The sequence below is a fragment of the Moschus berezovskii genome, chromosome 6 (genome assembly GCF_049115385.1).
Source record: "Moschus berezovskii isolate FMDL1 chromosome 6, NW_MosBer_1.0, whole genome shotgun sequence".
NCBI lineage: Eukaryota > Metazoa > Chordata > Mammalia > Artiodactyla > Moschidae > Moschus > Moschus berezovskii.
In genome coordinates, this window is record NC_142465.1 from 31,952,064 (window position 1) to 32,022,488 (window position 70,425).

A 70,425-nucleotide genomic window follows, 5' to 3' on the forward strand; every position below is an offset into this window, starting at 1 on the left:
GTCCCTACTGAAACCGGGCAGAGGACTAAGTTTATCTAGATAACCTTACGGTAGGAGGAGGCATACCTGTGAATGGGAAACATCAGTAGGATAGAGCAGGTTCAAAGCTATGAGAGAACGTGAACAAATTTCTGAGAGCTCACAGAAAAGGACCAGCAGCCCCTCCCCAGCATCTCCTTCTCAGTCGAGAAAGTTCTTTTTTTAAGACTTTGTGTGTGTGTGTGTGTGTGGACCATTTAAGTCTTTATCAAATTTATTACTGTACTGCTTCTGTTTTTACCTTTTGGCTTTTTAGCCACAAGGCTTGTGGGATCTTAGCTTCCCAACCAGGGATCAAACTCACACCCCCTGCCTTGCAAGGCGAAGTCTTAACTACTGGATGACCAGGGAAATCCCCAGAGGGCTCTTCTAACTTCATTTCAATCATAAAAGACAGTTTGGTAAGGTCAGTGAATGAGGCTTCTCTAGTGCGACTCCAGAGGGTAGCTTGCCCTGGGCTGCCCCAGGCCCCTTTGCTGCTCCCCGCAGGGGCACCCCCAGACCAGACACAGACAGGCTTGCTCAGAGAGGCTGTCTACATTCACAGAGGTGAGGAACGACTGGAAGGCTGACTCGGGCCCGTGGACGCTAAAGTAGGTCTGGCTACCAGAGGTCAAGGGCTACTGGCGGGGAGGGGCAGCAGGGAGCAATGCTGGGCCCAGGTTGCAGCCGCCCACCTTTCCCGCCCAGGAATGCTATCGGCCAGCTGGAATTCCCAGCCCACAGCAGGCACCCTCGAGGGCTTCGGGGAGGGTGGGATTCACACTTCTCCCCACCCCCACCGCCACCACAGCGGGAAATGTATTGAGTTCGTCCACATCTCTCTGGGCCCCAGGGCCCAGTGCTCCTGTGGCTCCTAAATGATGGGGCAGAAGCCAGGTCATTAGGCAGGGGAGGCTGTCATTAGTGCTGTGGTGATGCCACCACCGCACAGACAATGGCAAACAGTCATTAGTGGCTGTGTCACGGGGGTGAGGCAATGCTGGCCAGGCGCAACAAACCGCCCTCCCCCAGCCCAGCTCCTGCACACTCACCTGCGCACTCACACCAAGGGGAGAGCAGGCGCCCACTCCCCCAAGCACAGGTTCACACCACACGTGTGAGGAGACACTCCCACATACTCACACACTTCCCCGCTCACATGTCCACACACACACAAGGAGCTGGACCCCTGGATCCTTCCACAACCAGGTTCCCAAACACACAGGTATCGCCCCTGCTTGACATGGACACATAGACTTCCAGGGGCCCCAGAGACTTCAGACACCCCTTCCCATCCCACCCACTCTGCTTCAAAGGAGCAGCCTTGCCTTACCTGCACCCCAAGAAATGGTCTACCATAGGCATGTTTCTAAGCATTCCTGACCCCCAGCAGGAGAGAGACAGGAAAGGGAGGCTGGGACCAGAGGAGAGGAATGACTGAAATCTAGCTTCCTTCCCAGTTTTTAATCTTTCCTTCCTTCCTCCTCACCAACTGGCTTTCATTTATCAAGCTGTGGGACCCAGATTTCAGTCTGGAAAATGTGGGTGTGGGTGGGGAGGTGGAAAAAGTGGTAGCTACCTCAGTCACGTAAGGTAGAAGGAAGCAGGGGGCCAGCTGAGTCCTGGTTCAGATCCTGGCTCTGCTACCAGTTGGACATATCCGTTTCCTGCTTCTGCCACGAACTTAGTGACTTAAAACAATAATGATTTTGTTAACTTACAGTTTGCAGATCAGAAGTCCAAAATGTGTTTCAATGGTCTAAAGCCCAGGTGCCAGCAGGGCTGCCTTCCTTCTGAAGGTCCTAGAGGAAGATCATTTCCCCACCTTTCCCCGCTGCTGGAGACCACCCACCTTCCTTGGTCCCCTTCCCTCTCCAAAGCACCAGGAGTCTCACAGCATCACTCTCAGCACCCTCTTCCTCATGGAAAGGACCCTGGGGATGATACTGGGCCCACCCTGATCATTCAGGATAATCTATCCATCTCCAGAGCCTTCACTTATTCATGTCAGCAAAGTCTATGACCATTCAAGGTAATGTATTCACAGGCTCTGGGGCTCCATTATTCTATCTACCACACCTGGTGACCATGGACAAGTCCTTTAACCTCCCAGAGTCCAGCATCTTCAACCGTAATCTAACAATAACTCCTACCACATGGGCGGTCCTGGGGACTTAGAAAGTCACATGAACAGGAAGCCCAGTGCCTCACATGGTGAGTGGGAGGGTCCTTGGCCAGCAGCACTGTCATCTCCCTTTTTGGCTTCCTGAGGACAAAGGAGGACAAGAAAGCTGGGTGAGGGGCCTCAGAGGCTGGTGAGGGGGCTTGGAGGCTCCAGCAGGTCAGAAAGGAGGTACGGGTGTCTGGGAGGGCCCCCAGATCCGGGCAGTCAGCCGACGTGGCTGTGGGCACACATACGTGCGGTGACCGGGGACCGGGCAGCAGGGCGGGGCTGGGCTGCCACTCCTGCTTGCTCCTGCCTTTCTCTCACGCATCGGTTGCCATCTGTTTGCAGGGCCCTGGGGCCAGCGGGCAGGCGGGAGCTCCACACCAGGCTGCTATTACCTGCTAAGTGCAGAGTGCAGAACGATGACCCGGGAAGATAAACCCCGCATAGAGGAATCGCCCGCTGGAAAACACTCATTAGTCTCCGATCTCACCCAGCACTGTTTGTCCACTCGGTAGGCAACGTGGCACCTTAGAGAGGAGCTGAGGTCGTCAGATTCCCACTGGCCAGTCCGGCTCCATCCAGCAGCCCAGGCCCGGCAGGCAGGTGGTCCAGCCTTGCAGCCTGTTCCTCTGCCCACCTCCCCTTCCCCACCCCTCCCTAGCCCATTCCCCCCCAAGCTCCTCCCAGCTTCCCCCAGAACCTCAGAACTTAGAGGAAGCCTGCGCTGGGGGCTGCATTTGGAGACAGAAGACCAGTTTCAGTCCCACACCTCTGCACAACGAGGGCGCAGGGATGTCCAGCTGACGAGAGTGTTGGGGACGTGAAACCAGGTCACCTGTTTGAGCGCTTTTTGTAAGCCTGGGTACTAATTTGAGTTTGGGGACACACGGAAGGACTTCCTCCTCCCTTTCTGCCTGGGATGCAGCGGGCAGGGCTGACCTCTGATCAGCCTTTCATAGACAGCTGCCTTGGGGACCTCACATCTCACTGCATCCAGAGACCCCCAACAGGTGCTGGGGGAAAGAGATGGAAGGATGGAGAGGGAGGGAGGCTCTTCTAGTTCCTAGAGGGGATGCTGCCTGACTCATGAGTCACCAATAAAGCCAATTGGGTCTTCAGTTGGTGGTGGGGGGGGCTTCCTCTGGAGCCCAGTGGTTAAAATTCTATGCTTCCATTACAGAAGGCACAGTTTCTATCCCTTGTTGGGGAACTAAGATCCTGCATGCTGCACGGCATGGTTAAAAATAAAATTAAATTAAAAAAAAAAAATAGAATGGAGAGGGAGGACACAGCTGCCTACATATGATAGGTTCTGATAAATAGGTGCCGAGTGCACACTATTCAACCACTGAGCTCCTACTGGATGCCAGGCATCGTGCTTGGTGCAATGGATACAAGGATAAATGAACCATAAACCACCATCACTCAAGCCTCAGCCCTCAAGATTCATCCTGAGAGTCTCCCTTGTGCCCCATATGGGCTCTGAGGACTGCTGGACGAGTGGGGTATCCCTGCCGTAGGAGCTGGACTGTGAGTTGCTGGTTACCCACCTGGTCAAAGCCTCCCAGTGCCAGCCGGCCTGTGTCAGCTGGCACAGTGCCCCAGCACCACCCGGGGCTGCTGCCATTCTGGCAGGCTCACAGAGGCCGGGCACTGGTCGCTCCACAGGGAGCAGAACATGGTTTCGGTCTATTATCAGGGCAGATAAAGCAGTCGCTGAAGCTCAGGGCGCAGTTTGAGCTGACAAATGAGCATCTCAAGATGCCCTACCCCTCCCCATCCTGCCTTTGTCAGCCACCCCGGCCTTCCAGTCCCTCTTTGTTCCTCTCTGAAAGCAGCCCCAGGGAGGTGGACACCTCCTAAATAGCTGTATGCAGTGCCAGCGATGGAAGGGTGAGGAGGCTGGAACCAAATGGACAGCTAGCCTGGAGGCAGAGGCCAGATGGAAAGAGAGTCCAGAGCTCAGAAAGCCTCACTGATCTTTGTACACATCCCCCTGCTCTGCGCCCAGGAGAGGTGGAGAAAGGCTTTTCTCAATGAAGGCCCAATTGGCTGGGGTAGGTAAGATTAGACAGTTTCCCTAGTGACCAGGATTCCAGATGCAAGGAGACTTGCTGGAGGGGAAACTGGGGTCCCCAGGTCCTGTCTAATGGGAGAGGGTACTGCAAGAAAGAGGCCCTTACCTAAGAGAGTCATAGAAACAAGCGTTAAATAACGGAGGACACGCCCTGTATCAACTCAACAACTATTTTGTGCGAACCTAGTATGGGCCAGTGGTGATGGAACAGTGGGTAAAACAAAGTCCGGCCACCACAGAGGCTGCTCTTGAGTGCTCTCCCCACCGAGACAAGTGAGCGGGCTATCTGGGGAGACTCCCTGGAGGAAGGGGGCAGGTGGGCTGGCTGAGTGGTCAGCAAGAAGGCTCAGAGGCAGCTAGGGGAGGAAGGGGCATGGGGAAGGGAAGAAGAAAGATGAGCATCTGAGGCCTGAGAAGTGAGGGCTGTTAGGAGGAACCATCCCTGTGGGGGTAGTGGTTGGAGCCACAATAGGTGGATGGAGAGTGGGCAGCAGGCCGCTGGGAGTTCCCTGTTGCTGAGACCTGGCATTTCCTCCTGGAGGAGGAAGCAGGTGAGAAGGTGCCGTGTTTCCCAGGGAACAGGGCCTGGGCTGTCGCTGCGCCCTCCCTGGGAGGCAGTGAGCAGCCACTGGAAATGGAGCCCTCCTGCTAGTTTTCCTTTGTGCCATCCTCCTTCCTGCCCCCTCTGCTCAGAAGCATGCCTGGCAGCCCTGTCAGATGCCATGGGCATGAGCCTAGCACCCACACAACTGGTCATGGGCTGGGGTTCCAAGGGAAGGTAGGGCCCACCCTCCACCTGGACCATGGGTCCTGGCCCCATGTGTTCCATCCTTGGGTCCTATGTTGAAGGAGAGGGACCTGGAAGGCTTATGGCTTGGTCCCTGCCCTGCCCAGAATGCATGTCTGACTGAAGTCTAAGCCTAATGAGGCTTCTACCAGCTTATGGAGACTTCCTCCTGCCTCTTTTTTTCATGAAGAGGATCATCCATCTTCTCTCCCGTCTGAGGCACCTGGCCATGACAGGAGGGCATCAGAGTTCCCACCCTATGCTGAGCAGGAACAAAGGAAAAGGAGGCCAGGCCTCTGGGAGTCCACCTGTGTTGGGACCCGTGACACACCCCAAGCGGAGGACCCAGCATCAACCACAGGCCCGTCCCAGTCAGCCCAGCTCAGCCTGGAGAGGAGGCAGCCAGGTCCTGTGGGGCAGGGGCCCCGGAGCCAGCCTCAGGATTATGGGGTGTCTCCCCATCCTCACTTGCTCCATGACCCACCTAGCATCTGCTGCTCTACACCGTCCGAGGCTTTTGACGTTGCATCCTGTGTTGTAACATCGTATAACAAGTGCCCTGTGTGGAAGGGTGGCCTTTCAGTCATTCCAGAAGAAAGTAGTCATCAAGAACCTACTATGTGCCAGGTGTTGTGCCAGGCCCTGGGACACCAAGGAATAAAACCATCACATGGTCCCTGGACTCACTGAGCTTCTCAGAGGAGGCAGGTAGATGTAAACAACCAACAACAAATCATTACAAATTGGGCTAAGTGCTCTGAAGACAAGAAAGTGTAATTAGCCTATGCTTACCTCTACCCGGCCCCAGAGGCCAGCCCTCATTAGAGAATGCCCACACCTGTCTGACCTCCCCAGCACACTGCTTGGCTAAAGACCTTGGATCATTCTGGAAACCACTGAGTGCCTGGCATAACAAGGGGATTGACCACAGTGTGAGGAATACTTGTTGAATCAAACCAGGAAAAGAAAAAGTTTAATTAAAAACAAATTCACACCATCCAGTACAACCTAATTTTACAAGCAACCGAGGCCCAGAAAGTCTAAGCATATGGCCCCAAACCACACGGCTAGGGAGCAGCAGAGCCCAGATCAGAAATCAGCTCTGCCCCCATCCCATGCTGCCCTCTGATCTATCCTGACCCAGTTCACAGCCACCAGCGCCCGGCAGCCTGCTGGCGCATCTCAAATTCCTTCTTTGCGTATCAGCCCTGGCAGATAGACTTGTCCACAGTGCTGGAAACATTCCCTATCTGTGGGGCCCAACACGGACACAGGCCATCACTCAGCAGGTTTGAGGAAATGGGGCCGATTTGGCGGGGGTGGGAATGGGCAGGGGCTACAGAGAACAGGAGGATGTGAGGAGGTGACATAGAGGAAGAGGGGAAGCAGGGGCAAAGGGTCTTATCTGACAGTCCAAGGAATCGTCTAGATCCTAATCCAGAGAGCCACTGGAGGGCTTTATGCCAAGTGATGAGATGCCTGCACTGTGGCGTTCCTGGGAGAACTGCTGCTCCTCGGAGCCCCTCGCGCCTCTGACACCCCGGCCCAGTCATCACCACTGTCCTACACAGATAGTTAGCCTGAAACCACCTTCCCTCCCCTTCCTGGACAAGTCTTCCTCTTCCTTCAAGCATTTGCTCACTGCCGCAAACACCTTCGCCCAGGTCAGTGCCTCTCCCATGTCTCCACAGCCTGCCTGGTGCGTGGAAGGAGCTTCATAGACACTGTTTGGGGGTGGTTTTGTTTTTTACTTATTTGTTTATTTTTGGCCGTGCTGGGAGATAGAGTCTTAACCACTGGACCACTAGGCACCATTTTCATGTCTCCATCCTTGCTGTTAGTCTCTCTTTCTCGGCTTTGGTCCTTCCCAGTATGCTCTCAGCTCCCTCGTCTCCAGTTCTGGGGCCTTCGGAAATTCTTTCCAGCCAGCCTTGGGTTGCTCAAACAGAGAGGGCACTGCCCCAGATGAGGGCATAGGTGTGGGTGTGCATTTTCGAGATAGGAGGAGGTGGGCAGGAGCTGTGCAGGTTCCTCTGGGAAGCTTCCTGGAGGAGTGTCCCAGGCTTACCACCATGTGCTGGAATGAGGCTAAGAGTCTCTTGCCCGGAGTCAAGGCACTGTCTGTCTCCCCAGGAACCACGTCCTGCTCCGGAGCCCCAGCCAGGCTGGGATGTGCTCATTGGAATATTCATCCAGCAACTATGTACTGCTGTCCTGCATTACCCCAGGCGTGTCTGCTCCACAGGCCAGCCTTGGGCAAATGGGCAAAGGGCACAGACAAGGCCCTGAAACTGTGACATAGTGATGCCATTCCTACAAGACCATCCCAGCTGGGTTGTAGGGCCAGGGTGCTTCTCCTCCCCCGAGGCTCAGAGCTGGAGGAGCCCTGGACCAGGACTCTCCCAGGGACAGGGAGACAGGGAGGCAAGAAAGAAGAGGTAGAAGGAAGTGAGCAGTAGATACATCAGCAGTTGGGAGGCAGTGACTTGGAGAGAGAAATAGTAGGCAAGAGGAAGCAGAGAAAATAAGAAAGCTCCCCCTTGATTCTTTGAGGACCAATTTCAGGAAATCCAGCCTCCCCCATTCTTACCTCTGGCCAGCTCTTGTCCCTCTTCCTTCTTCTCTCTGTACATCCAGGAATGGTTGGGAGACTGCCCAGATACCCAGACATCGCCAGAAAGACTAAAAGTTTCACCTACCCTCCATCTTCCCTCTCCCAACCCCTGCCAGGCCTCCTGCTCCCTGGGGGCCTGAACACCTAGGGAGTTTGTGCTTCATATCAAGGCCAGAAGAGGGTCATGCCAGGTCCTCAGTGAGGGTGGAGAGGCAGAGGCCTGTACAGTGGACCCCAGGGATGTTAACTCAGGAGTGGAGGGAGGCATGGGTGAAGCTAGGGGAGGCAAGGAGAAGGGGAGAAAATGGGGCTGGGAGCTTCCATGGAGTTACGTTTGGGGCTTTTTTGCTGCTCTTCCTGTTCAGCAGCCAGGGCTGTGACAGTCAAAGATACCTCTGTGACTGCACCCAAGGGAGACTGCTGGGTCAGAGGGGCAGCAGAAGGTGGGACCACATCCTTCTTCCTACCCGTAGCATCCCAGGTTAATGTGTCCTCCATGGCTCCAAGAAGCCAGGCCACCCACCAGGTAGGCACCCAGTGTTTGGACCCCAGAGACTGTCCTGCAAAGCTAGCCTTAAAGCCACGGACTAGGCAATTAACTGTGACTTGTCAAAACACTTGGAGTAGCAGATTTGAGTTATCCAGAGGTGCTCTGGAGAATCGAGCATCCAGCTTAAAGACAGGAGATGGAATCAAGCCACCAATGGTAAGAAGACATCTTTCTTTTCTGTCCCACTGTCCTTTCCAGGAGCCACCAGGCTTAGAGGCTAAGATAAGAGGAAGGGCCCATAACTCCAACTGTCTGCATTCAAATCTATTACTTATAAATTGTTGTCAACAGACAAGGCTCTTGGGGCTTCCCCGATGGCTCAAACAATCTTTCTGCAGTGCAGGAGACACTGGAGACGCAGTTTTGATCCCTCAGTCAGGAAGACTCCACTGGCAACCCACTCCAGTATTCTTGCCTGAAAAATTCCACGGACAGAGGAGCCTGGAGAGCTACAGTCCAAAGGTTGCAAAGAGTCAGACACAACTGAGCATGCACACAAACAAACAAAAGATCAGGCTGTTAACCTCTCCAAGCCTCAGTTTCCTCCTCTGCAAATCAGGGCTGTTGAAAATTAAAGCTTCTACAAAGGACGGGTGTCATGAGGACATGGGAGCTAATCCAGGTACTGGGAGCGTACCTGACCTGTCTACTGCTTTTTTGGCACCAGCAGAGCCCGTACGCCTTTGTCTGCCTTCCCCACTCTCTGCAGAGAACACAGAGGTGGCCGGGTGGGGGCAGGTAGGGTGCTGAGTTCAACCACATACCATTCAGATACCAGGTCAGGGAGGCTGGATGGACCATGCAAGTGGGTGCTGAATGGGGAGAGGGCTAGCATGTCTCAGGGGTGGGGGCACCAGACACCCCTGCAGTGACCCCCTCACCCAGAAATGTCTCAGCAGCCCACCCCCAGCATCAGAGCCCGGGATGCAGTCTAGGGATGGACTCGTGGCTTCAGGACAGATTCCTGTGTCTCAGTGAGCCAGAAATGCCCACTGTGTGAGACAGAGCTCTGGCCTGGGAGGCAGGGGGTCTGGACGGGGCAATGTGACCCAGGCAGGAGCTCCCATCTCCAGCCTGTCTCCCTCAGTCCCAGAGGGGACTGAGATCTCTCCACCCCTGAACACCAGAGTCTCTCCCAGACATGCTCCTCTCTCTTCTGTAGCACCACTACCCAAGGTGGTGTGCCAGGTCCAGGGAGGACACACAGAGCCAGCCAGCCAGGCCAAGATCATCCAGGAATATCAGGGCAGGGAGGAAGGAAGAGAGCAACTCCTTGGAAGTGGAAGAGTGGGGCCTCCGGAAATCCAGGAAGGTGGAAAGGAATGCCCTGGCCCTGACTGACCCCTCTGCCACCCCATCAGAGGCTCTGAGGGAGCAAATCAGAGTCTGCGCTATTTACACTTCACATTTAAGATGAAACCGGGGTGGAGAAAGAAGAGGAGCCAGAAGAATGGGAAGGAGTGGGAGGGAGGAGGCAGAGGCACCTTCTCACAGCCCTGGGAGCAGAGCTGCACTTGACCAGGGCCCTCTGCCCTCCAGGCTCAGCTCCCAAAAGGTGGGCTCGGGTCTCAGCCACCATCCACAGAGGGCTGGGTGCCCACCCTCTCCCAGGTTCTCTGCATGTACCATCTCCTGTGGGGTTGGTATATTCACCCCCATTTAACACAGAAGGACAGAAGTCAAGGAGCCTGCTGGAGGCCACGCCAGGGCAAGTGCTGAGTCTCAAACCAAGTCTCACTCATCCAAAGACAACTGTTTCTGACCGTGTATTTCCTCTCCAGCCCCGGAGACAGGGGGATGCACATAATAGGTGATTAATAAATAACAGATCAAAGACAGGAAGAAGGGAGAGCTGGGGGAAGAAAGAAGAAGAGAGGAGAAGTCAGGGAGACTCTTAAACGCAGAGAGAAAATAAACAGTCAAGGTGCTATTTTCCAATGCCAGGCTGGCACAGTGCCCAGGATGGCTGCCCTGCACTTGGGAGCCCAGGGACTGCGCTTGCCTCATCTTTTCCAGAGGTATGTAAGCCTAGATACGTCAGCCTTCAGGTATGCAGTGAGGTCTGCGGCGAGAGGCATTGCTCGCGCACGCTCTCTCTTCTTCCTTGGTGAATCTGTCCTTCCCCTGGCTACCTCCCCGCCCCCAGCCAGCCAGCCAGCCCAGCCCAGCCCACGTCCCCTTCCCCTGGAGCCAGGCCAGGCTTGGTTGGGAGGCCAATGACAGTGAACAGCCCCCTCAGCCTGGTAGATTCCTGCCCGGGGAGGAGATGGGTACACGGTGCCGGGGGGAGGGGCGGGAGCCGCATCATCTAACAGGTTGGTCTGGCTGGGAGGGGAGGCGTCCCGCCCTCGTGGAGCTAATGAGCACTGTGCGACAGGTGTCTGCTCCTCAGTCCCCAGCCTGTCCTGCCTGCGACGGGAGCAAGCCGCCGCCACCCCGCAAAGGCTCGCTCGCCGGTCCCTGTGCCCTGCGCGCTCTGGGACCCGGGGGGCGGCGATGGCCTGCCGCTCCTGCGTCGTTGGCTTCAGCAGCCTGAGCAGCTGTGAGGTGACCCCGGCGGGCAGCCCCCGGCCTGAGACCGCCGGATGGAGCAGCTGCGGGGCCCCGGGGCCGGGCTTCAGCTCCCACAGCCTCACAGGCTGCTGGACAGCCGGCACCGTCCCCAAGGTGACCGTGAACCCCAGCCTGCTGGTACCCCTGGATCTCAAGGTGGACCCAGCCATCCAGCAACAGAAGAACAATGAGAAGGAGGAAATGAAGGTCCTCAACGATAAATTCGCCTCCCTGATTGGCAAGGTGAGCAGAAGTGGGGGGAGGGGTCCCCAAACTAAGGCCAGTCTGGCTGGGGCAGGTGGCCGAGCTCTGTAATTCCCCCCAGCATCATGCCCCGCCCCTGCCCCCAGCCCAGCCAATGGGAAGCCAGCATTGCCAACTTCACGGGCTAGCTTTGAGCGGAGCGAAAGAGAAGGGGGAAGTCCCTACCCCATCCTGACATAGGGGAGCAAAGGACGTCAGGATGGCCTGCCTCTGAGGGGTGTCTGGATAATAACGCGCTGCATGGCCTGGGGAACCCTCTCCGCAGGCAGGGACTAGGGAGGGGCTCTGAGTGTGACCAAGAGGAGGGCCCCTCTTGGGAACAGCTGATGCAGGCATGGGCTGCAGTCAGACTCCACGGTGGACGGACAGGGCTCACCTTCCTGTCCAGGCCGTTGGATCTGTTCAGCTTCCCAGGTCAGAAGCGCCAACATAGGCAAGGGGTCACGTGGGGCGGCCGGAAGGAAGCTGAGCGGCATGGGGTACACCTGTGGTTCCTCAGGAGCTAGGAATGCGGGGGATAGGTGCTGCGAGTCTGAAACAGGTGGCCAGCCAGTCTTCCATGCCCGGACCAGAGCAGAGTGATTGAGTCCCTCGCACCTCACTTCCTGGACCCACTATCATGGCCAGCATTCTGGTCTGGGCACTGGTGTCCAGCTCTGGCCCAGGGCAGGGGCTTCAAGAGCTCCAAGGAAGACCTGTCCACCTTGCAAACCTGCTCCTCACTCACCTCCTGCAAGAAACCTCCCATGACCAGCCCTGCCAGCTCTGCTCCCTCCCTCCCTGACTGAGAATAATAGATAGTAACAGCTACTGTTGATTAACTGCTTACCCTGTGCCAGGAACTGTGCTGAGTGCATATTTATTTCTAGTTCCCTCAACCTTGGGAAAGAAGTTACTTCTGTGCCCATTTTACAGCTTGCTCACTCCCCCATCCTTCTGCCCCGGGCTGGGTCCTTCTCTCCCCTTCTTCTCCCTGCCTCTGTGTCCCTCTGCACACGGTTGGTGTCCTCCATGGGGGCTCCCCGAGGCGGACAGGGGGAATGAAGTCACAGACCTGGAGCCCCGCACTCCACAATGGCTGGTTCCCCTGCCTGGCCGATGGGGAGATGGAGCAGCCCAGAGGCAAGGCACCTCACCCAAGGTCACACAACCAGCAAGGTCTGGACTTGAACTCAGGTCTGTGAGACATAAAGCCTCTGAAATGGGAGTCACTTCTCCCCACCTCGCCCCCACATCCCAGTGCCCAGACCAGCATTCCTGCACCCACACCCGGGGTGCCTGGGGTGGGGGTGTGTCAGGGAATTGACAGCTGGAGGACAACCATCCCCTGAGGTGGAGTGCTCCCGCCGTCACCCCCGGTGGCTGCACAGCGCTCCAACTGCCAGGCAGTCCACCCTAGGAGAAGAGCCCGCTGCCCGAGGGAGGCAGGTCCCTGCAGAACCACCTCCTCTCCAAACACAGCTTAATCCCTTAAAAGGAATGCTTCATGAGCTATGTAATTTGGCTTCGATGGGTGGCTTTTCTCCGTGAACGCCAGGGCTGATATCACCCTATGCCTTTGCCATGGGGACAGGAGGGGTGTGTAGGCACAGGGAGGGGCCCGAGGGGTCTGGGTTCTGTTCCCAGAGCCAGGGCAATGCCCTCAAAGGTCTTTAGAAGAACTCGAGTTTCCCAACCCCCAGTTCAAGCCTTGGCCTTGAGACCGGTGCTCTCCATGGTGGCACACAGGGAACTGGGGGTGCCAGCCCCTTGGGGATCCTGATCTCTGAAACTCTGCCAAAGGAGACCCAACTGATCCGCCAACTCTATGGAGAAAGTCTGTTATTCGCTCATATCCCTCCTTGAAAAGACCACGAGGGCCCAAGTGGAAGCAAGCAGAGGTTAGAATGTGAAACCCAGGGTCACATTTCTGGGTTTGAATCCTGGCCTCACCTCTCACATTTGTGTAATCTCAGGAAAATTATTTAACCTCTCTGGGCCTCAGTATACATTGGTGTCTTGGGCTTGTCAAAATCAAATGGGATCATTTCTGAAAAACACATAGAAAGCCCTTACCAGGTACCAGACGTATTCTGTTTGTTATATTGAAAAGACCAGAGAACTCCAGCCCAGGGCATTTAGTCCCTGCCAGGCAGGAAGGGCTTCCCAGGTGGTACCAGTGGTAAAGAACCTGCCTGCCAATGCAGAAGGCATAAGAGACACAGGTTCAATCAGAAAGATCCCCTGGGGAGGGCATGGCAACCCACTCCAGTATTCTTGCCTGGAGAAGCCCATGGGCAGAGGAGCCTGGTGGGCTACACAGTCCGTAGGGTCACAAACAGTTGGACATGACTGAAGCGACTTGGCCTGCATGCAAGCAGGAAGGAACCTGGGAAGAAGGAGGGAAGGGCCCTGCTGGAGGGTGGGGTGGAGGACCTTCGTGGAAAGGGGTGCAGCATGGAGCTGGAAAGAAATGCAGGAGCCCAGAGTGAGATGCCATCACCAGTGCAGGGATAGGATTCTAGGCAAAGAGAAGAGACTGGCAGGGTGGCCCTCCATCCTGGGCCCTCTGAGGCACCCAGAGAAATCAGAGATCATTGAGGAAGAGCAGGAGGAAGAGGAGAAGGGCTGGCGAGGAGACCCACAGGAGTCCGCCAAGGGGCCCTGGAGCAGTGACAGTTCTTTCACTTGCAGGCTGTGTTTCCTTGGGCAAGCCACTTACCCTCTCTGTGCTTCAGATTCCAACTCCCTGCTCTACTCCTGCTCCGAGGGTAGCCTTGACTTTACGCCGGTCAAGAGACTAGTACAGCTGCAGCCATGAAGAAGGAGGATGAGCAGAAGCAGCAGCAGCAGCAAAGGAGGCCAAGAGGGTAGCACGAGGGCCATGCTGACAACAGCAGAGGCTGCAGGCTGAGCCCTCAGTTGCAGACACCAGAGGGGTGCCTAAGGAGGCTGCAGGGAAGGGACCCAGAGGGGTGGGCACGGTGTCTTCCCTTGACCTGTGTACCCTCTGGAAGTCCCCAGGGCCATCCCCCTGCCTGCACGCAGGAAAGCACAAAACAGCCTTTCCTGATGGAGAGAACTTGAGGCTCCTGGGCAAAGCCAAGTTGGGGCTGGAGGCAGGGGATCTGACACTGCCCCCTTCCTGAGGAATAGCACCTGCAAGCACCAGAGGCATCACTCTGCACACTCACCTGCCTGGGCTGTGGGCCTATGGGTTGGCACATGCAGCCCCCCAGATAGTCAGCTTCCCTCTTCAGGAGGGCCCCAGCCCAGCCCAGGCTGCTCAGTTCCCCCCAACGGAAAGCCCATCTCTCTGCACCCTCGTCTGGCTCTGCTTTTGAGCCAGAAGGCCCTCGACTCTGGAGTTGAGTCACAGTGAGTTCTGTGCTTCTGAGCCTCAGTTTCCTCATCTGTAAAATGGGAAGCAGGTAGACCACAGGCTTGCTCTCTGAGGCCCCTCCTAGAGCTGCTGCCTAGATCGAAGGGCAAGGGGTCAGCCAGGAGAGGCAGAAAGAGGAATGAGAGGGGAGTGCTTGGTAGCCTTGACAGGTTGAAAGAAGTGAAGCTGGCACCTCACAGGGTACTGGGATTTCTGGCCTTCCCTCGCCTTTGTTCCCAGAGGGAGGAGTCTTTTAGCATGGAAGGTTCTGGGTGGGGGGTGAGTTCCCATCCCCACCCACTGAGACAACAAGCAACTCCCCCAAGTAGGGGGAGGAGGCTTCCCTAAATGCCCTGCAACCAAAAATGCCCTCTGACTAGACTGGCTGGCCACATGCACACCATTTCCCAGCAGGCAAGTACTGAAGCTTAGGGTATCGAAGTAAGACTACGGGGAGGACTTCCTGGTCTAAAGGGTTTGGTGTTGCTTATGGGTGGAGGAGGGAGCATCACATCTCTTGTCTCACCCTACCCTCAGTATAAACACGGGGCTCCTACTTGTCCAAACGCAGGGAAGGTGGAGTGAGCAGAAACCTCCCACCACCCCCAGCAATCCCTCACACATGCAAGTAGGACAGAAACCCTCTTGACCACATCCCTACTGAACCTGTTTGGCTGCGACGACAGCACGCTGTTGGCTTAAAGTCGGCTTCAAGCAGAATTTACCAGCACAAACAGGAGTTACGGAGAGGAATGACAACCCACAGACGCCATCGTTCAGTGTTCCCACAGATGTCATCTCCTACAAGTGTCGAAGGAGCCTCCCCCAGGGCATGAGATCTCAGGGAAACCCCGGGGGTGTGGGTAGGGCAGACAGAGAGGGCGAGAGCCCACCTGGCGCCCAGGTTCAGGAGGAACGGGAACACGAAGGTCCAGAGCAGGCAGCCGCCATCAGATGGACCTGTCAAGAAGCTGGGCCACGGACTTGCTGTGTGAACCTCGACAAGACTGCCCTGGGCACCCATCTCCTCCTCTGTAAATGAAGCATATAGACCAGCTGATCCAAAAGGCTCCTGTCTGTGGTTCTGGCTCTTTTGGGCTGTGATTCTGGGAGCTGGTGGCAGAAGTGGATGGGAAGACTTTCGGCTACTCACTGTGGTCACAGGGAACATGTTTGAGCTGGTTGTCACAACGCTCTCATGACAACAGCCTGCCCCATTCAGGAGCCCAGCCCCAGCCACCCATCCTGCCTCAGTGGCCCTAGCCACATCCCAAGAGGCATGCAGATGGCTCTCAGTCTGACAGTGAGGGTGGTAGATGAGGACAAACGAGAAGCAGATACACTGAGGGCCAGATATTGGAGGGAAGACGGGAGGCTTCCTACAGTGGGTGCTGGCAGCACATGGAGAGGGCTGGGATGGTAGGAAGGAAAATGATGCTCGAGAGAGAGGCTGGGCCTGAAGAGGACAGGCAGGGTGCAGGAGAGGGAGGGGGACTCCCAAGCTCTGCTGGGCTGAACTGGAGGGAGGGAATAAGGGGACTCAAGAGGGACTCTGCCCACCTGCTGGTCAGTGGCTGGGGTGGGAGCCATGCAAATCCCCACAGAAGTCTGAGCAGGAGGGTGTGAAGGATGCAGAGTTTCAGAGGAGCCCTGGGCCCAGAGCCCTCCCAGGCTTTGTCCTCAAGGCAAGCCCAGCCCCAACTAGAGGCAGAAGCCAGCCCAGCAAGGGCAACTGGGCCCGCAGAGAACTTGCAGCAGACCAGAGGCCTGTGGGGCAGTGGCTCAAAGATTCTAAACCTCAAAGTGCTTGCATTCCACCCCTAGGCCTGCCGCTTGCTAACTATGTGACCTTGGGAGGGTAATTTCCCCTCCCGGTGTCGTCTCGTCGTCTGTAGAGTGCAGCTGATAACAATACCTTCCCCGGCGGGTTGTTTGGGGTTTGAGTTAAAGATGTCCAGCTCATAGAACAAGGCCTCGTGCACAGCAGGGACCACAGGAGCATTTGCTATTTGTTGCTCCAAAGCACCTCCCCAGGTTTTTCTCTCTGCAGGGGGGCAGAGCAAGTGACACCATCCCTGACTTCCAGCTGGGGAAACTGAGGCTTGGACAGACCTCAAGTCCAGGGATGTTCGGAGGATTAGCATTTAATAACTAACCAGGCCCTACCCTGCTGTTTCCAAAGCTAGATGAGACCAGGCTTGTTGAGGTGGGTGGCAGACGGGCCTCTTGACACCCCATGTTCCCTGGGGTCTCCCACCCAAGCCCCAGGCGGCCTGGAGAAGCTGTCACATGTGGGCACATTCACAGCTTAGTCCCTTTTGCCTCATCTCGCTGATTCTGCCCCCCCTGTAAGAAACCTTGGCTAATTGGCTGTGCCTCTCTGGGATTCTTCGATTCCCCCCTCCATCCTTATCGCACCATCTGCAGTTGAACAATCAGTAATTGGAGATGCCACCTGAAGGTGCTGAGTGAGGGCCCCAGGCGGGTACCTCTGAGTAGATGAGCTGCTACATCCCAGAGAGGCCCCAGGGGGGTGGGTGGCACTGGCTGGGCCACACCTGGCCCTCTCACCGCCACCCTCCCGCTGTCCCAGGTGCAAGCCCTGGAGCAGCGCAACCAGCTGCTGGAGACCCGCTGGCACTTCCTGCAGAGCCAGGACTCGGCCACCTTTGACCTTGGGTGCCTCTACGAGGAGTACCAAGGCCGGCTGCAGGAGGAGCTGCGCAAAGTGACAAAGGAGCGGGGCCAGCTCGAGACCAACCTGCTGCAGGTGCTGGAGAAGGTGGAGGAGTTCCGGATCAGGTAGGGGCGCCTATGAGGGCCAAGGGTGGGGACCAACCTTCACGCGTGGGGGCAAGGTCTGGGGGCCCAGGCCAGAAAAAGAGAAATCTTCTTTGAAAAACCATTCTTTAGTCCATCCTTACTTACTAAAGAGCTGCAACATGCCAGCAATATTCCAGATACTGGGAAGACAAGGCAGTGAATCTACAGCTACATCCCAAGCAGTGACCCTTACAACAAAGCCAGTCTCATGCTGGCTGACAGCTACGCTGCGCTTGCTAGCCTCTGGGCGTCGCAGCCCTGTCCCCTACCCCCTCCCCTTGCGCCCAAGTCCATGGGAAATTGTGTCACTAGTGACAGCAATAGATGGGCTCCTGCTTTGGCTGTAGCTTGAGATTTTGATCTCTCTTGAGCTGAAAAGGGAAGTGGGTAAGGGAAGGCAGGGGCAGAAATGATGAGGTTTGTTTGCATAAAGAAGCAACCGCCTAGAGGTAAGACACACCTGACCTCGCTGGCGGACTCGGGGTCTAGAGAGACAAGGAGAACACAGACTGGCGGGACTAGCAGCTGGCAGGCAGTACGGCCCAGTGGCCAAGGGTCTGGGCTTGGGTATGACTGTGCCCCGTGGGAGGGGGTCACTCCTTGCCCGTACCCCTCACCATCTCTGTAACCTCGGGCAAGTTGCTTCACACACGAACCTCAGTGTCCTCCTGTGTGGAGTGGGAATGGTTGATACCAAGCTAAGGCTGGTGTGAGGAGGAAGCCAAGAGTTTGGCATGGCTACCGGAGGTTAAAAATGGCCACTCCTCTGCCCCCTTGAGAAGGCTCCATGCCCAGCACACAGCAATTTGCTGAACTGAACTGGCCAGTCTAGAAAGGCAGACCAGTTAACTTCAGTAGCTCAGAGGAGAGGTGACCTTCTCTGACCAGACAATGGTCAGGGCTTCAGGGACAGGGAAGTTGGGCCAGAGCAGAGAGGCTGGTCTCTTTTCTGGAGGCCCCCAGCCAGAGAGAAGGACCAACAGGGTGCGGATGAAGCAGCCCCCACCTTCTGCAGGACTTGGGCCAGATCCAAGCCTTGTGATCTGAGGTGAGGCCCAAAGCCTCCCAAGACAGAGGGCAGAGGCAGCCTGTCAGGAGTCCCGGGCTGTGGCACAGCCTTTGCCTGCGGCTTCTCTGCATGGCCTCCCCTGCTCAGACCACATGCAGAAGGAATGGTCACACTTAAGCGTTTCCCTCTCTGGGGACCTCAGTTTCCTCATCTGTGGATCTGGCTGGGCCCCTCCCTTGGGGGGGGGCACTTCTCCCCCTCCCCTGACCTCCCAGGTCCTTGGGAAATACGCAGGGAATTAGACTGCCCATTCTGTGGCAACGAGGGAAAACTCATTGGTGCACCAGAACCCAAGACTCAGTTCACTGATACCTAGCAAGTCCTTGGCTCACAAAGGATCAGAGAATAGCAGAGCCGGGTGAGGACTTGGATTCTCCTTTTATGGAGACAGAAACAGAGGCCCAGAGAGGGTGGGGGCTTGTCCTTAGTCACACAGCCACGAGTACAAAGTCCCATCCCTCACCTGGCAAGCTACTGTGTGAAGTTGCTCCCAGGAGAGCAGCTGGATCGCATCCGCGGAGGCACTTTGTAACTGGAAATTCTGTACAAACACTGCTTGTTGTTTTAATCTGGCTCAGCCCCCTCATTTGGCCCGCTGCCTGGTTTCCATCTGCTGCCTGATTTTACTGTTTAGGCTCAGGGCCTCTCTTCCCCCTCTCTGGGTAGGGAGCCCACTGAATTGGGGGAGGTGAGGCTAGGGGGTTTCTGGGTCTGCAGGCCAGAGCCAGGAAAGCTGCAGCCTGGCTGTGCAAAGCCTGGGGCCCCCAGGAGCCAGAAGACGCCAGGCCAAGCCCTGACAGGGAGGGGTGTACTTTGCCTCTACAAGGCCGATGAGATCAGCTTCACTCCTAGAAATAAACAAGTTTGGGGGGGTGGAGAGGGTACGGGTGTAACCAGCTGAAAAGGGCTGAGAATGGGTTTGGGAGCTGGCAGCTAGCATACGGGCAGGGGATTGGAAGTGAATGGGGGACATGGTGTTTGTTGCATAAGCCTCTATAGGAATGGAGACTTCTAGAAGCTCTGATGTAGCAGGGAGCCCAAGGATCAGCTGGCTAACCCCTCTATTTACTAGGGATGAAGCAGAGGCCCAGCAAGGGGAAGCAACTTGCCCAAAGCCACATAGCAAGTGATTCAGAAATGTTGTGTACAATTGTGAAAGCTGTCTGGGGGTGAACTGCGATTGAAAAGAAGTGAAGTCAATGAGAAGGGAGGTGGGAAAGCTGAGAAGGGCAGTGAGGGGTAAGGGGAGGTTTGGCACCTCAGAGGGCTCCCACTGGACAGCTCTCTCCAATGTCCTGTTCCCAGGCAGGCAGAACTCTGTTATCCAGAGGAGAGGGGAGAGGCTAGACACAGGGCTTTCTTGGGGAGGGCCAGTCAATTTGGGCTTCTCAGCTTGGAGCTCTCCAGACCCCTGTCCTCAAGTCAGGAAATTTTTCAGAGGCCCCCAGATCCCGGAGGGAAACTTGTTCAGGTCAGCCCAGCCCTGAGCATTTGTGAAGACTGTGAGGAGACCTGCCCACTCCCTCTGCAGTGAGGATTCCCACCGTTTCTTTCTGGAAACACTGAGAGAGAGGGGCTGAGCTGGGACATGGTGATGGTGAAGGTGAAAGTCATTCAGTTGTGTCCGACTCTTTGCGACCCCATGGACTGTATAGTCCTTGGAATTCTCCAGGCCAGAATACTGAAGTGGGTAGCCATTCCCTTCTCCAGGGGATCTTCCCAACCCAGGGATCAAACCCAGGTCTCCCGTATTGTGGGCGGATTCTTTACCAGCCGAGCCACCATGGAAGCCCTGGTGTTGGAGAGGATGGTGATAATAATAGCAGTGGCTCTCGTGGGTGTCACGCACCTTTGTAAATGCTTTATGTGTTCATGAATTTAATCCTCATGAAATCAACATGATTGTGACAAAGGCACATAGAAGGAGCCTATCCAAGGTCACAAGCTAGTTAGCAAGAGAGCCAGAATTTGAGCCCAAATAATCTGGCTCTGGAACCCCAGTCTTAACCAGCACATGACTCAAGCTTCCAAGCCTCTCTCTGAGCCTCCATCTCCTCATTTGTGAAACAAGACCAAGAGAACATCCCTGGCTGGGGGCTCTGAGGGTCACAGGAGAGGCATTTTTTTGCCTTGGCAGGCTCCAGATTACATACCAGTCTCCCTGACCCACCCCACCTCCCTGTCCCTATGGCCTGCACCCTCAGGGACCCTCAAAGACTCTGAAAGCCCAGGCAGTGGCCAGGGAGAGTGTGGACCCTCCACATACTGAATTTCAGGGAGCTGAGTGCTCTGCGGGCTCTCATCCTCTGGGGGTTCTGCTCCCCTTAGTTCCTCTAGGAGGCTAGTGAAAGAGAAGGCCTGGGGGTGGCAGGTCCAGCTACCTGACATGGGTGACGGGTGATGCTGCCCCTTCTGTGAGGTCAGGGACTGGGGCAGGCAGGCGGCTGTAATTAGAGCCGCCAAAGATTCAGGCATTCCCTAGACAGGAGGGAAGGCAGCAGGAAGCCACAGAATCCCCATGTCGGTTGGGGCAGGCAGAGCTGGGATGGGAAGCATGCAGCAGGCAGACACCCATCCTGGGGGCCCAGAGGGTAAGGTCAAGGATCCAGGAACCCCATCTCCCCACCCAGCAGTGTCCTGGTTCTGAACACGAGGTGGACTCGACACATCTCATCACATGTGTAAGGAGGAGACACATCTGAGAGGAGAGGGAACACAGCTTTGGAGTGCTGGTGAATTTCAGCCCCCATGACGCACGCACCCACGCACACGCACACCCCAATAGACAAGGGAGGGGAGGAGTTTCTTGCCCTGAGACATATGGGGGGCATCTGACTGCAAAACCCATGCCCTTCCTGCCTTCTCTCCGGAGGGAAGGTGGCATGGTGTCTTGCTGTCTAGCAAAGCAGTGGGAGAAGCGTGGGGCTTCAGGGAAGGGTGGAGTTAGGAGAGGATGACGTGTGAGCAAGATGCTTGGAGCAAACACTACAAAAGGCACAGCTTTTTTGAAACTGAGACTCTCAGGGAAGGAGATGGGATAAAGAGAAGGGAGCAAAATGTCAGGGTAAAGGGACTGTGCAGTCAGGAGAGGCTTCCTGGAGGAGATGAATGTGGAGCAGAGCCAGGAAAGGGGCAGATGCCCCTGGGAGAGGAATGGCTGGTCATCGGGAAGGAGGAAGCATGGGGAGCGGGATGCCTACTTCCCCAGAGCCAACACTAGGGTATCAGGACGAGAGGGGACATGTCATAGAGACAAAGGGCTGCCTCCTCCTCAAGGAAGGGACCACTTTCTTCTAACTGCCACAAGGCACCAAAGGGATTGCAGAGGCCCCAAGCCCCACCCAAGGAGGGTTAAGCAAACCGTTGCCCAGGCCACCACATCCAGCTGAGCAGTCTGTGTGTGTGTGTGTGTGTGTGTGTGTGTTTATGTGTCTCCCTGCCTCCCCTTCTCCCTCGCTACCTCCCAGGTATGAGGATGAGATCTCCAAGCGCACGGACATGGAGTTCACCTTCGTCCAGCTGAAGAAGGTAGCCTCCCCAGCTCACCCCATGGGTTCCTTCCTCAGGGACCCTCTGCCCTCTTTTACTCAGGATCCCCAAACAAAGGCCCAACAGGCTGAGTCCCAAGACCACAGCCAGAGAGCTAAGCACCTGTCCCCACCTTCCTCCAAGGCTCTGAGCCAGATCTCCTCTGGGAATCTCCCCCATCAAATTCAGGAAGCAGAGTCCCCCCCTTACCGTACCCCTGCCCTGGGACCCCTCCATTCCTTTTCCCATCATTCACCACTGCTCCCACCCCCAGGACCTGGATGCAGAATGTCTTCGACGGACGGAACTGGAGACCAAGTTAAAAGGCCTGCAGAGCTTTGTGGAACTGATGAAAAGCATCTATGAGCAGGTGAGAAGGCAGGGCCAGGGTCCCGCTGAGCCAAACACCAACTGGCCCCTGGGTAAGGGACGCAGGGGAGGCAAAGGTATCCAGTGGGTCGTGGAAGCTTCAGCAGGCACTCACTGTTGCTGGCCACAGATGCAACCATTTCCTAAACCTGTGTGTGCTGCAGCCAATAACCCAACCTGTCCGCTCATCATTCATCTTATGGAGCATGGCAGGTTCCCACAAAGCCCCTCTCAGGGGAAGCCCCACCTTCCTGTGTTGGGGAGCACTGAGGGCATGAAGGGGGCCCAGGTACATCCAGGGAAGGGTCAGGAGGTTGCCTTGGAGCAGTGAACCAGGAGGCTTTGAACAGTAGTTCTTATTGAGCTAATTTCTCTCTCACCCCTGCAGCTTAAGTTGCAAACACCCACAGCTCTAGCTCTCGTAGGCCTGCAATGCACACTCCCTCATTTGGGGATCATACAGGGAAGATTTATAGACAGCTTCTCTGGTAATCAGACAATACAAACTTCTGCCAGACAAAAGTGACTCAGGAAGGACTTCCCTGGTGGTCCAGAGGTTAAGACTCCTTGCTTTCACTGCAGGTGGCATGAGTTCAATCCCTAGTCAGGGAACTTAAGATCCCACAAGCCATGTGGTATGGCCAAAAAAAAAAAAATCCCAGTCCCAGTAAGTGCAGACAGAGGAGCCCCCGAACACATTCTCATTTGTCCCTAAGTCCGCACTGTCCCTGGGGGGACAGTAGCCCAGCAAGGCCTGTCCCACAGCCAGTGCCACCAGCAGATGAATTCTGGACTCTGCCCCTTGGCAGCGTCTGCCTCCGGGGCTTCCTCTGGGATGTGTGCTCTCCTCGCTACACTCCCCATCTTCTCGGGGCTGAGGAGGCTGATGGGGTGATGCTTTGATTCAGCTACAAGCAGGCAGGACCATTCCTGAGAGTGACAGGGCACAGCAGCCTGTGTGCGGTAAGCCGCTGGTACCAGCTACGGCAATGCAGCCCAGGGCAGAGCAGGGGTCAAAGTCACCACTGCAACCAGAAAGACCTGCTCAGGTGCCTGAGGGGCTGCTGACCAGGGCTTCAGGGCCTCGCCCTGTGGAGAGGGAGATTGGGCCTCATGGCTACACATGGACCCGAGACATCTGTGCAGCAGTGGGAGGGAGCAGAAGAGAGAACCTCCCAACCCTTGCCAACATTAGGGAGGCAGCCCTCATGGGCAGACCACCCCGAAATGCTTCTTGTCCCCAGCAGGGTCCTCCGCAGCCGGCCCAAGTCCTGAGGGGCTCACCAGGGCACTGTGTCCACTGAGTGGCTTGGGACGTGGATGAGAGCTTCCTCTGCCCACAATCACCAGGGCTGGCGCCGCCCAGCAGACGTCAGCAGGGCCACAGTTTCAGGGCCTCCAGTTCAGCCTGCTCGCCAACATCTCAGGGAGCCCAGGGCCAGGCGGAGGCCCTACAGGTGTAGAGACATAGCTGAGGAAGGCTGGGCACAGCCAGCCATATACCTGAGCACTGAGCAGACATGCCTGCTGAACTTCGGGGCCCCGCCCCCCAGCCAGGCCGCCGACTCCATCTGAACTTGGCAGCCCTTGGGCCCCAATCCTGATTCTGCCCTTTTTTTTTTTTTTTCACCATTTCTGTGACTTGGGGCAAGTTATTTCTCCTCTCTGTGTCTCACTTTCTTCATCTGTTAAATGGGGAGAGTGATCATAGCAGGTTCATCATGCTGTAATGGAGTAAATCACTTAACAAACTTTTATGGCATGCCTGCTAGGTGCCAGGCACTGACCTCACAGCTGTGAGCCAGGCAGGCAAGTTTCCTACCTTCAGGAGAGCACAGTTTAGCTAAGCCGGCACAGGTGATAGGCTAATAAACACATCTGGCCGAGATCATTTTGGAGGGGAAAAGTTGCTGGTGTGCAAAGAAACTGGGCCATGCCTTGGTGCTAGAGGGGTTGCGGCCATGCGTCTCTGAGGAGGCCCTAGAGAGTGAAGCCCCAACCTGGAAAGATTCAACTCAGCAGAGACTTGAAAAGGCTTCAGCAGAAGGCAGGGCCGTGTGAAGCACCTGAGGCGGGAATGTGTGATCCTGGGAGGGAGAGAAAGTGGCAGCTGTGGCTAAGACAGAGTGGGCAAGGGCCAGGTCGTGCAGGGCCGGAGGCCCAGGATGGGGCGTGGACATTATTCTAAGCAGGATGGGTAGCCCTCGGTGGGGACGGAGGCAGGGTGCTGTTGGAGGGCTGCTGTGGAGAAGGGGCCCCAGTGAATGCCAGAGGGGTTATTACATACGTGTACGTGCTAAGTCACTCAGCCGTGTCTGGCTCTTTGTGAGCCCAGTGATTGCAGTCCGCCAGGCTCCTCTGTCCATGGGATTCTCCAGGCAAGAACACTGCAGTGGGTTGCTGGGCCCTCCTCCAGGGGAGCTTCCTGACCCAATTATTACATACACATTCTATTATGTTTTATTATATCATATCACATTGTATTTATACTATATTATATCGATACTACCATATTATATTGATACTATCATATATTATAACATGATGTATATAATGTAGCATATATAGTAAATATTATTATATAACATGCATTATATATAATGTGTAATAATAAAATATTATTTTCTATATTGTATACTATATAATCATATTTTATTGTTTTATTTCTAACATATTAATATAATATAATAATATATTAAAATAATAAAATATGATTATATAGTATATAATGTAGAAAATAATATTTTATTATTATTACACATTAAAGAATGCATATATATATATATATATAAAACAATAGCAGGTATTATTGTTTTGGGTGGCAGTAAGGTGGCAAGTTGGTGTCGGGACATGAGGTTTGAGTTTCCTTGCATGTACCTCCTCAGGCTGAGAGGGCAACGCTGACCCATAAAGACTCCCCATACCAATGGGTCTCTAAGCTGGCCCTGCCTAGTAGAAATATAATGCAAGCCACACAGGTAATTGTAAGTTTGCTAGGAGCCACATTTTTTTTAAAAGTGAAGAAAGAGAAAAAAATAATTTTAATATATTCTATTAGGCCAGTATATCAAAAATATGATTATTCAACAAGTAATCATTATAAAAAATGAATGGGCTTTTTCACACACGTTTTCCCATTGTAAATCTTCAAAATCTGGTGTGTATTTTACACCTCCAGCTCATCTCAGTTCAGACTGGCCACATTTCAAGTGCTCACAACCACACAGGGCTAGCGGCTACCCCATCAGACAGAGCAGGTCCAAGAAAAGAAAGGTGCCAGCTGTGCCACCTCGGGTGGAAGAAAAACATGGTGGGATGTGAGTAGCCCCAGGAGGGCCAGGCACCAGTCTCAACTTTGGAGTAGATACTGAAAAAGCACTACTATATAGCCCACCCCAGGGTCCCAGGAAACAGCCCTCCCCACTTCCCGAGACGCACATACATACACGCGTGTCAGGATGTTTATAGAAAGCCTATCCCAGAAGCCAATGGCTATGGGCTGCTCAGGGCCTCAGCTACGCATTGAAACCACCTGGGCAACACCCCTTCCCCTCACCTCCAGGGATGCCGACTGGTGACAGCACCCTGGGGCTCCCACTCCCCCTCAGCTTCCCAACTCACCAGCTCCCAAGTGCACTGGGGCCAGGCTGCATCCAGCCAGCAAGCCACCTGCCCCACCTGCAAACTCTTGGTCCAGGGAGATTAGCTACAGAATCTACTGACAAGCCCCTGCAGCCAGCACACCTCCCGGGAGACTGACCCCTACAAAAAGGACCTGGCATGTCTAAGTGCCTGCCTTCATGGTGCCCCAGCAGGCCACTCCAGGAACAAGCTACTCAAGCCCTGGACACTTCCAGCTCCTTCACGTTTTCCAATCACACCAATAGTTTCCCTGTTGTTTATTGAGCACCTGTATTCCAGGCACCAGGCTGAGTGCTCTCCAGACATAATCTCATTTAATCTTTCCTATAAATCTATAAAGTAGGGAAATTATTAAGAGAGCACAGACTTTGGAGCGGCTTGGATTTGAATCCTGGCTCCATGATTATATGACTTGAGCCAGTTCCTTTATTTCTCTGTGCCTCAATTTCCTCATCTGTAAAATGGGGAGGACAATAGTACCTAGCTCACAGGCCCGTTGTAAGGATTTATTTTGCTAGCATATCCTAAAGCACTTAGAACAGTGTCTGGCACATGGTAAGTATTTAATAAATGTCAGCTTATTTCAATTCCATAATTATACCCATTTTTCAAATGAGAAAACTGAGGCTCAGCTAAGTTTAAAGACTTGGCCAGGGTTAACCTAGCTAATAAGAGGTGACATTATTCAGAGCCCAGTGCCATTGAACACTACATCTTACTGAGCAGTACTGTTACCCCTCAGTCACCATATTCCCTGACCTGGGGGACCACGATGACAATAGTCACACCTATGGCGGCCTCCTCACTCTGGCTCCTAAGAAAAGCTCTAAACTTGAATCAACCTGATTCTTGCCAGTCTGGAGATGCACATCCTCCCTAGCTCCCCCCCGCCCCCACCCCGCCAGCATGGCAATCCCACACCACACAAGTCAGCATTGTTATGTCCTCTGAAGCCCGGCAGGGCCAGCGTGTCTGAACAGGTCTGCAGATGATCCAAGCCCTCCACTTCCTGCTTCTGTTTACCACGCTCGTGCTTACACTGGCTCTTTCCAGAAAGGACCTGAGGCTGCCCCATCAGCCGGGTTTCGCCCACCCTTTTGCTGCAATAGTGCCCTGTGCTCTGACAGTGCCCTGGCCTTCTCCTTGCCATAACAAATGCCACCTTAAGCCTGGGGAAGAAGTGTCCCTGGAAAACTTTGTCTGAAACACCCCCATGCCTGCCAACCCCCAGCACATGGTGACCAAGGAGGCTCCAAGCGGCATCTCTGAAACTGGTTTGCTGCCAAACCCCAGCTGGGATGTCAGTTCCATCTGGAAAATGTCAATCTCCAGTGAGGACCCAGGAAGCAGAGGTGGAGCATGAGTCTATTCAGGCAGGGGTTGGGATCTTCCCCTGCTCTTGCTCAGAGATCTCTGTTAGATGTATTTGAAGATCAACCAAAACCCTCCATCAGGAGACCCTCTAAAGGACAGCTGGCCACTGAGCTCAGGGTCCCACCAGCTCCAGGGTGGAGACGGGTGGCCTGCCACTGCTCAAACTTCCTTTTCCAGGAGGCGATCCTGACCACCAGTGATGCTAGTGGGCAGGGTTAGGCAGTGAGCAGACAGGGAAGGGGTGGCCTTCCTCTGCAGGCCTCGCAGCTGCCCACCCCCGCGGTCTCCAGCCACAGGGATGCAAGCCGCAGGTCAGATGTAGCAGCCTCTGCAGGTCTAGACTCCAGAGGTTCAGCCACAGCCTTTTGGAGCAAAAAGACGGATGAGGGCCAGGAGGGGGCCCAGAGTCAGAAACCAAGATTGGAATGTAGTCATGAGCCAAAAACAGAACCTGGATCTGAGCGGGCCTCCTGATCCAACTGCCCTTTTTCAGGAAATACAGAAGCCAGAGGAGCATGCTAAACACCAGCATGTGGGGCAATCAGGAAGATTCAGATTATAGGCAAGCAACCTGAGGTTTTCAATAAGAAAAAGACAGGGAGGGAAATAAAAGAGAGAGAGAGATGAAGAGAGTATCTACAGAATAAGAGAGACATGTGGACCAATGACGGTGCATGAACCTTGTTTGGATCCTGAATCAAACAGAAAAAAGGTCTTTTTTAAGCTTTCTTTAATTTTATATATTTTTAAATTTTATATAGGGCTTCCCTAGTGGCTCAGTGGTAAAGAATCTACCTGCAATGCAGGAGACCCAGGGAAGATCCCCTGGAGAAGGGCATGGCAACCCACTCCAATATACTTGCCTGGAGAGTTCCATGGACATAGGAGCCTGGTGGGCTACAGTCCATGGGGCAGCAAAGAGTCAGACAGGACTGAATGACTAACACACACACACAAACACACACACCCATATATATATGCATGTGTGTGTAAAATGAAAACACTGACCACATCTGAATGCCTGAAGTAAGGGTCGAGGATGAACTGTGCCATCCGCATCCCACCCCTCCCACCCCCGGCTGAGCCCCACCAGCCTCCCTGGGTGCCTGACCCCTCTCCCTGCCTGTCAGGCTCCTCGGCCGCCTGACTCACTCCGTACAATGCTGGCCACGGACACTCTGCTTACACCCACTCACTCCTCCTTTCCACACGGGGCCCCGCCCAGGCCCGAGCTACTGATCAGCACCTCTAGGAGAAGCAGCCCAGGGCCCTGGAGGTGATACCTTGCAGCCCTTCCAAAGACCCCTGTCCCCAATGGCTTTGCTACACACCTCTGAGCCTTCACTCTGGAAAGCTATCAGACTGCAGGGCATGACAGAAGCATATGTGGGGCTTCAGCGCCCGTCCCTGCCCCTCTCAGGGAGCTTAGCAGGAGCAGCAAAGCTCTGGGTCCAGCCCCGCCCTCACAGCTGTTTCCGTCAACTCTGGGTGCCGCAGCTTCTTCCCTGTCTGTAATCTGGGGCTGACAATCGTACCAGCCTTGTGAGGATGAGACGTGGACATGCCTGGGAAGCATTTAGCACACACACCGCCTGGTCTCTCAGGAGCCCCCAGGGAAATGGGAAGTTTTACCGCTTCCAGGGGTCTCTGAGGACACAGGCTGGCATTTTCTAGGCAAAGAGGAGGACAGGGAGGAGGGGAAAGAAGGATCCCAAAGGACAGCAAGAAGACAAAGATACTGAGGCTAAATCCTGTCGTTGCGGCTGGGCAAGCCCCTCAGCTAGACAGGGAGGGGCAGTGAGTCTCCAGAGCGACCCGGAAGTCACCTGGGCCTCCGCTGCTGGCGGGAGAGCAGGGATGCATGATCGTCACCCTCTGGTCCCCTCCTGCCCTCATCACTCACGGACTTCCATTCCCACATGCATTCAGCAGAGACACCCCTTTGCCAGATTCGGAGGCCTGGGGGTGAAAATGCCTCAGCCAGGCCCTCGAGGAGCTCCCGTCCTGGGAGGGCAGGGGTGGGGGAGGCCAAGCTGCACAGCACTGAGCCTGCTGACAGAATGCCCTCAGGCCCAGATGTCCAGGGCCCGTTCCTCCTCTGCCAGGAGGCAGGAGGCCCACGCTGGGAGCATACAACGGTGTGTGTGTTGGGGCGGGGAATGGTGGGAACTGAAGAGGAATAAGGCTTGCAAGTGGGCCTCTAGAGCCGAGGGTCCCTCCCTGCCAAATCAGAGAGGAAAGCCAACAGGTAGGTGAGCTGGGAGTTGGGGGGACTGCTTCTTAAGAGTGCAAGCTGCTGCAGAGGCAGGGCAGGGGGACGTTTATCCCCTGATCATCTCTCAGGGAGACAGAAGCCTGCCCTCCACCCACCAGGGAACGAAGAGACTATGGGGACTATGGCTGAGGGTCTGGGGCCCCCCGCCAGCCCTGAGTCCCCATGTCTGTACCCCGTCAGGAGCTGAAGGACCTAGCAGCCCAGTTGAAGGATGTGTCGGTGACCGTGGGTATGGACAGCCGCTGCCACATCGACCTGAGCGGCATCGTGGAGGAAGTGAAGGCCCAATATGATGCCATCGCGGCTCGCAGCCTGGAGGAGGCCGAGGCGTATTCCCGGAGCCAGGTTTGGGGCTGGAAGGCAGGCTGGGGGGATGGAACCAGGGCAAGATGGGCAGCAGCAGAGGTGGCAAAGGCCGCCCACAGCTCTGGGCGCTGAGAGTCCAGGAGAGATGAATGGGGAGACACAGGGGTGATGCAGCCCCCAGCAGTGAGTTCCCAGGCAGGGACAGAGGATGCAAGAGGCCAGCGATGTGCCGGACCGCGGAGGGGACGGGGACGGGGCAAGCCTCAGTCCGCACCCTTCAGAGGCTCATGGGGTGCTGCACCCAGTGACTCCAGTCCAGCTGTGGGCACGGCCCGTGGGGCTCAGTCTAGGACGGCCAAGAGGGTATCCAGCGATGGACGTGGTGGGGGCAGGAGCAGGGAAGGAGGGAGGCGCTGGCCTGGGAGTGGTGGGTCACAGAGGAAGATGAAGCCAAGGGTGAGGAAGGAGGAGGCCCAGGGGTCCTGGGGGGACACACTGAGCTCCCCTGACCGCCACCCCCTCCCCGGCCTCCAGCTGGAGGAACGGGCCGCCTGCTCGGCCGAGTTTGGGAACAGCCTCCAGAGCAGCCGCAGTGAGATCGCTGACCTCAACGTTCGCATCCAGAAGCTCCGATCGCAGATCCTCTCCATCAAGAGCCACGTGAGTGTCCGGAGGACCCACCTGGGCTGGAGCAGGGCAGAGTGCAGGACACGTGCTCTCTCCTTCACACACACACACACACACACACACACACGCTCACACAGGCTGTGTCGACGTGAGTCCTGGCTTTGTGACCCTGGACAGGTCACTTAGCATCCCTGTGCCTGAATTTCCTCATCTGTCCTTAGACGGCTCTCAGGACCACATGAGCTTGGCCAGTAAAAGTGCTCTGTGAATTGGCCAGGGCTGTTGGAACGTTGGAGGGTCCCCTACACACACACCCAGAGCCCACCGCCTCCCCCCGGTCTCCCACCAACTCTATGGAGAAAAGCAAAGGGAAGCATAAGCCCCAGCTTCCAGATAGGACGAGCCTTCAGAGAAGTGCCATCCTGGAAGGACAGCTGGGACAGGCTCCTTTGGAATCCTGCCATATTTGGTAGCCTTGGGAAAGTGTCTCCTTAGGTCTAACTGAATGGCCTCTTGCTGCGATGCACTCCATCACCGTGCCCAGGAACGCCGTGCCGAGTCCTCCCTCCCGATGCACACTCCCACCAAGGACAGAGGTGGGCTCCTGGCCCTGACCCTCTCTCTCCCTCCCTCCTTTCTCACTGACCCCCCTTTCTCTCTGTCCTCCCAAACTTCCAGTGCCTGAAACTGGAGGAGAATATCAAGGTGGCCGAGGAACAGGGTGAGCTGGCCTTTCAGGATGCCAAGGCCAAGTTAGCCCAGCTGGAGGAGGCCCTGCAGCAGGCCAAGAAGGACATGGCGCGGCAGCTGCGCGAGTACCAGGAGCTCATGAACACCAAGCTGGCCCTGGACATCGAGATCGCCACCTACCGCAAGCTGATGGAGGGCGAGGAGAGCCGGTGAGGAGCAGGGCCAGCGGGGTGGGCCTGAGAGAGGGGGAGGCCTGGAAGCCCCCCGGGAAGCCAGTCCCACCCACCCCCTCACCCCCCAGCGTGATACTGTGAGCCTGGCAGGCCTGGGTTCATGTCCTGGCTCAGCCACTTACAAACTGGAACTTCAGTCCAGTTTACTCAATTCTCAGTTTTCCTATCAGAAAAATGGACTTACGATAAGTATGCCCCACCTGTGCATACAATCCCGTGTGCAAATACCGGCCACCAATCAGTGCTCAGCAAATGATAGCCATTCAAGCAGGGGAGAGGGGACAGAGGTAGCTAGCCAAAGTCACACAGCAGGGCAGCCCAGAGCTGGGAGGGACAGCCAAGAATTGGCCTCTGCCTGCCAATCCCCAGGCCTCCGATCCCAGGAGAGCTGAGTCACAGGTTCCCTTCACATCCCACCATCTCTTCCTCCCACAGGATGGACATGCCCTCAGCCACCGTGGTCAGCGCTGTGCAGGCCAGATACAGACCTGGTGAGCCTGCTTGCCCCAAGAACCCATGGTGGGAGGGGGACAGTGGGGGGGATCATGGCCCTAAAGGCATGATATTAAATGCCTCCCAAACCTCCAGCCCCTACCCTGCCCCACCCTTTATGTTCCCTGTAGCTGTCTCCAAGTCCGGCCTCTCAAGAGCTCCCTCTCGGAAAAAGAAGAACAAGAAAGGCCCTGTGATCAAAATCACTGAAATGTCAGAAAAGTTCCTCTCGCAGGAGTCAGAGGTCTCAGAGTAAGGCCGCTGTCCATACCCCAGGAGCCCCAGGTCACTCCCCTGCAGCAGCAAGGACATAAGCTAGACTCAAGAAAGCAGCTTGGAGCCTCTAGGTTGGGAAGGGAGGCAAACCTGATCCTGAATGGAGAAGAGGGTTGAAAACAGTGACTGCTTTTTTGCGGGAATGGGACAGGACTGTCACCAGTTACTCAAAGGCACTCAGCTCCATATCAATATCTCACAGTCCACCCTTCCAATACCTGGCCAGAGGTCGTCCTGCCTGGGTAAACTGGAATTGGGGTTTTGCCTCCACCTCCTTGCTCCTCGCACAACAGGGGTCTCTAACCAAGCTGCCTTTGATCCTTTGCCCAACCCTTGCCCTAAACTCACATCTCAAGTCTTGCCTTACCTCTGACTAGGAACAGAAGTGAGTGCCCTCACTCCCCTAGCCCCAGCCAGCCTCAGACCAGGGGCTGATGGGGACTACATGGGCACCCTCCAGTATCCAGGGTTCTTGGGGAGGCACCTGCCTTTCCTGCACCACCGGGGCTTCCCGGAGACCTGGCAGTATTAGGGAGTGAGGGGAGGAGGCTCCCTGGATGTTTGGGGCCTGAGCCCAGAACTCTGAGATCAGCCCAGACACCCGTGCCCATCCCCTCCTCCGTGAGTCCCTCCCAGCAGGTCACGGTCAGAGCTGGACAGCTGTCCAGCCAGCTCCCAAGCACCTTTTCTAGAAGCTTTTCTTGCCATGACAAACTCCCTGATGGGGGAAGTGGGAAGTAGGGGAGACCGGGCAGCAGAACTGGGCCCTCTGTTCTCCTTTCTGTCATTCTGGGTTTCACCACAGGGCCTGGGGTCTGAGCTCTCTGCCTCCCGTCCAGATGCTTCCCAGACCGAAACCTGGTTTGGGCGTGCACCAGACCCTGGAGACTCCTCTCACCACCCCTGCTGTGAAACCCCAAGCCCATTGCCCATGAATCCCACTCCTGAGGGTCTCCATTCCCTTCTTCTTCCTCCACGTCTGCCCCTCTGCTGCCAGCAGGGTCATGAAGAAGGCACTGTCCACTCAGGTCTGGGAACTTCTGAGCCCTTGAGGTCAGGTTGGGGGGCCCCAGTGACTAACTAAAGAGAAATTCTGCAGCAGCGATCCAACAAGAAGGTTTGGGGCTTAGAGGAACGCTCCTCTTCCATCCTCTTTGCTCTCACCTTCAGGGTCTTCCAGGGAATCTGGCAGCTCCACCCCCAACCCCATATGCCACCTTCTCTTCCTCCCTTTCCTCTCCCGACCTCCCCCTCGCCTCACCTCCTCTGCTGGACCCAGGCTTTGATTCATTCATCTCATTTTCCAGGACAGGGTGGCCCAAGGCCCTGGCCCCCTTCTAGGCCAGAAGGTCCTCCGGGCCTGTTGGGGGTGCTGAAGGGCTACTGACGCTCAGGCTTGAGAGAACTCAGACATATACTTATCTCTCAAGTTTCAAAAGGGTGCTGATTGCTGCTTTTTCTCCACCTATTTATTGGTTTCCATGGGAGCAAATCCTCAATGGGGATATACGATATTAAAAGTATATATATTATTTTTTCATAACTTATATAGCTTTTAACTTATTGCTTCCCTTCCTGTTTCTGCATAATCAATGCTATATATTATACTATCTGGAGAGATAGCACATGTTCCAGCCAACCCACCCGACTGGCTGACTTCTTGGGGGTAATGCCCCCTTCTCCCTGCAAAGGGATGAAATAAAGTGCTGAGATTGTTCATGGATAGAGCTGTGTGTCTGTCTGCTTTTATATCCCCTCTCAGGATTGGTCAGTCATTGGTCAAACAGGTTAACCATAGGACTTTGGAAATCCTCCAGTTATGGGAAAGGGAGTCGAAGGACCTAGTGATACCTTCAGACCAATGCAACTTGGCCATGGAAAAGTTCTCCTGCCCTGCCATCCTACAAGGAGGTTATACCAGTGTTGACCTACGTTCCAGTACCTCCCAGTATGCCCAGGAACCATGTGACCACCTCAGCAAGCACAGACATGGGGAATTCCCCACGTGGTGGCGGATTCCCTCTGAAGCCCTTCTGCCCAATTGTGCGGGTTGGCACAGCCCAGAATATATTCTGATAGGTACAGGCCTAATCCTGCCAAATCAAATTCTAGATCAGCAAACAAGGATCAGGGGCCTTCTCCAAGCCCAGCCCTGCAGTCAAACACCTACGAGTGCTCCCCACCCTTCCACCTGGAGAAACTCACTATCAGGTCAAGAGAGGCGCTCTCTGCTAAAGGTAGCAGTCTGGACTTTCTCTTCGAGTGCAGAAGGCAGAGAGGAGAGGGGCTTGCTCAGGGAACTCAGGAATCGGAACAGGAAGAAGAGGTGTCTCAAGGACAGGAATTTTGGAGGTGAAGTAGGGCCTTTGAAGCATTTGTGTCCTGGCTCACTCACTCACTAGAATGAGACAAGTGGAACCTCAGTTTCCCCATCTGTAAAATGGGGACACACAGCTTCCCTATTTACCTAAAAGGATGTTTGGGGATCTGACAAGATAGCTGGGCTCATTCCTACCAGGAGTAGCACATCTTGCTTCAGGACTCTGAACTGTAACAGCTCAACAAGAATAAAGGATTACTAGTGATGTCATTATTATTATTACAGCAGATATTATAGACTAGTTATTAACAGATATTAACAGACTAGTTGGGAAACTAAAATCAGGCCTGGAGCTAGCTCTTTCAGGGCACAGCATAGCCATGCCCCAGGGCTGAAAGACTGAAGACTTCCACTCAGGGTTTATCCATTCTCTTGGGCCACTAAGAGACAGGCTCTGCTCTCACAACTCAGAAGAAATGATGGCCAAACCCCATTCTTATGCAGAAAGATCCTGGAACCGAACCCAGCTCTCTACCTAGATTATCTTTGTTTTCTATTCTATTAACTCCTGAATTATGAATTTCTGAACACTAATTTGAATTTCTGACACTGAATTCATAATAACTATTACATTTTTAAAACCTTTTTGTTATTTATTTTCCTTTGCTTTTTTTGAATTTATCAACTTTCAACTTCTTGAGTTGAATGTTTTAACTTTCCATCTTTCTTTTTTTCAATATAAGATTCTCTAAAGACCATCCGTTCCGTTCCGTTCCGTTCCGTCGCTCAGTCGTGTCCAACTCTTTGCGACCCCGTGGACTGTAGCCTACCAGGCTTCTCCGTCCATGGGATTCTCCAGGCAAGAATACTGGAGTGGGTTACCATTTAAGACCATAAATTTCCTTTTATGTACTATTTTGACTGCTTCATATGTAACATTTTTTATTAGCCCTTAGTTAAAACAATTTTATTCTTTGACTGTTAAGCTGTTAAGAACGCTCTGCACATAAGAGTCACTCATCTCACAAACATTTATGGATACATACTTAAATCCAGCAGAATTTATCTCTGGATCCTAGCCTCCCTAATCCTCAACTTCAGCAGTGCTTCCTAGCCTCTTTCTGTGCCTTTTGCTCTAAATTCCTTGCGGGCAGGGACTGTATCCCATCACCTCCCCAGGGCTTTGCACAGTGCCCAGCCCATAGCAAGTTTTCAGTCAAAGTAAAATTAAAGAAAGAGTAAATGAATGGCGTACCTCCCAACTTAGGTCTCCTAGTCTAAAAGTCCCATGAAGGGGAGGGCACAGCTCCTTGGCCTCTGTGTCCCAGGTGTCAGTGCAGTGCCTGGCCTGTTGAAGGAGCATTGTGACTATGTGAAGAGAGAGAGGAGAGGGAGAAAGAGAGAAGAAGGCGGAGGGTGTGGAGAGGGAGAGAGGGAGGAAGGAAGCAGTGGAGGGAGGGCGGGGAGGGAGGGAGAGAAACTCTGACCTCCCTATCCAAGCAAGAAACTCTCCTGCCGCTTTCCTCCTGGCAGATCCTGACTAGTTGTCAGGAAGTCTGGAGCCACATTCCCCTTCCTCGTGAGAGCTCCCTCCTCCTCCTTCCCACTCCTGGCCTCTGGGGTGAATCAGTGAACACCTGGCCAAGGGCACCACCCTTGTTCTGACTACAGCAACAGAAATAAGCCCCTACGTGGGCTTGGCTCTTTCTTCTTCTTGATCTCTAGTCCTCCCAAACACTGGTGAGACGAGCAGGACGGGTCATTAGCAGAAGCCCAGAGAGACCAAGCACTGTAACTCTGGTCACCCAGCAGGTAAAAGAAAGCATGCTGGTTCACTGGAACCATTTTTCACCTCTAGACTGCCCGCCACAGGGACATGAAGCAGCCAAGGCCAGGACTTGGTGAAGTGGATACTGAAGGCCCCCACCTTCAAACTCAAAGGGTTCTGGGGCTGAGTGGGTACCCAACAGCTAGAACCCAGCCTGAGTTCCCAGGCTCAGCATGAAAGATTAGGGCTCAGGGGTCTCAGGCCAGGACTGTCAAGTGAGTGCCCTGCTGATTCCAGAGAAATCTTCCTCTAAGAGGCTCTGGGGTCCAGAGCCCAAAGCAGCCTCTGTGTGCTAAAAGTTGGCAGCATGACCTCCCCTCCTGCCTCTTCTGGTCTATTGAGACCTGAGGAAAAACAGCTGGAAGGGAGGTAGTCCCTGTGTTTGGGAAACTCCAGAGCCTGATGGTGGAGAGGAGGCAGGAAGTGCCTCACACAGAAACAGAGACAGAACCAAAGATACCCGGGCAAAGCTCAAGACCTCAACACTGGGGTCTGTTGAGCAGCTGGGGGACTTAGTCAAAGAGGGCTTCCTGGAGGAGGGAGGGTCTGGGCTGGCAAAGAAGAGGGAGTGGAAATGGCCTGGGAGAGGGAGTGGAGCAGATTGCTCCGCCTCTGGCCAGGGCAGAAAGCAGGCCGTACGTAAGTGCCAGGCTGAGCAGAGGAATGAGGAAAACCATGGGTGCACAAGTCATAACGGGGGGTAACCCCTGTAACCCGCAGTAACCCCCTGTAACCAGGAGATACGCCAACAGGTGCAGGCACTGTGTTTTATTCAATTGTGCATCCCGGCATCTAGCAGGGTGCCGAGCACTCAGTCAGCTCTTAACTAAGTGCCAAGTAAATGAATAAAGTCATGAATGGCAGATGACGACAGCTACTGCGGGACGCAAGACTGACTCATGGTGGAGGACTTGATGAGCATCTGCGATGCGCTGCCCCTGCACGGGGGACGGCAGGGAAGAGTGGGGTGTAAAGGGGTATAGAGGGGTCCTTGCCCTCCAGGGAATTCTGGCTTCTGCCCAGGATCCAACTCATGGTCCCCTGTAGTGCCCGAGTCCCCCTGTTGTGGCCAACCATGTGATCTCTGTGGGACCCTTGGCAAGGCACTATTCCCTCTCTGGAGCTGATTCTTCATCAGCAGAATAAAGGAGTAGATGAGTGCTCCAGCAGGTCAGCCCCTTGATGATCCCCTTCTGCTCATCCCTCCCTACTCATCTCAATTCCCTGGGCAACATGCCCTCCTTGGAGGCAGCAGGAGAGGAATTGAGACGTGGCGTGTACAGCAAATCCTACTTCTTGCTGTGTGATCCTGGGCAATCTCCAGGAGACTGAGTACCTGCCTCGCAGATCTGGTGTGAAGTTTTAAAGAGATGACGCATGATAAAAGAGCGATGCCTGACACATGCTAAATGCTTTAAAATAAAAATAATAGTGTTAGGGGAAACATGACACTGCCCACCCTGGCCAGGCACCACAATAACCATTGGTATGAGTTATTTTACTACCAGAGATCTTAGTAAGGAACATGGAATTAACAAGCCACCACAGACCAGAAGAATTTGGGAAAGGTCAAGAGGAGACAGGAGAGACGCCAGTCCACATGTTCTCCCAGAATCCTTCTCACTGGAACCTATCTTGGCTGAGCAATGTGTGGGCCACCAGGAAGGACCCTGAGTCACAATGATTGGCGAAAGGCAACCTGGAAAATAATCCAAGCACCATAAAACCCGAGATTTCGAGCCTCTGGCAGAGCAGTCCTCTGGGTTTCCCTTACCCTCCTCCTCTCCATCCTGGCCATGACCCTTCCCAATAAATTCTCTTGCTGTGTCAGCTCGCACGTCTCCTTGGACAGTTCGTTTCCTCGTGTTAGACGCGAGCTCACTCTAGGGCCCCGAAAGGGGTCCCGCTTTCCTGCAACAATAGCAAATATGCTAATTGTGAGAGCCTTTCCCTTAGCCCACTGGAACTGGAACTCGGCCAGGAGTGATTAGGCAAGGGTCTGCACATCGGCCCAGCCTCACTTGAATCTCCCTCCCCTACTCCCAACCCCTCCAAGGAGAGGCCAGGGCTCAGAGATCTGTTTGGGGGCACTGGGGATTAGCGAAGGTAAGGGAAGTGACCCAACCCGGTTCCCCGGGAAAGCTGACCGCCCAGGTTAACACTAGGGGAAAGGTCGGCCGCCAGCTTGCGCGCACCTCAGCAACCACTGCCCTCTACTGGCCGCGGCGAGACCAGCACGTCTAAGGAGCGGAGCGACGCGCAGAGGCTTCCCTCCCCCAGGGAGGGTGTGGCGGGAAGAAAGGAGGCGGGACTACGTTTCCAGGCAGATACTTAAACCAAATGCCAGGCCTCTGCTCGGAGGCTCCCAGGGCTAAACCCTCCGAGCTGGGGCCGCAAACTTAGCCATCTCTTCTCTTCGCCGCCACTCCCTCAATCATCACCCAAAAGGACAGGCTTCCACTGAGGGGCTGTCACAGCCCACAAGCCCCAGAGACCCTGACCCCACCTGGAATACTCACCCCCTAGGTCTGGCTCCTTCTCATTTGTCAACTCAGACATCACCTCCTCAGAAAGCCCTGCCTATTGAAAATAGCCCCTACCCCCTACTGCTGCTGCTGCTGCTGCTAAGTCACTTCAGTCGTGTCCGACTCTGTGTGACCCCATAGACAGAAGCCCACCAGGCTCCCCTGTCCCTGGGATTCTCCAGGCAAGAACACTGGAGTGGGTTGCCATTTCCTTCTCCAACGTGTGAAAGTGAAGTCGCTCAGTCGTGTCCGACCCTTAGCGACCCCACAGACTGCAGCCTACCAGGCTCCTTCGTCCATGGGATTTTCTAGGCAAGAGTACTGGAGTGGCTTGCCATTACTACCTCCACACTACTTTCTATTTTCTATTTCATTATTATCCTGTCTTGTACTCTTCCTAGCGTTTAGCACAACTTGCTTTGTCATGTTGATTTTCCTTTCTTTAGTGTATCAGCTGGGATTCTGGTCAGGAAACCAGACTAGGCCTTTCACAGACAGGATTCAATGCAAAGAACTGAAAGTGTACATACTGAAGGTGTAAAGAACAAAGCAAGAAAGCTGAAGTACAGTAAGTCCCTGGCATTTGTTCATATATGAGTTCCATTCCAAGACCAGGTTCATAAGTCCAATTTGTTTGTAAGTCCAACTGGACTTAGTTGAGCCTAGTTACTCAACTAACACAATTGGCTATAGAGTACTGTAATCTAATAGGTTTATAATACTTTTCACACTAACAATACATACATAAAAAACAAACCAAAAAAATAAAGAAAACATTTAATCTTACAGTACAGAACCTTGAAAAATACAGTAGTACAGTACAACAGCTGGCATACAGGGGCTAACGTGCATGTTTGCATCTTTTGAAAGTCCGCAACTTGAAGGTTCGTATGTAGGGGACTTGTTGTTTAGACACTCAGTCATCCCCGACTCTTTGCAACCCCATAGACTATAGCCTGCCAGGTTCCTCTGTCCACGGGATTCTCCAGCCAAGAATACTGGAGTGGGTTTCCATTTCCTTCTAGAGATAAGTTTCCATCTCCTTGTCTAGAGATAAGAGATAAACACAGATTCAACACCATCCCTAGGGCTGAAAGGTTGCTACTGCTACTGCTAAGTCGCTTCAGTCGTGTCCAACTCTGTGCGACCCCATAGACGGCAGCCAACCAGGCTCCCCCATCCCTAGGATTCTCCAGGCAAGACCACTAGGGTGGGTTGCCATTTCCTTCTCCAACTGGCCTTACTCAAACCCAAGCGCTCAAGTGAGGGCCCCAGAGGCTGGTTCTTGGACATGGGGCAGGGAATGGACAGGTGAAATGTTTCCCTTCTACTGGGAACAGTTGGAACTTAAAGACCAGGCTATTGCTCTGACAAGGTGGCCGAGGCCCATGTTGGCTTCCAGACGGTGTACTGCACGCATGACCCAGTGGAGAATGTGTAACCCTACAAGCCCCCTGCTGGGAACCCTCTGTTCAGAAACACAGACATTTCTCAAAAATAAACAAGTGAGACATATCAAACTAAAAAGTTTCTGCACAGCAAAAGAAACCATCAACAAAAGAAAAGGCAACTTACAGAATGAGAGAAAATATTTGCAAATCATATCTTTGTTAAGAAGTTAATATCTGAATTATCAGTATATAAAGAATTCATATAAACTGAATAGCAGAAAACAGTAATAACTAAGAAGGACCTACTATATAGCACAGCGAACACTACTCAATACTCTGTAATGGCATATAAGGAAAAAGAATCTTAAAAAGAGTGGCTGTGTGTATATGTATAACAGATTCACTTTGCTGTACACCTGAAATTAACACAGCATTGTAAATCAACTATACCCCAATAAGATTTTTTATTAGCAAATAACAACAATAATAATCCAATTAAAAATGAGCAGAGGAACTGAATAGACACTTTTCCAAAGAAAACATTCAGATGGCCAACAGGCATATGAAAAGATGCTCAGCATCACTCATCCTCAGGGAAACGCAAATCAAAACCACAATGAGGTGGCATCTCACACCCGCCTGAATGGCTATCATCAGAAAGACAGCAAGTGTTGGAAAGGAAGTGGAGAAAAAGGAAAGCTTGTGCGTTGTCGGTGAGAATGTAAATTGGTGCAGCCACTGTGGAAAACAGTTTGGAAGTTCCTCCAAAATTAAAAATAGAACTTCCGCACGATCCACTTCTGGGTATTTATCTAAAGGAAACAAAATCACTATCTTGAAGAGATATCTGCAGTTCAGACAACTTTCTTCCAGTCATGATACGGAAATAACCTATTGCAGAGATAAAATTGTGGTATATATACTAAGCCATAAAAAGAAGGAAATCCTGCCATCTTCAACAACATGGATGAACCGTGAGGATATTATGCTGAGAGAAGGAAGTCAGACGGAGAAAGACAGATACTGCAAGATCTCACTCACATGAGGAATTCAAGAAAACCAGACTCACCAAAACAGAGACTAGATTGGTGGTTGTTAGAGATGGGAGGTAGTTGAGGAAAAACAGAAAGAAAGGAAGGAAGGAAAGAAAGAAAAGAAAGAAAGAGAATGCCTCTCCCATTTTGCTATATTTTTATATTAATTTATATTAATTAACTTATATAATTATAAATTATAACATATTGCCATATTAATTTAATTTTTTTCAAAGGGAGAGACCTGCATCTCCCTGTTTCAACTAAGGCATGTTTGGTGGCTATTACCATAGCCACTCAACTTCAGTTCCAAAAAGAGCAAGAAAGAACCAAAACACTCCTGCCTTCTCCTCCTCCCCACCCCCAGGTTTGTGGCAGCTGCAACTCAGCTGAGGCCTAAAAGAGAGTTACCTAGAGTGGGTAACCTTTAGGTAATCAGCCCCTGTCACCAAGAGATGCATGCCACTCAGAGCCAGCTCTCAACACTCACTTGATAAATATTTTATTGACACTTAGTGTACCAAACATGTTTTAGGCTCTGAGAAGACAGCATAAACAAATCTGCCCAAATCCCTGCTCACATAGAGTTTACATTTTCATGGGGAGAGACAGATAAGAAAGAAACATATTATAAAAGATACAGGTGACCAGATGGAAATGATAAATGCTATGGAGAAAAACTGGGCTTCCCTGGTGGCTCAGCGGTAAAGAATCCACCTGCCAATGTAGGAGACATGAGTTCTGTCCCTGGGTCAGGAAGATCCCCTGGAGAAGGTCATGGCAACCCACTCCAGTATTCTTGTCTGGGAAATCCCATGGACAGAGGAGCCTGGCAGGCTACAGTCCATCGGGTCGCGAAGAGTCAAACACAACTTAGCAACTAAATAACAACAACGTGGAGGAAAATTCAGTGGAAATGTGCATAGGAAATGTTGTGGGTGGGGTGAGTCATAGGAGATTAGGGAATGCCTCAGTGAGAAGGGGACGTTTCATCAAAACCTACATGCGGATGAAGCAGGGAGCCACATGGATGCCTGGGGAAGATCATTCCAGCAGAGGGAACAGCAAGGGCAAAGGCTCTGAGGCAGGACCTGCCTGGCATATTTGAGGACCTTCAAGGAAGCCAGTGGGGAGGCGGCAGTGAGGGGACGGGGGCTAGAATGAGAGGAGACTGGTCAAGCTGGGGGCCAGGCTGTGCCCGGCCTCGAGGGCATTACTAGACTCTAGCCTCAACTGAGTCAGATGGAGAGTCTGAGGCAGAGAGTCAGATTCTGACTTCTCTGGTCAGAGACAGAGGATCAGAGCAGAACAGTAAGATCTGGACTCTTCCCAGCCCAGTATTTGACAAGAAATAAAAGAACCTTCTCTGTCAACCTTTATTTTTTGTCAATACTTCCCTGGCAGCTCAGCTGGTAAAGAATCCGCGTACAACGCAGAAGACCTGAGTTCAATCCCTAGGTTGGGAAGATCCCCTGGAGAAGGGAAAGGTTACCCACTCCAGTATTCTGGCCTGGAGAATTCCATGGCCTATTCCATGCGGTCAGAGAGAGTCGGGCACGACTGAGCGACTTTCACTTTCTTTCCATTTTCGGAGAATCAAAGGACAAGCCATAGGATGCCTGCTCCCACTAGAACCTAAGCTCCTGGAGGCAGGTGCTACCCCGTGTGACCGTGCTCATCACTATACCCAGAGGGCCTCTCAAAGGGTCAGGCACTCAGCGAGTGCTCATTAAAGATCTATAGAAGAAATGTGCAGATCTGCTGCGAGGGAGACTCTGGCAATTTGCATTAAGCTCCATGGCCATTGTGTTAAGGCCAGCGCTGGGCACCTAGCAGACACTGCCCCCTTTTCAGCAGAGCTTGAGTGCCCTGCCTAGGGTCCCCGTGAGGCCCAACTGGATCAGACAGCCAATCTGAGTCCAGGGCCCTTGTCCCCTTCTCACCGCCACAGAGGCCCGGCACACCCTGTCAGGCCAGTGGGTCACTCCCACCTCCCTCCGGCTCGCCCGGGGCCCTCAAACACCAGCCCAGAAGGGGCCAGACTTGGGAGGGGGCGTCCCTGTGCCTATCCCTCTGAGGGTCTGTGAGTCTGCTGGCGGCGGGGAGGGTCTGACCCTTCATGAAGAGGGTGTATATCTGTCCCTCTTTGGAAACTGTTCCTCCTGGCACAGAGTCAGGGCTCTCCCTCTCACTGCCCCCCGCCTCCACTTCAGGTGAGTCCTACCTGTGTTTCAGCCCCGCCCTGCTAGTACCCATCCCCCTCGCGGCGCGCCTCTCATCTCCATCCGCGGACCCCGAGCGCCCCCTGCCGACCGCTGCTCCGCCTGCATGTCCACGGCTCAGAAGCCCGAGGGCGTCGCGCAAGAGGGCGGTGCAGTGGTCAGCTCCTGGGGCTGGGGCTGGGCCTCAGCCCTTCTCCCCCACACCCAGGAGGCACAGAGGAGTCCCCTCTTGACTTGAGGGGGGATTGCCTGGCACACACAGTATGGGGACAGGGCACAGAGCTCACAGGCGCCTCCTCCTGGCCTTGGTACTCTCCTGCAGGCCCCCTGGAGCATCTTCCTGGGTAGTGGGGGGCTGAGCCTTGAGAGCAGGGTAGAGAAGGCCAGCAGGGAGGTACACGACAGGGGCTGCCTGGGCCAGCCCACAGAGGGTCTTCTGCCCTGCCTGGGACTGAAGAAAATCCAGGCTGGTCCCCACCCACCAGCCTTAATCCCTCTTATCCCCCGTCTTCCTCATATCCAACCCCTATCCCTGTCAATCCTGTCCCTCCCCAAAATGGCTTTCCTTCCAAATCCCCAGACGACGTAGTGCCATCAACAAGGCCATGGTGCACCCCCTCTTTTTTTTTTAACTATTTATTTATTTGGCGGGCCCAGGTCCTAGTTGCAGCATATGGGATCTTTCAGCTGTAGCATGCAAAATCTTAGTCACAGCATACAGGATCTAGTTCCCTGTTTGTTGTTGTTGATATTTAGTCACTAATTGTGTCTGACACTTTTGAGACACCATGGACTTTAGCCCACCAGGCTCCTCTGTCCGTGGGATTTCCCAGGCAAGATACTGGTGTGGACTGCCATTACCTTCTCCAGGGGAGCTTCCTGAACCCGGGATGGAACCTGAGCATCCTTCATTGACAAGTGGATTCTTTACAGCTGAGCCACCAGGAAAGCTACTTCCCTGACCAGGGATCAACCCAGGCCCCCTGCATGGGGAGTGAAGAGTCTAAGCCATTGGACTGCCAGGGAAGTCCCTCGCATCCCATCTTGGCACTGAGTCAGGAGCCTGAGAAGGGGACACAGGTGGGTGGGCGGGAGAGGCCCTCACATGTGCAGGCTCACGGCTGTGTGCAGATGTGAACACAGGTACACAGCGTGTGCATGTGTGCACACGTGTGTACTCGAGTGTGTGTATAAGTGAACACAAATGTGCCTGTGTGTACATATGTGAGTCACGGGCTCACACATATGCACTGCGTGCACACCTCCATGCCTAGGCACAGGTATCCACGCCTGTGCCTATCTGTAGGTGAGGATAGCATCCTCAGATAGACTGACTCAGGTCTGCCATCACAGCCCACATGTGCACACACAGGCAAACACACATCCCTCATGCGCACACGTGTCTCCACCTGCCTGGGGGAAAACTAGACTCTAGAGTCAGAAAGACCTGTCTGAACTCTGATTTGGCTTTACCACTCTCTTACTCCATGATCTTTTGTGGGTGCAGCTTTTCAGAGCCTCTGTTTCTTGGTCTATAAAGCTGGTAATAGGGTGCCTGTCTGTCGGGTTGCAAGGATTAAAGGATAAATAAATGGATCGGGCCTGCCAGATAGAAAGGCAGCAGCGGACCCCCATCCTCAGGCCTGCGTGTGACAGTGACTGTAAGGGAACCAGAAGGATCCCCATCTAGGGGCTACGGCAAGGACGCCCCCAGCACAGGCACGCGCACATGCACGCACACCTGCACGCACACATGCACACACGCCGGAGCCACTCTGTGTTCCTGCTGTTTGCGCAGGTTGCTTAGCTACCAGCCGGGCTGAGGAGCACGTGAACCCACACGGGAGCCTGGTCCTACCACCCTAGCCTGTTGGGACAGGGCCGGGCCAGGATTCCTGCATTCCTACTGCCTTCCCTCTTCCTCCTAGCCACATTTAGGGTATGAAATGGAGGAGTTAGGGAGCCGCTGACCCTCCAGGGCACCAAAGGCTTTGCCCTGCCCACAGTAAAGTTCGTGGTACTGTAGGCGCCCTCCCTGAGACAGGGGGACCCTGGGGCCCTCCTGGGGCTCTCCAGGTTGCCTGACAGCCCCTCTCCAACTCCACCTCCTCACAAGCCCAAGAGGCTGAGACTGTATACCCTCAGCAAGCTGAGAGGTGGGAGGGCCCGCCCCCTGCACATTCTCTGCTGGCCTCCTGGGAAAAGGAAGCCAGCCAGTATCCCCGTGAGCTCTTCTCCCTAGCACTCTAAGTCCCCTCACAAAATCCTGTCTCCCAGGCCACCTCCCTGGCCACCACAGTGCCCAGGCCAGGGGTAGGGGTGGAGGGAGAGGAACTCACTGTCCTGAGTCCAGAGCGGAGAACAAGTTGGGCTCAACGTTGGCTCTGAAGACCCTTCTGGGATCAGGGACAGCCACACGGCAGGTCATCCCTTGCAAGTGTGCCTTTCTATCGACAAGCCCCCAAACCATCAAGCCCCAAAGGGATGACTGGGACTCCTCCCCTTGTCTGTCCTCACCCCCCGGCAGGCAGGGGGCACCAGGCAGCGACATCAATGTCATCCAATAACAGTGACATACATACCACCATACTGTGGACTGTGAGAGCCCTTCCTTTGGTAAACTGGCCCAAAGGTAGTGGGTGCAACCCACCCAGGCCCTTCTGCTTCCAGGTGCCTCCAAACTAGGTCGGGGCCACCTCACACCTCAGGTGTGGGGGTGTGGATGGTAGACAGACAGCCGGGGTGACACCCAGCACCATAAGAGTAGCCTACAACCTCCTTCTACAGACGGAGATACTGAGGCCCAGAGAGACGAAGGGCCTTGCTCTAGGCCCACAGTGAAGCTGGGCCTTCTGCCCACTCACCACCCTCTTCGGGGCTCTAGCAAATCTCCCACTCAGAACTTTGCTCTGTGTCCTGGGACTGCCTGACTGGTGGGGTAGAGAGAGAAATAGGGGAGGCATACCCCCAACTGAGCTGATATGTTGGGAGGAGGGGCAAGCTGCAAAGAGGCCTACCCTTAAGGCTGACAGGAGGACTAGTGCCCACACAGGGCCTCTTCAGGAACTGCAGGGGCCTAGAGCATGGCCAGAACGAGAGGGGTCACTGGTGTGACCACAGACAGGCCTGGGTTTGGAAAGAGGGACCCTGAATGTATTCTGAGACCCACACCCTCTCCACCACTGTGACTCTGCAGCTGTAAATCCCCAAAAATGTGGAGATTAAAAGAAACACGGAACTAGAGTACTGGACTGGGAATTAGGGGCTTTGACTCTGGTCTTGTTTCTGTCTCTAAATTCATTGCAGGAACTTGAGCCTCCACTTGAAAGCGAGTGTTAAGTGCTCAGTCCTGTCCGACTCTTTGGGACACTATGGACTGTAGCCCATCAGTCTCCTCTGTCGTCAAATTCTCCAAGCAAGAATACAAGCGTGGGTAGCCATTGCCCTCTCCAGAGGATCTTCCAGACCCAGGGATCAAACCTGGGTCTCCTACACTGCAGATGGATTATTTATGACTGAGCGGCCAGGGAAGCCGGAGCCTCTGTTTACCCATCTGTGAAATAGCAGTGGGATCTGCGCCCTCCCTGCCTCCACTACCCCCACTGCCAGAGCCTGCCTCTCTGCAGTGGGATGGGGTGGGGGAAACATGGGGCCCCTTCCCGAGGAGTCTTGCCCTAGCCTGGGAAGATGTCAGTGTAACAGGGGGAGGTGGGCAGGATCCTTCGTTGGCACTGTCCTGAGCCACTATCCATGAGTGTCAATGCAACAGTACAGCGAGGCAGGGTCATGCCCTCTTTTACAGATGAGGAAACTGAGGCCCAGAGCCAGGGCGCCAACACAGCTCTGGAGGCCTGCAGCAGGACTTGGGGGGGGGGGTGCGGGGGTGGGCACCAGAACGGGGCTAAGCACGTGGGCCTCAGCCACCCACCATCAGGGCAGGTGTGTCGTGCCGCTGCAGGCGGAGGAGCCCCTGGGCTCGGAACGTCAGGAACTACAGGTCTGTGTCCCCGGCAGTCGCTCCGCGCCCACCCCCCGCGGCGCCCGACGGGGGACAGGGCCGGGTGTGGCGCCAGGATCCAGGGCGGGGCGCGGAAGCCTCTGTTCCCGCAGCGCCGACACCTGGTGTCCGCCCGCCCGCGGATCGGCGTGCCCGGGCAGGGAGGCCGCTCGGGGCCGCCCGGACCGGACGGGACGGGACGCGGGCGGCGCCGCCACATCTGAGCCCCGCCGCATTCCGCGGCGCCCCGCCCGGGGCAGCGGAGGAGGGGCCTCCCAAAGCCGGTGCAGCACCGCCCCCTGCCGGCCGCCGCAGGCGGACGCGGGTCCGGGAGAAGCGGGCACCTCCCTGGTCCCACCGCCCGCCTGGGTCACTCATCAAACACTGCCTGCCTGGGGCTGAGGCTGGTGGCGTCCTTCAGGGAGAAAATCCCAGAGCCTGGTTTAGCCCTCTACCGTCTTGGCTACCTGCCAAGGCTCCCAGCCACCCTGGCAACGCCCCACACTCCCTAGACAGCACCGCTGTACACCCTGCAGCCAGGCTTGTAGAAGTGGCCTCCAGTACCTGGACTCCCTGGCCCAGAAAGTGAGCAGAGCCGGAGTCTCCCTCTCTCCGCGATGTCCAAGCTGCTCACCCTCCATGCCCACCCCTCCTCTTGCCCTCAACCCAACCAGGAATGTCCGTGCAGTCCTTGCCTGTCTTTTCTAAGTCCCCTCAGAGTAGCAACAGCAGAATGCTTGCGCAGCAACTACTGTGGCCAAACACCATTCTTCCTGCTTTATAAACATACATTTAAGAAGCCTGCCCAGAGCCTCACACACACACACTTTCTGCCTGTCAGTGAGTTCACACTCCCAGGTCTGGGTTTCTGTGGATTTCCTATCAGGGTCCCCCCACCATTGGCAGCTGTGCTTCAGAACACTGGGCACTGCCTGTCCTTCCCTTCTCTGGAATCTGTGCCCTGTACTCAGGCAGCTCTGTGGGCTGGGTTGCTGAGGAAGGAACATACACTCTAGTCCCAGCCATTATGCACTGCTCCGTGACCCAGGGCAGCACAGGACCCTCTCTGAGCCCCAGGTTTCTGAGCTGCAGGAAAAGGCCATTTCTAAGGCCACATCAGACTTGCCCGTGTGGGATTTTGTATACAACAAGTGCTCATCAAATGCATGAACAGTTATTCACAGATTGTGATCCCACTCTCAGCCCCCCTTTGAGACCAGGACCTGGGAGGAACCGTGCCCTCTACCTGCCCAGTCCTGGCCTTCCTGGCCTCTAGACCCTCCTGATAAATCTTGGTCCAGGCCCAGAGAAGTCAGTGACAGGATGGGGTGATGAGCCGTGAACAGGCCTGGCAGTCTCCTCCTCCTTCTTTTCCTCTCCAGGGCCTGGCACCAGATACAGGCCAGAAGAGAAAGACAGTCCAAGTTCAACACGTGTTCAGATGCCCCACTGAAGCACTTTGAACCAAAAGTCCCTGTGGGTTGAACCTACAGGGTCTATCCTGGAGTTTCCCATTTGGAAAGTCAGGAAGAGTCAGCTGACCATGTTTTTCAGCATGTGCTAATACTTGAAGAACTGCCCTAAACAAACTCATGACACTCACAGAGCACTGACTGGGGTCAGGCACTGCTCAAAGCAGTGGAGAGACAGGCCAGTGCAGGACGCACAGAAAATGCTGGCAACAGGCTCAGATGCAGAGGCCAGGACGGAACCCGAGGCGGCAGCTTCTCTTCCTGGAGAGGGGAGCCTGCTTGAGGTGTGGAAGGCCCTGGCAGGGCCAGCTGGCTGGGGAGGGGCAAGTAGAAGGGCACCCCCGTGGGAATTCAGAATAGAGCCTCAGGTTTCCCCAGACCTCACAGTGGAGAGTGGGGAAGGACACCTGTAATCCTGACCTCCAACTTACTGTGGCCTGAGCACCGGACAGTCACACCCTCCAGGGGACAGGACAAGCAGAGAGGGGTTAGGCACACAGCAGGAGAGACCAGAGCCAGGCACCAGGCAGAGTGTCCTGCTAGAACTGTCTGAATTCCAAACTGGCAAGCAACTGAGGGGTTCCCTGATCCCCGAGCCTTTCAAGAAGGGGAGCCACCTAGGGGCTTCGGAAGGGTCTTTTCTGCACCAAGGCAGGAGGCTGGGGGCAGGCCGCTCCCGCAGGGGAGGCTGGGAACAGGAGAGCGCGGCTCAGCCAGTCTCACGGGTTTGGCCTTGTTTTCTTCACACAGCAGAAACTGCTTCGTCAGCTCCCTGAAAACCCTCTGTGCAATCACTGGTGGAGGAGCCCTGCCCCAGGCCTCTCCCTCCCCCTCTGCCCTCTGTCCTGATGCAGGAACACAGACCTGCCTGCTCCCACCACAGGCTTGGACCCGGCCCTCACCCTGTCCTCTCCCAGCTAGGCCATCCGGGTGCGCTGGGCAGCCATCACAGACCCCAGAGGTCCCCAGGCCCAGGCCCAGCCAGGGGAGGGGGCAGAGAGCACACAGCCTGCCCCTGGGGAAACAGGGTGGGGCTGGGGAGTCAGGAGTCCTGGGCTCTAGTCCCAGTTCCGGGTCTCAGTTCCCTAAACTCTGCAGTGAGGAGCTGAACGCGATAATATCCAAGGACACTCCCAGCTTCGAAAGCTCTAGGACCAACAGGAAGAGACACTCCCTTCCTTCACTGTGCCCACAAGGGAACCAAAGCCAGCCCAGGGGCTGCCTCCAGGCCTGGGCTCTGCCCCCACTATGCCTCTAACCCCTCTGTTGAACCCACTTGCCAAAGGGTCCTGGCATAGGCGCTGTTGCGAGAGTCAAATGAGATAATGCTTGAAAACTGCTCCGGGAACAGTCAGCGCTCTCATCTTTCATCTCCAGAGAGAAATTCCAAGATGGTACATCCGACACACACAGGATGAGCAGCGTGGGAAGATGCAACACACACTGCCCCGAGGGCTGGGGACAGCGTGGCCAGGGCTGGGCTGGGGGCTCTCGGGGAAGGCCAGCTCCTCAAGGGAGGCGCTGGTTGAGAGCTGAAGGTGGAGAGCATTACAGACCAGAGCCGGGTCTAAAAAGAGGGTGCCTGCTTCCTCCGGCTGTCTCCACCAGACCCCCCTGCTGGAAGTAAGCAGGCTGAGCCAGGCTGCCTCACCTGGAGAACTGGCCAGAACTGCCCTGGAACCTCAGCTCCCCTGGGACACAGAAGGTCCACCCAGTGAAGGCTCCTGGCCTTGGGGAAGGGGGCCAGGACTGGGTGGGTATAGTCTTGGCTTGTTCAGTGTCTGTAAGTGAAGGGACACTCCATGGAGCTGAAGATCCTCAGGGAAATCACGCCCCTAGCCCACCGCCCTAAAAGTGAGGATGAGGAAACTGAGGCTTGGGAAGGAGGGGTCACTCAGCCAGGGTCACACAGCTGACTCTTTGAGTCCCAACTGTCTCTTCTGCCTCCCAGGTGGGGCAGGCCGGGCCACCCCCACAGCAGGTCTCGTGCAGGAGCCAAGGTCTCCATGGGGGCTGGGGGGGCATTGTAGGGTTCAGGGCCGGACTGGGGTGCCACAGACGCCAGTTTCTTCCTGAGCAGGGTGGGGAGGCCTGGAGGTAGGGAGGTAGCCTGGCCTCCACCTGGCAGACAGCATTTGTTACCTTATAAGGTGCTTTCTCTTCTCCCTTAAACAGCTTCTGACAGAACCAGGTGGGGCTGTGGGTGGAGGGGTGGAGCCGCACCTACCAACTCACCCAAGTGCACTCTCTGAGCCTCGGGGTCCAAAGCAGCCCCCTGGCCTGTCAGAGAAAGGCGGCCAACACTCAGGCCTGTCTGAGGCCCCAAGCCTGGCCTGGGAACCAGGACTCCTGAGTTTCTACACTCATCACCTGCCCTTAACCTGCACTGCTTCCCCCACACCCCTGGTTTACAGCCCATCTGACTCTCCTGCCCCCTCACACCTGGACATACACACAGCAGAGCCTGGGGGCCAGAGGCGGTGGGACAGGGGAGCACCGTGTTGGCAGCAGGAAGGTTGGTTCGTGTAGAGACTGTACTTTCTGTCCTTTCCTGGGGACAGTGAAGCCTGGTTCCCCAAGGAGGGAGCTGCCTCTCACAGCCTCAGGGCCTCCTGCCTCTTGCCCAGAAAAAGCAGGCTGGGCACTGCCCACGAGCCCAGCAGGGCTGTGTCTGTCTCCATCCTTGGAGGCATGGAGGGGCAGGACCCAGGCCCAGTGGCTGGGAGGGGCAGCAGTGCTGCTCACTCACCCCACTGTGGGACCCCGGTCTGACTCTGAGTGAGGAGTGGAGTCCAAGGGGTCCCAGTGAAGAGCAGCACTGACCCTCAGGACCGGGGCCACCATCACTGATGTCTCCCACACCTCACACAGGGCAGGCACATCCGATGAGGGCTTTAAGGCCCACTGGCCACCCTCTAGCCGTGTGACTCTGGGCAGCTGTGAGCCTCCCTCAGCCCTGGTTTCATCTCTGTTAACTGGGAGTGATAGTTTCCTCCTCCGGAAGTTGTTTCTACTGGTTGACAGTTTGGATGTGCTTGTGCTAAGTCACTTCAGTCGTGTCCGACTCTTTGCAACCCCATGGACTGTAACTCACCAGGCTCCTCTGTCCATGGGATTCTCCAGGCAAATACTTGAGTGGGTTGCCATGCCTTCTTCCCACGTCTAGTGGCACATAATGGCCTGCAAACAGGTTTTATTGGGCAGCTGGGGAAGGGTTAGGGTGCTCCCCAGGATCTCTGGCTGTGCTGTGGGCACCAAACCCCATTTCAGCTCCTCCAGGCCCTAACTGGAGGGAGTGCAGGGGCACAGGGCCCGTGGTCACCGAGGAACATCAAGGGAGGGATTCACAGCACTGCCAAGGCAAAGGCACTGAGGACAGGCCCCACGCCGGGCAGGTCCCTTTGCCCCCAGGTCGCCGGCATCCGGGCCCCAGTGCCATCTGTGCACAAAGCCCTGTGTGTGTGTGTGTGTCTCCAAAGTGCCACCTGGCCCACTGGGCCACACCCTGGTGACTCAGGGCTACGGCACGTACCCTGCCCAGCCAGTAGGAAAACAAAGCCACCAACTCAGGGCCTCGGCATCCAGGCTGAGTCATGGGCAAACACACCCAGGCAGGTGCCCCCTTGCCTCCCAGGCCTGTCGCACCCCAAGGGATCTGCCGTGGAGGGCAGGGGAGCCCCTCACACTGACAAGGGAGGGAGGGGGTTAGGGTTAGGGTTAGGAACTGCTTTCACTGCAAGGAGAAGCCCCAAACCCCAGGCCAGCCCAGTATGACACGGAGCCCCTGCTTTAGCTGACACCCAGCCCCCAGAAAGTCTGAGGCTCAGCTGCAGAATGCCAGCACCTTGGGCCCCCACCTGAGTGCAGACGTTGGAGGGGGCCCTGCCTGAGGACCCTGCCTCCAGCCAAGGTCTCAGCTGAGAGCAATGCACCAGGAAGGAGAAGACAGCCCCAGGCAGACACCACAGGGCAGACGACCAGATCCCCAAACCCTCAACTGGCTGCAACCATACCCGCCCCTAACATGGAAACTGATCCCGACCCAATCCAGCCTAAGCCCAAACTGTGCATAACACTAACCTGGGCCTGTCCTCCAACCTTAGACCCACGGCCGGATCTGACACTACACAAACCCCAACCCAAAGTCCAAGTCTGAACCATACCCCAACTCTACCCTGAATCAACTTCACTCCAAACCTGGGGGCTTCCCTATGCCTAAACCTACCCCATCCTCAAAACCCAGCCCTAAAGTCATCCCATCCGCAGCCGCAGCTCTGACCCGCATCCACTCTCAGACTTTTGCCCAAAATGCCAACGTCAGCCCAATTTCTGCTCCAAACCCATAACATTCCTCCAAACCCATAACATTCCTCCAAAGTCTGCCTTCCCAGGCTCTCCCTTAACCCCACTCCATATCTCAGCAGCACCCCACACCTTGCATCCACTCTCACCCCCAGCCCCACCCTAAGCTCCCCAAGCTCCCGACAAGCCCATGTCTAACCCAGCTGCTCCCACTGAGCCCACTCTGTGTCTACTGTCTGACAGAGACCTCTGCTGGAACCAGGGGCATCAGGCAGGGCACAGATCCACAGTGGCGGGTCAGAGTACATTTGCTGAAGCTGGGAGGCGAGGTATGAGGGCAGGGGCCGGGGACAGGATGCGCCCCCAGTAAGAACAGCAAGTCCTCTGCCAGCACCATGAGTCCCTGCACCCAGTGGCCCCATGTTAGGACTTGCATGGGGATGGGGGATCACTCAGACTCTGGGCCAGCCCTTGCCTGCCTGTCCTCCCATCTGGGGTGCTGGTCGGCCCACCCAGCTCAGGAACCCACTGCAGTACAGGCCCCAGCCCATTCCTCTATCCCAGACCCTGGGGTACCCACACCTCAGAGGATGGAGTCAAACCCAGGGCCCTGGGGCCTGTGCCAACACACCCAAGAGAGCCCAAACACCCGCTCCCACCGTCTACGCCCTGTCCCTGGTCTACATGCCCAGTAGGCCAAGTTTGAGGCCCTCCCTCTGCAGTCTGCAGCAGATGGAGCAAGGCTGGCCGGCCGGTATCAGCCCCCACCACCTTCCCCCAGGCCCAGGCTGCATTCCCAGCAAGCCAGGACCTGCCTCTCGGGTAAACAAGCCGAGCTCAGCACCCTCCTCCTCCGTCCTCCCAGACTCCCAGGAGGCTGCTGCAGTCAGATGAGAAGGTCTCTCCCTCAGCTCTAGCCTCAGGGCCTCACGCTGCCGACTCCCCAGGACCCCGCTGAGGCAGGCCCGCACCCCAGAGGCCCTGCACCCACCGCAGCAGAATGATCCTGAGTGTGTCCCTTCCCTGCCTCTCCTTTCCCTTTCCCTGTCCTAACCTGCCTCTCCCTGTCTGAAGACCTGGCCCCTACGGGGACTGTCAGGAGCTGCGGCCCCATGCCTCCCCGCCACCACAGTGTGCAGAGACCTGAGAGGTCGCTAACTCATCACATATCACCTAATAGGGTTAGGGCTGAAACGGCCTTGCTCCATCTCAGACCTCAGCCAGTCTAGGGCTATCCCAGAAGACTAGATAAGCATACAGGGCATGTGGAGGCAATGGGGACCAGGAGAGGCGGGGCAGGGCTCAGGTACGGGTAAGGGAGGACCAGGCCTCTAAGCCAGGGCTCCCCCAGACTTCTGCCCTGGAAATTCTCGCAGTCACCCAACCTGATACCCTTCAACACCATCCAAGGGGTGAAGGAGCTTTTCCTCCTTTCCTTTCCATCTCACCCTGATGCTGGGCAAGATTGAGGACAGGAGGAGAAGGTGGCAACAGAGGATGAGATGGTTGGATGGCATCACAGACTTAATGGATGTAAGACTGAGCAAACTCCAGGAGATAGTGAAGGACAGGGAAGCCTGGCGTGCTGCCAAGTCCATGGGAACACAAAGTGTCAGACACAACCTGAGCAGCTGAACACCAGCAACAATCCCTCCAGGAGCCAGTCAGGTCCCCACCCAGGCACCTCTGCCCCACTCCTGCTGTTCTCCCAGGTTCTGAGCCCACCCTCCACCCCAGTCCCCATGCTGAGCAGAGGGAGCCCTCCTGCCTCCTGGGGTCCAAGCTGCCCAGAGTCTTCCCAAAGCTCCCCTGCTGGCTGTGGAATTCACAGCCAGGCTCCCACAAAGTGCCAACCCACCCACCCACCCCAACAACTGAACGTCTGCTGCACTCCACCTGCCCCTTCCCTGGGCCATGCTGGCCCCTGATGCCCTGCAGTTTCAGCCTCCTGGCTTTGCTCCAATGCTCCACAGCCCAGAGAGCCCTCCCCTCCACTTCCAGACTGGAAGCAAATCCTATCTCCCTCAGGCACGGGTACAACAGGAGCCCCCACTCCTCCAAAAGCAGTCCCCTGCTCAGAAGCCCAGACCGTGGCGCCTTCTGATGGCAGGCCCACCTCCTGACCTGCAGTTTAGTGATGGGCCTTTACCACCCTCCACCTTCAGCTTGCTAAGAGCACCCTGGAGCTCAGGGTGGTCTCCATCCCTGGGGCTCAGGGTGGTCTTCGGGCTGTGATCTCAGGGCGGTCTTGTCTGACACCTCCCACCTCCCCAGTCGGGCCACCAGGCGGTGGCAGAAGGGAGCTAGTGCTTCCCACCTGGAGCTCCAGTTCTCACCACAGCCTGTGAGGTGGGTGTTCTCGTCCCCATTTTACTAACTGGGCTGCCCCAGGGTAAGTGATTGGCCAAGTGGCAGAGCGCGTATTAGACCTCAAAGCCCACCCTCCAAAGAACTGAGAAATTGCCCCAAGTGGATGTGGATGTGGACATGGGGACCCCTGGGGAATAGTCAGGAGGGTGGCAGGGCCAAGACCAGATTTTCACCTAAGTCCTTGAAACCCTACAGCGGGGTCCCGGGGTCTGGGGGAGCAACCAGTACCCCAGGGCACCTCCACAGCCAACCAAGCCCTGCTACCCGGCCGCACCTCACAGACATTCCAAGTGCGTGTGCAAACCCAGCACCGCAGCCCCTCCGCCGCAGAACGCACCGACGCGCCTCACGCCCGCCCCCACTTCCGCCCGACCGGTCCACACCCGGACCAACCAGACCGGCCGGGCCGGCCACGCAGCGGAGCCAGGCTCCGGAGGCTCCCCGCCCCCGCTGCGAGCCTGCGAGAAGGGATTCCGTGGCGCAGGAGCGCCCCCAACTGACCAGTGTGGGACCGGCAGGGCACAAGGACCCAGCCAGACCCCAGGCCAGAAAGAGGAGTCCTGCCAGGATCCCTGTTCCATGACCTTCTTGAGTGTCCAGGACCAAGTCGGAGAGGCTGAGTCAGGAACAGAGGAGAGGGAAAGGGCAGGTCTGGGGGCCACAAAGAACAGCAGAGCCGGAGGCCAATGGGTGGCTGCAGCGTGGGTTCCCGCCTTGAACTTGGTGATGGAGCAGGCCCTGGCTGGAGAAAGGAAAATCGAAGGTCCTCTCAGATTTCTGCCACCGGCTGGATGAAGATCAGAGCTACAGGTCTGGGACAGCGACAAAAGGACTTGTCTTGGTCATGCAGGCCTTGAGGGACCCGAACGACTTCCAGCAGAGACCAGCAGGAGGTGGTCTGGAGAGTCCATGAACATGGCAGGGAGGCAGGGACAGCATTACAGCGCAGGTCTCCCCTCACTGGCTTCTGATCCATCCCTGGGCAAGTCTCTTCTCACAATGGGATTAGTTGGGTTAGCTGCTCCTAGGGTCCCTTCCTGCCCCTGTACTTGTCATTGCCCACTCCGCCTCCCTCTGTCTGGGCCTCAGCCCCCTGCAGAGCCCTCCTAGGAACACCCCGAGGACACAGTGCTAACTCCCATTTATTGAGCACGTACTAAATGCCAGACACCGGGCTGGTGGCCTTACCAGCCTGGGGGAGAAAACTGGCCACTTTGACATCAGTGCCAAGTCAGAGGGGCTCTTGGGCCCCAACTGTGTGGCTCCCAATGTACTTCCAGGGTCCCCCAGGAATACTGCCTTGCCAGCCAGGAGTACGTATAGACGCCCTGCCTCAGTGGCTGGTGTCATCCATGAGCTCTCTACCCACGGCCCACAGAGCCTTCCAGTGTCTGCGGCAGGGTCCTGAGGGGGTGGAATTGGGCTGGCATGGAGCAGCGCTTCCCTCTGCAACCACCATCTTCCCAATCCTCAAGGTCACACTGTTTGGGCCCAGAATCTCAGCGGTCTTCAAAACCCAAGGCTCCTTCATCCCCTGGTGCTGCTCCTCTGAATGTCTCTCTCTGCAGGACGTCAGGCAGCCCTCCAGGTGATGGGATGGCCACCAAATCCGCTCCATCCACTCTGTTCTCCCCACTCTCTCCCCAGACACCTTGTGCACAGACCCCCCGCCCTCCTGCCAGCCCAGACACCAAATACACCCTATAGCATCACTGTGTGTGTGTGCTCCGTCATGTCCAACTCTGCGACCCCATGGATTGCAGCCCGCCAGGCTCCTCTGTCCATGGAACTTTCCAGGCAAGAATACTGGAGTGAGTTGCCATCTCCTTCTCTGGGGGATCTTCCCAACCCCGGGATCAAACCCGCATCTCCTTCTTGGCAGGCAGATTCTTTACCACTGAGTCCCCAGGGAAGCCCCTACCATGTTCTCTTCACTACAGCACCACCGTGGTCAAGCCTGAGCCTTCCCTTCATGGAGTCTACATTTCATTTGGAGAGAAAGGACAGTAAACAAATATGTACAACATTATTGGGGCCACTTCATGGGTGTGACACCCATGCAGTTGCCCAGGGCCCCGCAGTTGGTTTCACACACTGCTGTCACTAACTTGAAATTCACAATAATTTTTTAACAAGGTGCCCATGTGTTCATGCTGCATGGAGCCTGCAAATAACACAACCAGTCCTAAACATAGCGTGTTAGATGGTCGTTGCCGTGGAGAAAAATGAAACAGGAAAAAGGAATGGGGGTGGCAAGGAGGGGAGAGGATAAATTTAAATAAGGCTTCATCCATGGGTGATGTTAGTGAAGACTGAATGAAGTGGGGGAGCCAGTCCAGCGGCTGTCTGGCTGAGGACAGGGTGAATGCAGAGAGGGACATGGCTGGTTTGTGAGGAGAGGCAGGGGGCCAGGTGGCGGAGAGGGGTGATGGAGAGAAGGCCGGAAGGAGGTGAGGCCCGCAAGGCCCCATGGGCCAGTCACTCAGGACGTGGCTTTACCGTGAGACAGGAAGGTACAGAGACCAGAGACCAGGGTGCTGACGCCATCTGACTCGAGGACCTGCCGGGAGCCTCCTCCCGCACTGAGGAAAGCCTGCAGAAGCAGGGAGACCACTTGACACTCGATGGGGCTCCCCATACTTTTCTGTCTCCCCAGTAGACCTGGTGGGCTGAGGGTTGGGAGGGAGAGTAGGGGCCACAGGGGTGAGACCCACGCGTCTGGTTTGGGCAACCAGGTGGGCAGAGGAGCCATCCCATAAACCGAGACAGGGGCCATCACAAGAGGGCAGAGTGGGTGGGGAAAAGAGGGGCCATGGCCACAATTTTCACCTCAGAACTGACCACAGGCCAAGTCAGGCCAGGGGCCCACCTACAGATACCGCATGCCACCCACCCTCGAGCTCGTCCATTCCGAGATGCTGCCGCAGGAGCTCCAAGGCCTGCCCTTCCCTCTTCTCCCTGCTTCCTGACCCTTCCCACCCTCAACGAGGAAGCTGCTTCTCCTGCTCCCCTCAGACCTCCCCAGCCCTTCTTACAACTACAGGGCAGCAAAGGCTCCAGCAATGGTTAATCTGCTTTTCACTTAGAAACACTACCACCAGGCCGGGCCACCCAGTCCAGCTGTCAGCCAGGGTCCCCTCTGCAGCCTTCTGTGTAGAGGTGCCCTCTGCCTGCACACCTCCCGAACCCAGGAGCTCAGTCTCTCACCAGGAAGCCCAGCCTATGCTTGGACTGCTCAACCAGCCACCTCCACCTTGGTCCCAGCCTGGTCTTCTCTGAAGCCACAAGGTAGACAGCAGCTCCCTCCCGCATGAGATGGGAGCAGGTGGAGACAGAATGAACTAACTAATCACCCACCTGGCACTTGGGGTGCAGAGGTGAGCAGCAAGCTGGGGTCCCTGCCCTCGGGGGCTATGACAAGTTCCTGCAATACAAATTGAAAAGGAAAAGAACAGCGAGTTTCATCGAGCATTTACTATGTGTCATAAAATCATTTTGTTATCCCCAAAGTCCTCAAAACTGGGCTGTGTTCTTATCTTCACCTATGCATTGGCCCAAAGTCCTGTAGGCACGATGGCCAACCAGAGTGCATGCTGAGAAGAGCAAGCTGCGGGAATTAGCAACTCACTGCCTGTTTTAAGTGTCGGCTAGTGTTTCGCTCCTCATTTGAAAGGGTTTCTCTCTTACAAAGGGTTTCTCTGGTTTCTGTCTTCAGTCATCTCCCCAAGACGGAGCTCACAGGTGGGAAGGGGTACGGTCCTGTGGCGCCTTCTAGCGGCAGAAATATGCACTACAGCGGTTTAAGCGCGCGCGCGCGCGCGCGCACACACACAAACACACACACACACCGCCCCACCCCGCCCCCCACCCTCCACACCCCCACCCCCACCCCCGCCGCCTTGTAGGGATTCAGAAGGACTGCCTGTTAGAATGTCAGGCGTCAAGCACGAACCACCTCCCACCACGCAGGTGTCACTCAGTACTGCAGTATGACTGCACACCCGCTTCATCTAGTTGCCAACCAGAACACGTCTCCCTGTAGAACTGTGTCCCTAAAATGTTGTTGCTTCTTCTTTATGTGAACACAGGTGACTTTTTAAGAGTTTTGAAATATGATGCTCTGCCAGACAGCTTCATACAGTCCCTGAACACTGTTATATTGTCCCTGCCTCTGGAGTTTGGTCGGCTTGAAACAGACCTTGTTGGGGGATGCCTGTAAGGGTGTATCACTCGCAATATTGGCAACATTCTTTTCCTTAGGATGTTCCTTAGGCATAGGTATGTGGCTGTTCAATTTATTCTCTGTTAAACTTTGTATATAATTTTTATAGATATGAAATATTTTCTTTAAAATATATTACTTCTTTTTGACAAACTTCACAATGTTTGAGACTGACTCTGTCAGCACTCAGGTGTACCCACAAGGAACCAACAGCCTGGATACAGGCCCACAGGGAAATCTCGGTTTGAGGTCACACACCAGCTACCCAGAGAATAGAACTAAGCCCCAAGTTCAAGAAGCTGCAGGAAGTTCTGTCCTGAGAACTCTGGCCTTGGAGTTACCAAAGTTTAATGTGAAAATCTACAATGGATATTTCACACATTTGGAAAATAGTAAGAGGGCTTCCTGGTGGCTCAGTAGTAAAGAATCTGCCTGCAATGCAGGAGACGCAGGTTTGATTCCTGGGTCGGGAAAAATCCCCTGGAGGATGAAATGGCAACCCACTCCAGTATTCTTGTCTGGAAAATCCCACTGTCAGAGGAGCCTGGAAGGATACAGTCCATGGGGTCACAAAAGGGCCCAACATGACTTTGAGAGTAAACAACAGCAAAAGCATTCACTATGGGCTCAGCACTGTGTGGGGCGCTGGGAATCCAACAGTGAGCCAGTCATGGCTCCTTCCAGCAGAGAGGCGACTCTGTGGGAAATGAGTCCTGACAATAAACAACAACAGGACAAGAAGGAGAGCGGCAGGTGTCATAAGAGGGAAGGAAGGAGACAAAATGATCACTTCTGTCTTGGAAAAGCTGGAAAGGTGGCCAGGAGGAAGAGGCATAGAGCCGGGCCTTTAAGAGCGCTAGAGGTTGGCTGCTAGAAGGAAGAGACTCATTCCAGGAGGAAGGAACAGGGTCAGGAAAAGCACAGAGGCTTGGGGAACAGAAAGAACGAGATGAATTTTTATAAAGAAATCCTGGGGGCTTCCCTGGGGGCTCAGTGGTAAGGAATCCTCCTGTCAATGCAGGAGACACAAGTTCGATCTCTGAGTCGGAAAGAGCCCCTGGAGGAGGAAATGGCAACCCACTCCAGTATTCTTGCCTGGAAAATCCCATGGACAAAGGAGCCTGGCAGTCCATAGGGGCTGCAAAAGTCAGTCATGACTAAGCGAATAAACAAAAGGAATCCTGGGTTCCCAGGCTGGACAAGTAGCTTGGTCCAACATGGTGGCAGCCCTGGAGTGGGTTTAGATTTGACGCAGAAGGAGCCATGGCAGGTGTTTGGGCAGGAGAATGCCCCATCAGAGTGTTCGCTGTGTGCTAGGTGCTAGGAGTAGGGAGAGCACTGCAGTTGGCCAGCGAGCCAGCGCATAGGCCTGTGCGGGGAGGGATGAGTAGAGAGGAGTGCCCCCTTGAGTCTGTCTCTGTTTTGAGTCTGTCCAGTGAGTCATGTGGCCAACCCTCCCCCTGCCAAAGGAGGTGGCAGTTAATCAGTCCAGAGTGGTGTGTGCAGAGCACCCACTGGGCCCTGAGGGGCCGCAAGAGCCCCAGGACGAGAAGCCCAATCTCCACCCATAGGAGCTTGTATCTCCATACTCCGGCAGCGGCTCCATGGAAAGCTACCTCTACAAGGTGGAGGTTTTAAAAGCCCACTCCTCCCACCAGAAAAACACCCCCACACATCTCCTGTCTAAGGTCTGGTCTCACCCTAAGAGATGCATTGCTCAGATCCAAACTTTAGTCCTTGTAGTGGATTGAATGGTGGCCCCCAAAAGATATGCCCACATTCCAGAATCTGTGAATCTGACCATATTTGGCTAAAGTGTCTTTGCACATACAATTAAGTTAAAGATCATAAAGTTAAGATCATCCTGGATTATGTAGGTGGACCCTAAATTGAACGACAAGTGTCCTGATTCTATATAGAAGAGGAGGCACGGACACGTAGAATAGGAGAAGGTAACGTGAAGGCAGAAGCAGAGATCGAAGTGACGAAACCAGAGGCCGTTATGATTGCTATACTGATGCACAGAGAAGTTAAGTGATTCACTCAGGGTCACACAGCTTCTGAGTGATGGAGCTGAGATCCGTGCCCATGCCTTGAATCATTACAGGGCCGCTAAGGGCTCCCTGCTTTGCCTCTCTCGCAACCCTGCTCTGTTTCCTTCTTTCTGAGGACGCCCTGGTAACCACCCCTTTTCTGCCCCTGCTGCTGGGAAACTGGAGTCAACACGGACTCTCAAGTACAGCAATAGGACTACCCTTCGGAACCACCAGTTTTATTTTCTTCCCAATTAAGGGGCCCCAGCTTTCTGTTTGATCACTAATGATAACCTGCTTCTTTCTAGAGAAAACGCGGGAGGCAACAAGTATAAAGACGTAACAGTAAGACCAACACAGAGAACTAAAACGCTGGGCCCACAGGAAACAGAGATTGTACAAGGCTAGCTGAGTGGCCACAGATGCTGTGATTAAGCCTCCGGGCAGCCAGGGCGGAAGGGGAAGTCTGATGTGTTACAATCTGCAGGAAGCAGGCTCTTTTCTCAGTGGGAACAGTTTTCCTTTATAATGAACTCTAGTGAAAGTTGCTCACATGGTCCTTGGTATTGGGAACGCTGAGTGATGTGGTCCACTGACTATGTCCTGAAAAATTGTTTTTGTAGAAAAGGAAAGTATGTTATGCAACTGTTGGTCAGTGTCAAGGGCACCTCACTCAGCCACACTCAGGGAGGGAGCATCCTCCAGGGGAGGGACCAGCGTGTTCCAGGAACGGACTGGCCAGAACTTGGAGACCCAGGCCTGGATGGACAGCAGGGCCCTTCAAAGCCGTGCCCTAAACATCCTCCACCAGCTTCGGTTTGTGAAAAATCGTGTTCCCTGAGAGCAGGGTCTAGTCTTTTCGTATCTACAGCGCTGCTCCTGGCTCAACAGCCGAGTTGGTTGGAAAGGTGGGCAGAAGCACGGTTGGGGCCGGGCCCCGCCGCCCCCATGCCCAGTGCAGGAGACACCTTCTTGGCTCCGCCCTCGTGCCTGCTCGCCTCTTCTGTAGAAGCAGTGGAGCCCTGATCTGTCGTTGGGCACATGGGTGCCCTTGTGCTTCCCAGCACCCCAGGCACCCAGCTATTGCCACGTGCCTGCGTACAGCCAGCAGGAGGGGAGTGGAGGTCATAAGTCCGGCCTCCACGCTGGGGGACACCCTCTCTCCACCGCGTCCCCTTCCACTGGCTGGAAGCCAGACGTGGAAGTCAGCATGGATGGCGCTCACCGGCAGCTGTGGAGCGACAGGAAAAGCCTGAGACCCGGTTCTGTGTAGCTGCTCCACCAGTCCTGGAATGTTCCTGCCAGACGATACAGGACAGAAAATCATGTTTCATGTGTTTAAATCACTGTTATTTTGAGTCTCTGATGCATGGCGAATGGATAACCCGGCTAATACTCCAGCAAACCCAGGAACTCGGGGGAAAAGCCGTTGCCTTTTGTCCCTGGGCACCGGGTCCAACCAAGCGGTCTCCCCCGAGGCTAGTTCCCACGCAGAAGGATGGCTGTTCCCACCACGGCTTTTCACACATTACCTCACCCTCACAGGCACTCCGCAAAGGACCACACACTTGACAGATGGGGAACTGAGACTCGGAGACACGGCCAAACCTGCACAAGGGCTCAGAGGCAGCAGAGGTGGCTGCTGCTGCTGCTGCTGCCAAGTCACGTCAGTCGTGTCTGACTCTGTGTGACCCCATAGACGGGCAGCCCACCAGGCTCCCCCGTCCCTGGGATTCTCCAGGCAAGAACACTGGAGTGGGTTGCCATTAGCAGAGGTGGAGCCAGTCTCAAATCCTGGTCTGCCTGCTCCCCCTGCAAAAATGAGAATTACTCACCACCGACCCCAACGTAGACAAGCTGGTCTCTTGGTGGGAAAGACCCCATCTGCAGGAAATGTCTTGATAAGTCTGCCAGGAGTCCAAGCCCAGATGCCCCAAGTCAGAGTGACGGGTTGTGACGGTCAGTCTGCAGGGCTCATGAAGTGCATGCAGTTGAACTCTGTGATTCTCTCGAGGCCTGGTTCCCCAACAGCCCACCGCTTGTGGGACATGGGGGGGTCCCCACAGAAGAAGGGCACTTATGAGGGCAGTGACCCCAGGCTGCAGGCAGCTGCCACAACGTTTCCAAGATCTTCCACGTCAGTAGCATAAACATCTTCTGGTTTATTATGTTCAGAGAACCTGTGGGTCAGGGGTTGGGACAGGGTATATGGCGAGGTGGAAGTTGGGGTTTGGATGGATGTCTGGGGCTGGAGTCATCATCACTCCAGCTTCTTTCCTCATGTGTGTGGACCAGATGATTCAAAAGTTGAACTGGGCTGGCCCCCTCAACTGGAGGATCTTCTCGAGCCTCTTCAGGTGGCTGCTTACAGATGACAACTGGGTCCCGAGAGGAAGCATCCAGAGAGGGACATCAGAAAAGCAGTGTTCCCAGAGATCCAGCTAGTGCTGCCTGGGATTTATGACCCAACCTTAAAGATCGCAAGGGCTCAGACAGTAAAGAATCTGCCTGCAATGCAGGAGACCCAGGTTCAATCCCTGGGTCAGGAAGATCCCCTGGAGAAGGAAATGGCTACCCACTCCAGTATTCCTGCCTGGAGAAGTCTATGGACAGAGGAGCCAGGCAGGCTATATGGGGCTGCAAAGAGTCAGACACAACTGAGCAACTAACGTGTCCACTGTGCCTATTGGTGAAGTGGTCTCAAGCCTGTCCAGTTTTAAGGAGGGAACAAATGTAAATCCCGTTTCAACGGGAAGAGTGTCAAAGAATTGGAGGCCATATTTTTAGCTGCTAAGTCCCATAACACCTGAGGGTATCTCTTCAGTTGACTTACCTCTCTGATTCCAGAGTGTTTGAATGTCAAAAAACAACACCCCTTCCAATCAGTTCAGTTCAGTTCAGTCACTCAGTCGTGTCCAACTCTCCGCGACCCCATGAATCACAGCACGCCAGGCCTCCCTGTCCATCACCAACTCCCGGAGTACACTCAAACTCATGTCCACAGAGTCGGTGATGCCATCCAGCCATCTCATTCTCCGTCGTCCCCTTCTCCTCCCGCCCCCAACCTTTCCCAGCATCAGAGTCTTTTCCAGTGAGTCAACTCGTCGCATGAGGTGGCCAAAGTATTGCAGTTTCAGCTTTAGCATCAGTCTCTCCAATGAACATCCAGGAATGATCTCCTTTAGAATGGACTGGTTGGATCTCCTTAGCAGATGCCCAGATTCCCCTGAAGAGCTTTAGTCTTTGATCTTTCTTTTTTTTTAAGATTTTTTTTTACATGGACCATTCTTAACGTCTTTATTGAATTTGTTACAATATTGTTTCTGTTTCATGTTTTGGATTTTTTGGCCATGAGGCATGTAGAATCTTAGTTCCCCAAATGGGGATCAAACCCACACCCCCTACATTGGATGGCAAAATTCCAACCAGTGGGCAGCCAGAGAAGTTCCAGGTCTTTAATCTTGAAGACACTTTAGTCTAAAACAGGGCCCCCCTGGCCCCAGCTGCCCTCCAGACTGTGCTGTAGGCCTGACCCTTCTACCTCAGTGTCAACTGGTGAGCCCACTAGATCTTTCCAGAGAGCAGCAGTGGCTGAGAAGCAGAGGGAACACCTGGACCACTGGGTTTCACCAAAACTCCATCCTGACTGGATGCCCAGGAAGAATAAGGACGTAAAGAAGGGGGCACCTGAGGTCCAGCGGTAAACTCGGCAAGGTCACCATTTGTCTGTCCTCTCCCAGGCTTCTGCCTCACCTCCGCCTGTATCCACTGCCCCACATCCCCCTGGCTTCAGAGAAACAGGACTCCTGTCCAACCTTGTCCCTCTGAGGGTCCCCCCACCGCCTCTCCTCCAATCTAGTGTGTCCCTCTCTCTCTCAGAGCCAAAGATCTCTGTTAGGAACACAGTCAGGATTCTGTTTTCCATTCAAACCAGCTTCTTCTGTATGCTTACTGTACCAGCAGAGTAGGAAACAAGCTAATCTAGGTTTTAAAAAGGAGGAGTGGGATTCAGGGAATTAGGTGGTATAAAATCATGGGCGGAGGCAGCAGCTGGCAGGTGGAGAGGTACGAAGCTGGAGGCTCCCAATGGAATTGTTGAGTTCAAGGACACACTCACATACCATCACGTCTCCATCCACAGACCAGGAATTGCTGCAGCAATGGTCTCACTGCACTTTCAAATCCTGTACAAGTGCATCTGTTTGGCCACACCTGATGCGCTCTGTGAGCTTCCCAGGTGGCTCAGTGGTAAAGAATCTGCAATGCAGGAAATGCAGGAGACAGGGTTTGATCCCTGGGTCGGAAAGAGCCCCCGGAGAAGGAAACAGTAACCCACTCCAGTATTCTTGCCTGGAAAATGCCATGGACAGAGGAGCCTAGCAGGCTACAGTTCATGGGGTCGCTAAGAGTCAGACACGACTAAGTGTGTGTGTGTGTGTGAGCGTGCACTCACACACACACACACACACAGTACACTCTAGCTACAAGGGAGTCTGAGGAGGGTGATTTCTGGCTTTCTGGCCTCAACAGTGCAAAGGGCATGTTGAAGGAGAAGGGAACAGATGTTGAGATCCAGGGCACCAGACTCAGCATTGATGAAAAGGCAGGCGTTTGCTGGAGGCATCCCCTTCTGTCAGGGAGCCATCAGAAGGTAGGGTCTCTCATCTCCCCAACACATGTCCTCTGGCTTATTTTTCCTGCCATTTCTGTGTCATCTTTGGAGCCATCAGTCACCCTGGGGACTTCCTGGAAGGAGAGGGGGTGACACCGGCTCCCTTTGCCACCATATCCCTTAAATCTCCCCCAAAGGCACATTTACTCCATATGCAAATTTCTTTTCTGAGGTGTTTGCGTAAAAGGGAATTAACTTCTCTGAGAGAAAACGGTTACCTCCCCAACTGACTTGGACTTTCCCTTGGGGATCACTGAGGAATGCACCTAACAACCCGGCCTTTCCAAGGAAGGGGCCTCCCCAAAGAGTTCCCTCCAATGCTCCCTCCCTCGCTTCCCTCCCCTTCCTCCCCCTCCCTGTCCTCCCCTCTCCTTAAGGCTGTCTACTCCTTTCCTCAGGATCCCCCCTACACACCCACCCCACCACCCCGTGCCTTCCTTCCTAGGGCCCTCAGGTCTGGGTTCTGCAGCCCTGAAAAGCATCCTCAGCTTCAGTGGGGCAAGGAGGGGAGGCAATGCCAGGCTGCCTGTCGTAACACAGCCTTGGGGAGGGAGCTGGAGGAGGCGGGGTACCGTCCCACCAGACAGTGACAGCAGCCCTCTCATGCCGGTCCTTTTCAGAGCCCCCACTAGAGGGAGCTAGACACTCACCAGTGCCGTCGCGGGTGGTTCCAGCCTAGAAGTATTGAAGCAGCTCCCTGGGACCAGTTTACACAAATGAAATTCAGAGGAAGAGCATTTCCACATGTGCAAAGTTTGGGGGATTAGACGGGGGAGATCAAGCTGAGACAGATGGCCCTCCCTCACTTCCACCACTGCATGAGTAAAAGGGGCACAGGGGTCAGGGGAATATGGTAAGGGGAACGTGGGACAAGGACACTTTTGCTGGGCTCCTTGGAAAGTGGCTTCCTCACCCGTCCAGGAGAGCTTCCCAAACCATCCTCCCTCTCGCATGACCTGGATGGGGAAGCCACAGCCCAGGAGGCTGCTGTGCCCTCTTAGGCCACACGGGGACGCCAGCCTCGGGTGGATGCTGCACCATATCTTCCTGGAGAGAGATTGACTCCCCAGGTCTTGACAGGCTGAACCTGCCTCAAACCAGCCCTGAGGCACATCCTTCCTCCACACTGACCAGATGGTTGAGCTGATTAGCCCTCTTTACTGCTTATCCCTATAGAAGGAATAAAGGGATGGAGCAAAAGCAAAACCAATACCCAGCTGTGGATGTGACCAGTGATAGAAGCAAGGTCCGGTGCTCTAAAGAGCAATATTGCATAGGAACCTGGAATGTTAGGTCCATGAATCAAGGCAAATTGGAAGTGGTCAAACAGGAGATGGCAAGAGTGAGCGTCGACATTCTAGGAATCAGTGAATTAAAATGGACTGGAATGGGTGAATTTAACTCAGATGACCGTTCTATCTACTACAGTGGGCAGGAATCCCTTAGAAGAAATGGAGTAGCCATCATGGTCAACAAAAGAGTCCGAAATGCAGTACTTGGATGCAATCTTAAAAATGACAGGATGATTTCTGTTCGTTTCCAAGGCAAACCATTCAATATTACAGTAATCCAGGCCTATGCCCCAACCAGTAATGCTGAAGAAGCCGAAGTTAATCGGTTCTATGAAGACCTACAAGACCTTTTAGAACTAACACCCAAAAAAGATGTCCTTTTCATTATAGGGGACTGGAATGCAAAAGTAGGAAGTCAAGAAACACCTGGAGTAACTGGCAAATTTGGCCTTGGAGCACGGAACGAAGCAGGTCAAAGGCTAATAGAGTTTTGTCAAGAGAATGCACTGGTCATAGCAAACACCCTCTTCCAACAACACAAGAGAAGACTCTACACATGGACATCACCAGATGGTCAACACCGAAATCAGATTGATTATATTCTTTGCAACCAAAGATGGAGAAGCTGTATACAGTTAGCAAAAACAAGACCAGGAGCTGACTGTGGCTCAGATCATGAACTCCTTATTGCGAAGTTCAGACTTAAATTGAAGAAAGTAGGGAAAACCACTAGACCATTCAGATATGACCTCAATCAAATCCCTTATGATTATACAGTGGAAGTGAGAAATAGATTTAAGGGACTAGATCTGATTGATAGAGTGCCTGATGAACTCTGGACGGAGGTTCGTGACATCGTACAGGAGACAGGGACCAAGACCATCCCCATGGAAAAGAAATGCAAAAGAGCGAAATGGCTGTCTGAGGAGGCCTTACAAATAGCTGTGAAAAGAAGAGAGGCGAAAAGCAAGGGAGAAAAGGAAAGATATAAGCATCTGAATGCAGAGTTCCAAAGAATAGCAAGGAGAGATAAGAAAGACTTCCTCAGTGATCAATGCAAAGAAATAGAGGAAAACAACAGAATAGGAAAAACAAGAGACCTCTTCAAGAAAATTAGAGATTCCAAGGGAACATTTCATGCAAAGATGGGCTCGATAAAGGACAGAAATGGTATGGACCTAACAGAAGCAGAAGATATTAAGAAGAGGTGGCAGGAATACACAGAAGAACTGTACAAAAAAGATCTTCACGACCAAGATAGTCACGATAATGTGATCACTGACCTAGAGCCAGACATCTTGGAATGTGAAGTCAAGTGGGCCTTAGAAAGCATCACTACTAACAAAGCTAGTGGAGGTGATGGAATTCCAGTTGAGCTATTTCAAGTCTTGAAAGATGATGCTGTGAAAGTGCTGCACTCAATATGCCAGCAGATTTGGAAAACTCAGCAGTGGCCACAGGACTGGAAGAGGTCAGTCTTCATTCCAATCCCAAAGAAAGGCAATGCCAAAGAATGCTCAAACTACCGCACAATTGCACTCATCTCACACGCTAGTAAAGTCATGCTCAAAATTCTCCAAGCCAGGCTTCAGCAATATGTAAACCGTGAACTCCCAGATGTTCAAGCAGGTTTCAGAAAAGGCAGAGGCACCAGAGATCAAATTGCCAGCATCCGCTGGATCATGGAGAAAGCAAGAGAGTTTCAGAAAAACATCTATTTCTGCTTCATTGACTATGCCAAAGCCTTTGACTGTGTGGATCACAATAAACTGTGGAACATTCTGAGAAAGATGGGAATCCCAGACCACCTGACCTGCCTCTTGAGAAACCTGTATGCAGGTCAGGAAGCAACAGTTAGAACTGGACATGGAACAACAGACTGGTTCCAAATAGGAAAAGGTGTACGTCAAGGTTGTATATTGTCACCTTGCTTATTTAACTTATATGCAGAGTACATCATGAGGAACGCTGGGCTGGAAGAAGCACAAGCTGGAATCAAGATTGCTGGGAGAAATATCAATAACCTCAGATATGCAGATGACACTACCCTTATGGCAGAAAGTGAAGAGGAACTCAAAAGCCTCTTGATGAAAGTGAAAGAGGAGAGTGAAAAGGTTGGCTTGAAGCTCAACATTCAGAAAACAAAGATCATGGCATCTGGTCCCATCACGTCATGGGAAATAGATGGAAAAACAGTGGAAACAGTGTCAGACTTTGTTTTTTTGGGCTCCAAAATCACTGCAGATGCTGATTGCAGCCATGAAATTAAAAGACGCTTGCTCCTTGGAAGGAAAGTTATGACCAACCTTGATAGTATATTAAAAAGCAGAGACATTACTTTGCCAACCAAGGTCTGTCTAGTCAAGGCAATGGTTTTTCCCGTGGTCATGTATGGATGTGAGAGCTGGACTGTGAAGAAAGCTGATCGCCGAAGAATCGATGCTTTTGAACTGTGGTGTTGGAGAAGACTCTTGAGAGTCCCTTATACTGCAAGGAGATCCAACCAGTCCATTCTAAAGGAGATCAATCCTGGATGTTCATTGGAGGGACTGATGCTAAAGCTGAAATTGCAATACTTTGGCCACCTCATGCGACGAGCTGACTCACTGGAAAAGACTCTGATGCTGGGAAAGGTTGGGGGCGG

General features: G+C 54.5%; 1 protein-coding gene across 2 annotated transcripts; it reads left to right on the forward strand.

The window, feature by feature from the left end:
• The first annotated feature begins 10,575 nt into the window (after positions 1-10,575).
• Positions 10,576-33,842, forward strand: KRT80 (keratin 80). Of its 2 annotated transcripts, none has more exons than XM_055395694.2 (9): positions 10,576-11,015; positions 16,991-17,199; positions 21,757-21,817; positions 22,092-22,187; positions 29,658-29,822; positions 30,318-30,443; positions 31,089-31,309; positions 31,769-31,824; positions 31,922-33,842. In XM_055395694.2, exons 1-9 carry the CDS (start codon positions 10,716-10,718, stop codon positions 31,954-31,956), a joined length of 1,269 nt encoding a protein of 422 aa, XP_055251669.2. In that variant the 5' UTR covers positions 10,576-10,715; the 3' UTR covers positions 31,957-33,842. The 2 variants fall into 2 exon arrangements, with proteins under 2 accessions (XP_055251669.2, XP_055251668.2); XM_055395693.2 differs by having other exon boundaries at positions 31,957-33,842.
• Positions 33,843-70,425: the final 36,583 nt, after the last annotated feature.

Bases quoted from the DNA above. Each gene is read 5' to 3' on its own strand.
- KRT80 (XM_055395693.2), top strand. From the start codon at position 10,716: ATGGCCTGCCGCTCCTGCGTCGTTGGCTTCAGCAGCCTGAGCAGCTGT. The intron at 31,310-31,768 runs GTGAGGAGCAGG...TTCCTCCCACAG, and splicing joins ATGGAGGGCGAGGAGAGCCG to GATGGACATGCCCTCAGCCA. The intron at 31,825-31,956 runs GTGAGCCTGCTT...TGTTCCCTGTAG, and splicing joins GCAGGCCAGATACAGACCTG to CTGTCTCCAAGTCCGGCCTC.